Source organism: Papio anubis, chromosome 11 (genome assembly GCF_008728515.1).
Source record: "Papio anubis isolate 15944 chromosome 11, Panubis1.0, whole genome shotgun sequence".
NCBI lineage: Eukaryota > Metazoa > Chordata > Mammalia > Primates > Cercopithecidae > Papio > Papio anubis.
This window is the reverse complement of record NC_044986.1, coordinates 114,315,323-114,381,954: the sequence shown is the minus strand read 5'-3', so window position 1 is coordinate 114,381,954 and position 66,632 is coordinate 114,315,323. Positions and strand designations below refer to the sequence as shown.

General features: G+C 48.4%; 1 protein-coding gene and 1 long non-coding RNA gene across 2 annotated transcripts; both read left to right on the top strand.

Moving 5' to 3' along the window:
- The first annotated feature begins 36,352 nt into the window (after window positions 1-36,352).
- Window positions 36,353-58,998, top strand: ECHDC3 (enoyl-CoA hydratase domain containing 3). The gene is made up of 5 exons (XM_003903381.2): window positions 36,353-36,752; window positions 42,328-42,449; window positions 44,473-44,570; window positions 50,386-50,586; window positions 58,142-58,998. Exons 1-5 carry the CDS (start codon window positions 36,583-36,585, stop codon window positions 58,460-58,462), a joined length of 912 nt encoding a protein of 303 aa, XP_003903430.2. The 5' UTR covers window positions 36,353-36,582; the 3' UTR covers window positions 58,463-58,998.
- Window positions 44,945-46,139, top strand: LOC103887308. Its single transcript, XR_651365.2, has 2 exons — window positions 44,945-45,461; window positions 46,030-46,139. It is a non-coding gene; the product is annotated as an uncharacterized LOC103887308 (long non-coding RNA).
- Window positions 58,999-66,632: the final 7,634 nt, after the last annotated feature.

The window sequence follows — 66,632 nt, the reverse complement described above, 5'->3', positions numbered from 1 at the left end:
CAGGGGCACACACACAGGAAAGATCATGTGAGGACGAAGTGAGAAAGTGACTATCTTCTTCCACTTATTAAACTCACAGGCCACAGGATGAAATAACATGTGATGAAGAAAACAGGGAGTATTGGCTTCAGATCTTACTCCCACATGTATTTTCTGGGACAACACTGACTGGGTCACTAAATATTTTGGAAGAGATATAGGGAGAGGCAATGGCTGATGACTGTGAGGATGGTGCAAAGGTTATCTGTCCCCAGAGAAGCTTTGCACACAGGCACAGGTGGCCTGTCTAAGGAGATCCTTGCAGTGCCATTCATGGTAGCAAAGAGTTTGGAGTAACCTGTGTGTCCATCAGTAGGGGAATGGGTAAGTAAAATGTAGCATGGGCATGCGACAGAATACTATGTAGGTGACAAAAGAAATGAACTAGAATGGTCTATAGCAACATGTTTGAGGGCAAAAACCTAATAGCAGCCGGGCACGGTGGCTCACGCCTATAATTCCAGCCCTTTGGGAGGCCAATGTGGGCGGATGACATGAGGTCAGGAGTTCAAGACCAGCCTGGCCAGTATGGGGAAGCCCCGTCTCTACTAAAAACACAAAAATCAGCTGGGCGTGGTGGCACATGCCTATAATCCCAGCTACTCGGGAGGCTGAGGCAGGAGAATCACTTTAATCCGGGAGGTGGAGGTTGCAGTGAATTGAGATAGTGTGACTGCACTCCAGCCTGGGCGACAAAGCGAGACTCCATCTCAAACAAACACCTAATAGCAATGAATGTAAAACTAAAATAAGATTTGTTATAGCGTAATGCTGTTTTTTTTTTTTTTTTTTGAGACAAGGTCTTGCTCTCTTGCCCAAGTTGGAGTACAGTGGCACAATCACGGCTCACTGCAGCCTCAACCTCCTGGGCTCAAGTGATCCTCCCACCTCAGTCTCTCGAGTAGGTGGGACCACAGGTGCATGCTATCACGCCCAGCTAGCACAATATCTTTTAAAAAATATTTTGAAAGCATTCACGAAATAACAAATGCTATATATTTACATACGTTAGAGGACAAGTATGGACATGGATTCAAAGCACAATGGGAGATTTTGAGAAGAAAGGGAATGGAATTGGGGATGAGGCATAAAGGGGAAACGAAATATAATAAAACTATAGCTAATGATAAAGGCTAACACAGTTAACTCTGTGCTGGGCACTTCTCTGGGTTGCATTCATCAAAAGTCATGTCATTTTCACTGTGAGGTAGGTACTATTATTTCCCTGTTTTACAAAGAAGAGAACTAAGGCACAGAGGAGTTGAGTGACTTACAAAAGGCAGCACGGCTAGGAGTTGAGGGTGCTGAACTCTCAGAGCCAGTCAGTCTGGCTCCAGATCCTGCCCTGGGAACCATTACACCATCCTGGGGGAAAACAAACAAACAAACAAAAAAACAAAACAAAACCAAAATAAAACAAACCTTGATACAGCAACACACCCATTTTCTACATCTGGGGAAGGAGTGGGCAGGTTTCTTTACAGCAAGAAGGCAGACATCGGGGTAACGCATCTCGAATCTAGGTTTACACAGCACGCCTGACAGATCTCACTTGCCCACACAGTGACTGTAGAATTCAAAGGCAAGGCTGTCTCTTCATCCTCAGAACAGTCAGACAGCCTCTGATCCCTTTAGGATCGAGTCTCTCCTTGTTTCTCCTTGGTGCATTTATGTTGCAGAAGCGCATTAAGCCTAGGTTTGCCATCTGATGGAAGTGAAGGATAATCATAGTAACTAATATCTATCCCCCACCCTTTCCTTGTTTTTGAGATAGAGTCTCGCTCGTCACCCAGGCTGGAGTGCAGTGGCACGATCTTGGCTCACTGCAACCTCCACCTCCTGGGTTCTAGTGATTCTCCTGCCTCAGCCTCCCGAGTAGTTGGGATTACATGGGCTCACCACCACACCTGGCTAATTTTTGTATTTTTAGTAAAGATTGTATTTTCACCATGTTGGCCAGGCTAGTCTGCAACTCCTGACCTCAAGTGATCTGCCCACCTTGGCCTCCCAAAGTACTGGGATTACAGGCGTGAGCCACCACTCACCCTATCCACTCACCCTATCCACTCACCCTATGCCCTCTTAGTACCTGGCACTATGTCACACACCTTTGACAAACATCATTTCATTCAGTCCTTATGGAAGCCCTCTGAGACAGACAAGGAAGTCCCCTATTGCAAAGGCAAAAAAAGCTCAGCCCTGGAGAGGCCAAGTGATCCGTCCAAAGTTAATCAGCCATGAAATGCCAGAGCCAGGCCTCGGACTCCAAAACCTGACCTGTCCTGCTGCCTGCCTGCCACCTACCGAGCCGGTGACTGACAAGCTGCCTGGCCAGGAAGGTCCTCTGGAGGCCTGCAGATGCCACCAGGATCCCTGCAGGGAAACCTGCACAGGGACTAAGGCAAAGCTAGACACAAGAGGACGTCTTTTCTTTGCAGCAGGAGAGTGTAAGCACAACATTCATGTTATAGGCCCTTCCACAGGCCACGCGCTGGTTCGCAGCATCAAATGGGCAGTTAGGGTGGGCTATTCCATCACACTTATCCCAGGGTGCTTTTAAAAATCAGAGTCCTGGCCTCCGCCCCAGACCTATTAAATCAGAATCTGTGGGATGGCCACTGATACCTCTAGTTTTTGCTTTGTTTTGTTTTTCTGAGACAGAGATCTGCTCTGTTGCCCAGGCTGGAGTGTAGTGGCACCATCTCAGCTCACTGCAGCCTCAGCCTCCACCTCCCAGCTTCAGGTGATTCTCATGCCTCAGTCTCCCGAGTAGCTGGGACTACAGGCACATGCCACCACACCAGGCTAATTTCTGTATTTTCTGTAGAGACAGGATTTCACCATATTGCCCAGGCTGGTTTCGAACTCCTGGCCTCAAGTGATCCGCCCGTCTCGGCCTCCCAAAGTGCTGGGATTTCACACGTGAGCCACCACACTGGGCCTTGTTTTGTTTTTGAGACAGGATTGCTCTCTGTTGCCCAGGCTGGAGTGCAGTGGTGCCATCTCGGCTCACTGCAACCTCAACCTCCTGGGCTCAAGTGATCCTCCCATCCCTCAGCCTCTCGAGTAACTGGGACTACGGCTGCACACCATGACACCTGGCTGATTTTTGTATTTTTTGTAGAGATGGGGTCTCGCTGTATTGCCCAGGCTGAACTCAAACTCCTGGGCTCAGGTGATTTCCCCACCTTGGTCTCTAAAGTGCCAGGATTAAAGGCATGAGCCATTGCGCCCAGCCTTGTACCTCTATTTTTGACAAGCCTCCATGTAAGCCATTGGCACACTGAAGTTTTAGGTTTTTTGCTGTTGTTGTTAAGACGTAGTCTCACCCTGGCGCCCAGGCTGGAGTGCAGTGCTGCGATCTCGGCTCACTGCAACCTCCACCTCCTGGGTTCAAGCAATTCTCTGCCTCAGTCTCCGAGTAGCTGGGATTACATGCACACGCCACCACACCTGGCTGATTTTTGTGTTTTTGGTAGAGACGGGGTTTCACCATCTTGGCCAAGCTGGGTTCAAACTCCTGACCTCATCATCCACCTGCCTCAGCCTCCCGAAGTGCTGTGATTACAGGCGTGAGCCACCGCACCCGGCCAAAGTTGTAGTCTTACTGGCTGTTACGGATCGAATCGTGTCTTCTCCCCCTAGATTCATATGATGAAGTCCTAACCTCCAGTCCCTCAGAACCTGCGGTTATTTGGGGATAGGGTCTCTAAAGACATAATCAAGTTAAAGTGAGGTCGTTGGAGTGGCCTGAATCCAACATGACTGGTGTCCTTATAAAAAGGAACATTTAGATACAAAGACATGCACAGAAGGAAGACCATGAGAAGAGACAAAGGGAGAAGATGGCCATTTACAAGCCAAGCAGAGAGGCCTGGAACACGTCCTCCCCTCCCTGCGCTGCTGACCCCTCGACCTTGGACTTCTGGCCTCCAGAACTGAGAGACAATCAGTTTCCATTGTTGAAGCCGCTTGGCTTGTGATATTTTGCTACAGCAGCCTGAGCTAAGATACTGGCTCTGCCGAGGGAAGGATCTTGGCGGTCTGTCTCACTACCACAGGGCTGCAGGGCCCGGACACCCAGAATCTTCTGAGCTGCAAAGCCTAGATAGGAATTAGGATCCACTTTCCAGCGAGCACGGGAGGAAGCAGCTCACACGAAGTTCTTCGAGTGAAGTAATCTGAGAACAGCAGAAAAACCAGCCGGGGTGACACAGGTCTGTTTTCTGGGGCAGAGAGGAACAAATGGAACAAAAGGGTCTGGCCTGAGGAGCCGAAAAAAAGTGGGAGAGAGAGAGAAAGATTAAAAGTCAGAAAAAAAGGAGAAAAGATTAAAAGGCAAAAAAAAAAAAAAAGCAGGGGGAGAACCTGGGATCTCAGGAGATAATAGTTTTCACTCATTATTTGTTCCTAACTTACTGGCTGGCTATGCGGGGCAGGGGTCTTCTTTTCTCTACGTGCAGGAGTTTCAAAAACAGGACCCTTTGCTGGTATTCTGAGCGAGCGTGTTCCTTTATAAAATCAATGCGCCTCTGAAGGGGTCCTGTATTCCAGCGAGTGTCCTCTGGGTTCTCCAAGGCTCCAGGCTGCTGTCCCTGCTCTGTGTCCCTAGAACGGGGCAGGGGTTGCAGGAAGTGATGCCAGCCACTTAAAGAGCCGCCTTCTGGCCTCTCCAGTGACCTCAAGAGCCCTTTGTCCCCTCCGCAGAGGCCTTGAGGCTCCAGGCCCTGGAAGTCCTGCCTTTGAAAGGAGAGAGCAACTTCGGTGTGGGGTGCTGTCTCCAGGTTTCTTGCCGGGCTCGGGGCAAGAGCCCCGAGTCCCCTGCCCTTAGCACATAGCTCTTAGTCAATAGCAGCTGGTGAGTAAGTGTGTATTGATGTGCGGACGCCGTGAATACATGGCTTCTAACTGGGTCACCTAAGGCTTTAGGATGGCAGCCACACTGCATTTTTCTACCCCACCCTCCGCGAGCTGAATTATTTCCCTTCCAGACTAAAAATTCCCCTGTTTACAATTAGATCTACTTCCCTCTCTCCCTACCCTAAGAAACGGAAGAGGATTCGCATGAAATCCTAGCCTGCCGCAGCTGGAGGGAACCTTAGCCATCTTACTGTTGTCTACCCCTAGTTTTACTGATAAGAAAAACGAGGCTCAAAAAATGCAGCTCCATTGTCACCCAGACAATCAGTGACAGTCTCAAGTCCCTGCACAGGTTTTTCTATGATACCAAAGCCAAATTATAGTTCCCGAACAGGCTGGAGACTTGGAAGGGGTATGTGGAAAGGGTTTCCTGGTTAGAAACAGAGCAGAGACTCCAAGAACTTTCCTTTTCAGGGCCTTTGCAGGCACTGTCCCCCTGCCTGAAATCCTTCAAATCCATGCCCCTTTCACTTAGGAAACAGCGTTCTCTTCTTCAGATCTGAACTTGAACATCATTTCCCCAGAAAAGTCATTTGTGATTCCCCAGACTTGAGCAGGACCTAATGATGAATGTTCCCTCAACACCCGCTTTTTCTTTTGGAGCACATATAATTGCATCATTAATGAGTACTTAGTCGTTAATGTCCATCTGCTGCTAACTTATAAACTCCAGGCAGAGCCACATCTTTCCCATGCCTCTGTTCCCAGCACCCCAAGAGTACTATGCATACAGCAGGCAGTTCATCAATGCGTGCTGATTTGATGGCTGAACCTGCATATTAAGGACTGAAAGAAGTTCTGCAAGAGGGCAGTGCTGGTGGCTTATGCCCATGATCCTGGTGCTTTGGGAAGCTGAGACAGGAGGATGGCTTGAGGCCAGGAATTCAACACTGCAGTAAACTATGATTGTACCACTGCAAGACCCTGTCTCAAAAAAAAAAGAAAAAAAAAAGTAAAGCCTACGTAACTTTGCTTTAATTTCACATTTCCCAGACTTACTAATATACTTTTTTGTATTAGTCTGTTCTCACGCTGCTAATAAAGACATACCTGAGACTGGGTAATTCAAAAAGGAAAGAGGTTTCATGTGCTCACAGTTCCACGTGGCTGGGGAGGCCTCACAATCATGGTGGAAGGCAAAGAAGCAAAGGCACATCTTACATGGTGGCAGGCAAGAGAGCCTGTGCAGGGGTACTCCCCTGTATAAAACCGGGTGCCAGGCATGGTGGCTCACACCTGTAATCCCAGCACTTTGGGAGCTCAAGGAAGGCAGACCATGAGGTCAAGAGATCGAGACCATCCTCGCCAACATGGGGAAACCCCGCCTTTACTAAAAATAGAAAAATTAGCTGGATGTGGTGGTGCACGCCTGCCTGTAGTCCCAGCTACTCAGGAGGCTGAGGCAGGAGAATCACTTGAACCCGGGAGCTGGAGGTTGCAGTGCACTGAGATTGTAAGACTGCACTCCAGCCTGGCAACAGAGCAAGACTCCGTCTCAAAAACAGAAAAGAAAAGAAAAAACCTTCAGATCTCATGAGACTTACTATCAGAGAACAGCATGGGAAAGACCCCCATGATTCAGTTACCTCCCACCAGGTCCCTCCCACAGCACATGGGAATTATGGGAGCTACGATTTGAGATTTGGGTGGGGACACAGCCAAACCATATCACTTTTCCTGAGAAACAGTGACAGTCTGAGGAGCTAGATCTATTCATAGAACAAGGACACGCTTTGGAAAATGCTGTGCTGGACTAGTTGCAGACTGCCAAAAAATAAACAAAAGCAAAACACAAAACACTGCTGGCGCTCCATGTCCCTCATCCCAGAGAACACTGCAGGTGGCTTCTGCATCAGGGATGGAAACAAATTCGAACCACAGTTCCCACGGCCGCCCGAGAAAAGAAAGTGCAGGGCCTTCCTTCCCTGATCTGCACTCTCAGATCTCATAGATCTGCAGAATTTAGGACTCAACAATAAGGTGGTCGCAGAAACAAGTGTGCAGAATCTCCGGTTTCAGAGGCAGCTACCAGGCACAGACATACCCGGGCAGGTCCGACACTGTGTGGCCAGCAGGAGGTGCTCCTCCTGGTGTGTGTATATGGTCACATCACATTTTATTTATTCATTTATTTTTATTTTTTATTTTTTTACAGACCTCACTCTGTCACCCAGGCTGAAGTGCAGTGGTGTGATCATAGCTCACTGCAGCCTCAAATTCCTGGGCTCAAGCAATCCTCCTGCCTCAGCCTCCCTGGGTTCCTGCAGCTCTTTCAAAGAGGGCAGACAGTGGAATGAGCATTGATCATGAATTCCTTAAGGCCAGGGCAGGGTCAGGCTCTCAATCAGCACGGAGGAGGAAGGCAGATATTGGAAGTGATCATGAGAGTTTGAGGAAGCCAAGGGCCCATAAAGGGACAGTATCGGGGTGCCAGACAATGCCTGGATGATTCGCTTATGCATGGGAGATGAAACAAAGCCAAGGAGTAGGGTTCGGGGCGGGACCAGCCTGCAGCAACGTGAAACCGGGAGGAACAAGGCAGAGCGGGGAGGAGAGCCAGAAGGAATCCCCATCTCTGGCATTGCCTAGGAAATCAGACCCCGCTGGAGGGGCGGGGGTGCCCAGGAAGCGCCAGCTGCTTCTTGGCCAGCAGGTGGTTTGTGTCTGTCTGATATCTTTGCTGGCTGCAGCTGCAGCACCTGGACCAGGAGCAGAGCCTGAAGGCAGCTCATCGAAGAAAGCTGTCCAGGAAGTGGAAAGTGGATCAAGGGTGAACACCCGGCTCAGGGGGAGGGGGCGGAGGAAGACGGCTGGCTGGCTCTGTCAATAAAGGCGCCATCTGTGACCTTTGGAAGCAGAAGACTTGCTGCTGCCGAGCGTGGAAACAGGAAGGACATTGAGGAAAGGGCAGAGAGGTGACAAGCATAGCCGATGCCATCCGCTCCGGCTGCGAAGGAAGAAGAGAAAAGGGCAGAAGGCAGAGGGGCAGTGGGTTCAAGTTCAGATTGTTTCCATATTAGGGAGATGCCTGCCCAATGTTCTCCAGACAAATGATATGGACCCACCAGGTTTCCTGCGGGTCCTGCTGTGTGACCCAAATGTGGGGTGAGGTGGAGGAGCCTCACAAAATGACCTTAGAGTTGATGAGTAATCATTCATAATAATAGAAAAACAATCCTTAAGTAATATTTTTAATTGGTGGTTACCTAAAAGTGTTATCTCGGTGAAGAGAAAAATTAATGCTAGGAATTGATAACACAGACAGACCTAGAGCTTGGGTATTTCATTCCATTCATTCAACAAATATTTCTCTGTTTCTTTTTTCTTTGTAGACAGAGTCTCGCTGTGTCGCCCAGGCTGGAGTGCAGTGGTGCAATCTCTGCTCACTGCAACCTCTGCCTCCCAGGTTCAAGCAATTCTCGTGCTTCAGCCTCCCAAGGAGCTGGGATTACAGGTACCTGCCACCATGCCTGGCTAATTTTTGTATTTTATTTTATTTTATTTTATTTTATTTTATTTTATTTTTTTAGTAGAGATGGGGTTGCACTATGTCGGCCAGGCTGGTTTTGAACTTCTGATCTCAAGTGATCCACCTGCCTTGGCCTCTCAAAGTGCTGGGATTATAGGTGTGAGCCACCACACCCAGCCCCATTCATTCAACAAATACTTCCTGATGAAATATTTTCTAGGAACTATTCTAAGCACCAAGGATATAGCAGTAAACAAAAATAGACCAACATCGGTGTTCCCGTGGAGTTTACATTCCAGTGGATTCTAGCAAGAAATAGCTGTACGTGCCCAGTAGGAATGATGAAAGGATTCTCTGCCAAGGTGCAAGGGAGAAAGCAGGGACTGCTTAGGGACCCCGGGAAGAGGCTCAGAGGAGTGGTGGCCTCCAGCTAAGGGACCCAGCCTACCCAAAGACATCCCCTGCTAGGAGGGGAGCCAGCTGGAGTAATAAGCCCCCTGACCTCACACTCCTTGGCCTCACCTGGAAGCCAGCAGGCCAGAGAGCCTGTTGCTTATTTCAGAGATCCTGGTGGACAAGGGAGAGAGGGATCTGCAGGCGCAGACAAAAGCTGTCTGGCACGTGGATGGCACTTTCAATCCATCCTCCACACAGCTTAAATTCTGGAGCCCCTGCAAGTTTAGGAAGCATGGGGAAGAGAGAGGAGGATGGCTGGGTATGGAAGGGAGATGGGAGCTGGGAGGAACAGTCTCACAAACTAGTTGTTTTCTCTCCTACAAACATGATCTTGCAGGAACCCTCGTACCCCAGCCAGAGTTCTCTCCTGACCCACGTTCATAGAAAGAACTCTAAACTAGAAGTCGCAGCATCTGGATTTTAGTCATCTTTTGTTTTCAGCTCACTAGCTGCGCTCTTTACTTTTATTTATTGATTGATTGAATCAGGGTTTTCCTATATTGCCCAGGCTGGTCTCAAACTCCTGGGCTCAAGCGATCCTCCCACCTTGGCCTCCCTAAATGCTGAGATTACAGGTGCGAGCTTCCGTGCCCGACCTGCTCGCTGTGTTCTATTGCTTGGGCTGCTGTCACAAATTCTCACACACTGGGAGGCTTAAAACAACCGAAATGTATGGTCTCATGGTTCTAGAGGGCAGAAGTCTGAAATCAAGCCATGAGCAGGGCCAGGCTCCCTCCCAGGGCTCCAGGGGAGGACGTTTTCTGGCCCTTCCAGCTTCTGGTGGACGGTGCTAGTCCTTGGCTTATGGTAGCATAACTTACCTCTATAAGCACATGCTCTCCTTCCCTGAAAAACTTTGTCAAGGTATCTCAAATCTCCCCCTCCCTTCTTCTTTTTTTTTTTTTTTTGAGATGGAGTTTCACTCTGGTTGCCCAGGCTGGAGTTCAATGGTACGATCTTGGCTCACCAAAACCTCCGCCTCCAGGGTTCAAGCAATTCTCCTGCCTCAGTGTCCTGAGTAGCTGGGACTACGGGCATGCACCACCACACCCGGCTAATTTTGAATTTTTAGTAGAGACAGGGTTTCTCCATGTTGGTCAGGCTGGTCTCAAACTCCCGACCTCAGGTGATCTGCCCGCCTCAGCCTCCCAAAGTGCTGGGATTACAGGTGTGAGCCACTGCGCCTGACCTCCTCTCCCCCTCCCTTCTCTTATGAGGACATCAGTCATAAAATTTAGAGTCCACCCCAAACTCAGGAAGATCTCATATTGAGATCCATAACTTAATTACATCTGCAAAGACCTATTTCCACATAGCACCACATTCACGGTACTGGGACTTGGGACTTGGGCATGTCTTTGGAGGTGGGGACCAACCGTCAAAGTTAGTGTCAACCCACGACACTACCTATGGACAATTGCTTTTTCTTTTTGAGTCTCCATTTTCTCACCTGTAAAATGTGAAATCTAACTTGAAAGTGTTGCTGTGGAGGTTTAAAAACATTAGGATCACATGGTACTATGGGGATGAACCTTAGACATCATGCTGTGAAAGAAGCTAGCCACAAAAAAACAAGAACTGTATGATTTCCCTTATCTAAGGTTCCCAGAGTAGTCAAATTCATAGAAACAGAAAGGAGAATGGTGGTTACCAGGGGCTAGGGTAACCACTAGAATGGGGAGTTACCACTTAGTGAGTATAAAGTTTCAGTTTTGCAAGTTTTTCAGTTTTTTTGAAAAACTTGTAGAGATTGTTTGCAATGTGAATGTGCTTAACACTACTGAACTGTACACTTAAAAATGGTTAAGCCCGGCAGGGCATGGTGGCTCATGCCTGTAATCCCAGCACTTTGGGAGGCTGAGGCGGGTGGATTACCTGAGATCAGGAGTTCAAGACCAGCCTGGACAACATGGTGAAACCCTGTTTCTACTAAAAATACAAAAATTAGCTGGGCATGATGGCATGTGCCTGTAATCCCAGCTACCCAGGAGGCTGAGGCAGGAGAATCACTGGAACCTGGGAGGTGGAGGCTACAGTGAGTTGAGATCATGCCACTGCACTCCAGCCTGGGCAACAGAGTAAGACTCTGTCTCAAAAAAAAAAAAGGTTAAGCTGGCTTTTTTTTTTTTTTTTAAGACACAATCTTTCTCTGTCTACCCAGGCTCAAGTATGGTGGTGCAGTCTGCACCTCCTGGGTTCCAGCAATCCTCATAACTCAGCCTCCCAAGTAACTGGGACTATAGGCGCCCACCACCACGCCCAGCTAATTTTTTGTATTTTTAGTAGAGATGGGGTTTCGCCATGTTGCCGAGGCTGGTCTAGAACTCCCGAGCTCGAGTGATCCTCCTGCCTCCACCTCCGAAAGTGCTGAGATTACAGGTGTGAGCCATCATGCCTGGCCTAAGCTGGCAAATTTCATGTGGTTTTTTTTTTTTTAAACCACAACAAAAAAAGATGAGGTGATTGAACAGCAAGTGCTTTGTAAACTGGAAGGCACACTACACATACAAGGTGACTGACACGTCCCAGACGTAGGCCGTCCCTGGTGCCTAGCAAGTCATCACTCAGTATTCACCCAGTGAGAGAAAAATCTCTGCTATCGTTATTATTTATGGTGGGAAAAAAGAGCACACGAGAGAGGGGAACTCCACAGCAGAAGCCTGCCCTGGTGATGTCGTTTGGATGTCTGTCTTCTCCAAGTCTCATGTTGAGGTGTAAATCCCCAGTGTTGAAGGTGGGGTCTGATGGGGCCCGATTCCTCATGAATGGCTTGGTGTCCCCACCCTTTTATCCCCCACTGGTAATGAGTTAGCATGAGATCAAATGAGTCTGGGACCTCCCCCCCACCTCGCTCTCTCTCTCTCTCTCTCTCTCTCGCTCCCTGTGTCACCACGAAGTTACGGCTTCCCCTTCTCCTTCCACCCTGAGTAAAAGCCTCCTGAGGCCTCCCCAGAAGCACATGCTGGCGCCATGCTTCTCGTACAGCCTGCAGAACTGTGAGCCAAAAATACACCTCTCTTCCTTCTAAAGTGCCCAGTCTCGGGCATGCCTTTACAGCAACACGAAGTGGACTAAGACACCCGAGGATCAGAGGAAAAGTCTCAGGACTGCTGGGACCCCCAGGGAGAACTCCTGATCCCCCAAACCTGTGCCAGCTTGAAGAAAAGTTGTCCACTGTGTCATCACATCTTGGAAGCATGATGGAGTCCCGTGATTCCTATACAGAGGCCCCTTCGTGTTCCACAGTCACCATCTCCCTGCCCCCACATTTTCTGCAGGGGTGAGGTGTGGGAGGTAAGAGTGGATTCTGACACCCCGAGAAAGAAAGGCAGGTGTAGAGCGGTGGCAGGGCAGCTCATGGATCCACCTATGTCTGGGGAGACCCTTAGGAACGTCTTAGGAGATCTCTGAACATGAACAGCTTCTCTGCATCCCACACCCAGAGCTGCTCCAGCAGAGAGGCCAGCACCATGGGTTTGTCCCGTACGAGGGAGGGTCTGCTCCAATCAGGACCTCGGGGCTCTCCCAGGAGGCTGGTCACTTTCTCACCCACTTCAGTGTAACTCCAAGAACACGTGGGACAAGGCTGTGTCCGTGCATTTTTTTTCCATTTGCATGGAGGCATCTCTGCCACTGAATCACTATAAACATCAACATATGTTTCCTCTCATCCCAAAAAGACACCTTAAACTCACAGAATCCTTGCTGCTTTTGTTGCCGTTGAGAAACATCTCTTATTTGGGGCATCCCCAGGCACCCTGCAGCTCCGGTTCTTTCTCTCTGCTGAACTCCCATGAGAAGTCTACTATGGTGAAGGTGTGGGTGTTTCCAGAACTCCAGGCACAAAGAGCCAGTATGCGCCCTGCTTGTATGAAATCACAAGAAACAGAAGTGGAATTGGCGTGAAGCCTCAGCTGGGAGGGGATGTGTTTGAACTCTCTCCCGCTGAGTGTACATGCACGAGTGAAAGGAAACCTGGGTAGCCATGGCAATCTAGATAAAAGGACGCCCACGCATTCCCACGCACTCCCGTGCACCAGGACCACACGCATGCTTCGAAGAATCTGCCAGACTCCAGCCACGCCTGGGGAGAAGGGAGCCCAGAGAGCCAAGGGTGTTTGCCTGGGATAAGGCGTGGGCACCCCAAGCCTGTTCTTAGCCCTCTGGAATTCCCTTATCCTCATGAGGAACTGTTGCAAAAGTCACAGGAGACAGCAGGCATCTACTATTGGGTGTGGTGGAGAAAGAAAGTATGGACGTTTTGAAAGACTTGAAGGTCTTGATTGGGAAAAATCCCTGCTGGGTTTTGCAGGGGCCAGTTCAGGAGCGGGGAGTTTTAGAGAATAAAGATGTTGATTCATCAGGAGCCTTATGTCCCAGCCTCTGAATGACACGGGGCAGATCTTCTCCTCTGACATGATGGCCTGAAAAGTCTGGAAAGCCTTCTCTGGAATCCCAAACAGAGGGGCTGGTAAGGCCAGCCTCAGCCCAGCACTGAGCGCCCGTCCCCAGGAGGAAACCTCAGTCCAAGGACAGAAGCCATGCGGAACCCCGGGCTCTGGTCCCAGTCCCCCCTGCAAATGTGCTTGAAAATTCACCCACAACTACGGGGGTGATGCCTTTGCACCACAGACATGCTCGAGACTAAGAAGCGCCTCTGAGGATGGGTGAAGTGGAAGCTACATTTAGACCTGAATAAAGAACTGTCCTTTCATAAACGGAGCTGGCATGGCAGGGAGCAATGGGGGCGAGGGAGGCAAAGGCCTCGCTGGTGCTGGGGACAGGGAGGGACCTCTATGCTCCATTCCCTGCTGCCAGCAGGCCCAGAATGTCTGGCTGGACAGAAGGGCCATCTTTGTATCAGCCACCTCCCCCGGGGACCCTGCTTCCCTCCCTTGTGGGACAGGCTGACCAAGGGTCAGAGCCTACGAGGAGCGAAAGGGGAAGCTGCTTGGGAACTTGGCCATCCAAACTCACAGCAGCAATGCACGCTCTCTGTTTCAATGCAAAAGATGCATTGTGCCTGCTGGGAGCTACTTGTCCCATCTCAGAGAGAGACAGAGAGAGAAAGGGACTGGGAAAGATGGACAGGAAAGAGAAAATATATGGCGAATAACTTGTTTTCTCTCTCCAGCTGGTTCAGGAGAGTGGTTGGAACCACACAGGATGCCTGCAGAGAAAACTCCAGACAGTGGATGGAGCCCGGAATAAGAAAGGGGCGGTTCACTTTGGGAGACCAAGGAGTCAGGAGTTCTAGACCAGCTGGGCCAGCATGGTGAAATCCTGTCTCTACTAAAAATACAAAAATTAGCTGGGCGTGGTGGTGCATGCCTGTAATCCCAGCTACCAGGAGGCTGAGGCAAGAGAATCACTTGAATCCAGGAGGTGGAGGTTGCAGTGAGCCGAGATCATACCACTGCACTCCAGCCTGGGCGACAGAGTAAGACTCTGTTTCAAAAAAAAGCAGGGGGATGTTGTTGACACCCGTGCCCAGAAAGAACAGGCTGGATGCAAGAGAGCGTGTCAGGTGCAGAGGACATGGAGGTCCCATCAGAATGGAGGGAAGGCAGGCAGGAGTTGCGGGGAGCCAGTGAGAGGGGCAGGTCATAGCTAAATCTGGACCCTGAGCTGAACTGATCTGGGGAACTGGGGTAGGAGGAGCCAGTCAAGATCAAAGACACAGCAGGCCCCACTTCACAGGACCAGACAGGGAGCTGCAGCTTCTCTGCAGTGTGCCTGCACCCCACCTCACAAAGACAGCAGCAAAGTGCCCACAGGAGGGAAAGAAGGAGAAAGAAGGGGCCCAGTGAGGCCTAAACTGTCACTGAACATCCTGGAGAGACACTGGAATCCTCCCTTCCAGGCAGAACTGCCTCTGCTTTGGGAAAATCACCTTTTGGTGCCTGGTGTGCAAAGTGGGAAGCTCAGTCAACATGGTGGCTCATGCCTGCAATCAGCACTTTGGGAGGCTGTGGCGGGAGGATCAGATCACTTGAGGTCAGGAGTTTGAGACCAGCCTGGGCAACAAGGCAAGAACCCCCACCCCTCCTGCCCCCTAATCTCTGTACAAAAGAAAACTGTGTAAAGCTAAAACATGCCCCCTTGTTTGGGAGATGCTGTTCGCTGAGTAGCTGACTTTGGTGGTTTAAAACTTCAGAGGGTTCTCTGAGGCTCTGAGTCTCAAGACTGCCTCTTTTCTTTGCCTGGGTTTGGAGGACACTTGGCAGGAACCAAAGCACAATGTTTTGGTGACGAATGGGGGAGGAGGTCATTTCTGTTTGTTGTTGTTGTTGTGTTGAGTTTTGTTATGTGAGTTGTTGATTCTCCCTGGGAGAAGAAGCCTCACCTCCTGCTACCCCGGAGGCTGTGGAAGCTCTTGGGCTGGCCGTGCCTGTCTGGCAGGTGCCACGGTGTGCACACAACTGAATTACTTGGAATGGGCCAAGTTTGGGCCACTGAATCCTCTTAGTGTCTACTTGGCAGCCCACTGGGCATGAGTAAGGGGTGGCCCTTCCCCATCTATCATTCTAGAAGAGACCCAAGCTGGGGCTAGGAAGCAAAGGCAGAGAGGGAGGTGGGAGAAAGAGAAACAGCAAAACGACTTCCTTCTTCTGGTCCCCGCCAGGTGAGAAAGTGGAGCTGGACTGCTAGGTCAAAGTTAGGATGGTTCAAGGGTGAGTTGGTTCTTGCCTCACAGAAGCCTGATAGACAAAGAGTCATTCACTCTAGGCCTGTGGGCTGACAGCGTAGTTCATTTATTCAGCAAATATTTACCCAGCACTGCTCCGGGCCAGTCTCTGTGCTGTCATTCTCTGTGGAACAGTCTCTTAAAAATAAAGTCTCACTGAAAGTTACCACTGACTTGAACTGTGCCCACACTTGGGCGAGAGCCCTGGAATTCCTTGTTCCAGAAACTGTGGGAGGCATTCCCATGGGAAGGGGAGGGAGCCGTGGCTGGTGGTGGCCAAGGCACACCTCAGAGTGCTGGAGCAAACAGCAGGGTGAGCAACAGCCAGGATAGGGGTGTGAGACACACTGGCATCCTTGAATAGTCCCAGAAACACTCAGGAAGTGACCCCAGGAAAGGGGCTTGCTTACTTTTATAGTAAAGCAAGATAAAAACATAGCCAGGCAGCAGTGTCAGTATAAACATATGTGCGGCCCTGCTCAGTGATAAGTGGGATACAGTTGCAGTAACAAACAGGATAATTCATTTCAGAAGGAATAGGAGAGGGGACGAGGGGACGAGCAATACAGTCAAATACAATATATTTTTTAAAACTTACATTCTGACCAAATCTCAAAAAATCTCAAACTTTATGTCAGGATCCATCATAGATAAATCTACAACACTTGAACCCTGTAAAATGCGGAAGGGTCTGTACTGGCAGGTGACTCAGGACGTTGTTTCCCAGTTAGCTTTCCTGAGGAAGTCAGCCTGGGTGAGACCAGCTGAAGAAAGGAAGTGACTCTCAAAGTAGTGGCCAGATGGCTGAGCTGCCGCCATCTTGTGAGGAAGCCTGAGTGCTGGGGGCAAATCCAGCCGTGGCTCTGTCTTCTGGTGTGTGTCCTGTTTCTCCTGAAGTGTGGGTTTTACGATCGTCCATGGTGTAGCATGTGGCAGAATTTCCTTCTTTTTTAAGGTTGAATAATAGTGCATTGTATGGATAGACCACATTTTGTTTATCCGTTCATCTGTCAGTGAACATCTGGGTTGCTTCCGCCTTTTGGCTACTGTGAATAATGCTGCTGTGAACATCAGGGTACAAATATCTCCTTGACCCTCTACTTTCAATTCTTTTCCGTCTGTACCCAGAAGTGGAGTTGCTGGATCATACAGTAATTCTGTTTAATTGTTTGAGGAAAAGCCATATTGTTTCCACAGTTCTGTGCTCATCTGTTTTCTCCTGGAGTGTGAGTTTTATGGTCACAAACCTCAAGCATGCAGATGTAGGCTTTCTGTATTTTTCTATGATAATGTCATTTCTGTCTTGACAGCGGAAATTAATCTTGTCACTTCCAGGAAAACCCAAGTCATATTACTGACTTCCCAGTCATTTTGAATGAGTCAGATCAGGGTTTTCCTGTCCCCACTTCTCTCCCAGAAGGGCAAGCCATTGCTGCAGGGGTGGGGTGAGGAGGGGCCATCTTCTGTCCTCCAGGCATCTGCACAGATGCCACTGGCTCTGGCAGAGGTGACTTCTCCAAGACTTGAGCTTTTCCCAGATCCTCCCAAATCTATTTTGAACTTTTTAAAAATCGTATGTGTTGAATTGTTTTTAAATTGTGGTAAAATGCACATAGTGCATAAAATTTACCATCTCAGTCATTTTGAGGTCTACAGTTCAGTGGCATGAAGCACATTCATACCGTGGTGCCACCTTCGCCATCATCCATCTCCAGAAACTTTTCATCTTGCAAAACCGAAACTCTGTACCCATTAAACTACAACTCTTGACTGGACGCAGTGGCTCACACCTGTAATCCCAGCACTTTGGGAGGATGAGGCAGGCAGATCACCTGAGGTCAGGAGTTTGAGACCAGCTTGGCCAATATGGTGAAACCCCATCTCTACTACAAATACAAAAATTAGCTGGGCATGGTGGCAGGCGTCTGTAATTCCAGCTACTCAGGAGGCTGAGGCAGGAGGATCGCTTGAACCTGGGAGGTGGAGTTGCAGCGGGCCAAGTTTGCAGTGGGCCACCTGGTTGCAGTGGGCCAAGGTTGCGCCATCACACTCCAGCTTGGGCAACAAGAGGGAAACTCCTCCATCAAAAACAAACTACAACTCTCCATTTCCCCCGCCCACAGCCCCTGGCCAACACCATTCTACTTTCTGTTTCTATGAATTTGACCACTTTAGGTACAGCCACAAGAATGGGAACCAGTAAGTGGAATGGTATAGCATTTATCTTTTTGTGTTGGCTTATTTCACTTAGCATAATGTCCTCAGGGTTCATCCATGCTGTAACACGAGGCAGAATTTCTTCCTGTTCTAAAGTTGAATCATATTCCATTGTATGGCTAGACCACAGCTTGTTTATCCATTCATCTGTCAATGAACATTTGGGTTGCCTTTACCTTTTCGCTATTGCAGATAATGCTGCTATGAACATCAGGGCACAAATATCTCTCTTTGAGTCTCTGCTTTCAGTTCTTTTGGGTCCATACCCAGAAGCGGAATTGCTGGATCACGTGGTAATTCCATGTGCAGTTTTCTGAGGAAGAGCTGTGCTGTTTTCCACAGGGGCTGCACTATTTTACCTTCCCAACACTGCTGCGTGAGAGTTCCAGTTTCTCTGTTCCTCACCAACACTTGTTATTTTCTGTCTTTTTGGTAGTAACTATCCTCATGAGTGTGCAGCGGCTTCTCATCACGATCTTGAATTTTTAAAAAATTTATTTCTAGTCCCTTCCAGACTCTACCAGAGGAAAAGCCCTTTGTAGGGTATCCACATCAGAGTCTCCCTCTGTTCTCTGCAGTCTAAAAGTTTTTCAATGTTTATTTTTTTGAGATGGAGTCTCACTCTGTCACCCAGGCTTAAGTGCAGTGGCACAGTCTTAGCTCACTGAAACCTCCACCTTCCAGGTTCAAGCTATTCTTCTGCCTCAGCCTCCCGAGTAACTGGGATTATAGGCATGTGCCACCACACCTAGCTAATTTTTGTATTTTTAGTAGAGATAGAGTTTCACCATGTTGGCCAGACTGCTCTCAAACTCCTGACCTCAAGCAATCCAGGCCCTCGGCCTCCCAAAGTGCTGGGATTACAAGTATGAGCCACCGGGCCCAGCCTAGATGTTATTTTTATCTCTTATTTATGGGAAACACAGCTCTCACATCATGGATTCTTTGCATTTTGTGGTTTACTTGGCAGAACTACACCATGTTGAGTAGCAACAAGGATGTTGACCCCTTCAGCCTCAGATGGCCAGGTAGGGCACAGTGGACACTCACCCTGGGTGGAGGCAGAGCATGACTCGGTGTGCTTGACAAACACGGTGTTGTCATCGCCCCTCCGCTGGGAAGCTTGGCCTTATGGTATAAGCTTTGGGTGGCGAGTTCCTTGGCCTTTCCCTATTAGCATTCAGAGTTAAGACTCTGGAACTTGCCGGGCGCGGTGGCTCACGCCTGTAATCCCAGCACTTTGGGAGGCCGAGGCGGGCGGATCACAAGGTCAGGTGATCGAGACCACAGTGAAACTCTGTCTCTACTAAAAATACAAAAAAAAAAAAAATTAGCTGGGTGCGGTGGCGGGTGCCTGTAGTCCCAGGTACTCGGGAGGCTGAGGCAGGAGAATGGCGTGAACCCAGGAGGCAGAGCTTGCAGTGAGCCGAGATCGCGCCACCGCACTCCAGCCTGGGCCACAGAGCGAGACTCCGTCTCAAAAATAAAAAAAAAAAAAAAAGACTCTGGAACTTGAAAATCCTTTTCCTAAAAGCTCAAGTCTTGCGAATGAAATAGACCTGGGCTATCACGTCATGAACTGTCCTATACGTTTAAATAGTATCTTGAAACTCAACTGCCTGCTTTGTTCTTTCTGGATTATTCTGTCACATTGTTTATGCCGTTTACTTCAACATATGGATGCCCCAGGGCAACAAAGGGCTCTAGGCTCGATGAGATGGGGGTCAGGCAACAAGGGTGAACCTTAACAACCACCTCCTCATTTTCTCCAGCCGCACAGGAGTGGTGTCCTCACCCTCTCACCTGCACCCACGAGGTGGGCTTTGGACTCGGAGGCCCCGCCTTTCCCAGCCCACAGCCTGACAAACGATAACGCACTGGTTTCCCAGAAAAAGAAAACAGAAAGAGAAAGAAGCAGTCCGGGGGCCACCAAGAGATCAGAAAAGAGAACTAAGTCTCTCTGTGGCAGGGGAGCACTTGGCAGAAGGGAACTGTTTTTAGGAAGCTCAGATCCTGATGCACTGGCTCGGAGAGACAATGTGGGCCATTTGAGGTCAGTGGCTCATCCTTTCTCCGCCCCAGTTTCTGCTTCTGCGGAACAGGCACTAATCATACTACACCATGTGTCGTGGAAATGGATGAATAATCAGGGCCTCCCACAGAGGACAAATGCCCCAAAATGCGAAGTCAGGAGTGGCAGTGAATACTGATCACTGGGAAGTGGGGGAGACGCGTTCAGACACCAAGCCGCAGCCTTGGCTGTGCACAAGCGCTGAAAGCTCTCCTTGAAGGATGCATCTCCGACAAAAGAAAGAAGTGACTCAGCGTAGTAAGTTTCTGTCATTCATAAAATCTCTCCTTCCTCCTCATGCGAAGCTCCCTGGGAGAAAAATTAAGCTCTTCCCTTTCTTTAGGCTGACGCGAAATCTTAAAGTGTCGTATCTAAAAGCCCTTCCTCCACCTCTGCCACACTTCTTGTTTAATGACCTTCAAAATTGGTTTGTATTTAATCGGTAGAACTCAGGCTTCAAACAAATTTTGGACAGTGTGGTGGTGTGTGCCTGTGATTCCAGCTACTTGGGAGGCTGAGTCAGGAGGATTGCCTGAGGCCAGGAGTTTGAAACCAGGTTGAGCAATATAGCGAGACCCCCATCTCAAAAAAAAAAAAAAAAAAAAAGGACAGAACTCAATATATCAGAAAGGTAAGGGGGGGACTGTTGAGGCCAGCTCTGAGGTTGGCACCTGTCCCCTCGGGCCTCTCAGCACCACCTCCTTCCAATTCATTGTTCTAAGCTTTCTCCTTAAAAGCCCTAGGACTTCCCATCAAACTGTGTGAAAACATCTCAAGGAGCTTAACTCTCGCATTTGACAGGTGAGTAGACAAATCTAGAGACAATTCTAGACAAATCTAGACAGATCTAGATGTCTGGATTCCAGGCTCAGTTCACTCTGCCAAGAATGGCAGAGTCATTGGTAGAGACGAGATCTCACTATATGGTCCAGTGATGGTGGTGGTGATGAGGGAATCAAGGTGGGCAGCCAGGAAGACAGATGCCGTGCAAAAGAGGGATATGAGCAACACTTCTGAAAGAAAAAAGGGCACGTGTTTCTAACTGATGGAGGTCAGAGGTAGTTTCCTCATAGACAAAGGATAGTGCAGACCAAGCAAGGAGACCTCTGTCGCCCAGGCTGGAGTGCAGTGGCGCGATCTCGGCTCACTGCAAGCTCCACCTCCCGGGTTCACGCCATTCTCCCACCTCAGCCTCCGAGTAGCTGGGACTACAGGCGCCCGCCACCACGCCCGGCTAGTTTTTTGTATTTTTAGTAGAGACGGGGTTTCACCATGTTAGCCAGGATGGTCTCGATCTCCTGACCTCGTGATCCACCCGCCTCGGCCTCCCAAAGTGCTGGGATTACAGGCTTGAGCCACCGCGCCCGGCCAAGGAGACCTCTTTCTTGCGAGCTAGGAGAGGGGAGATGACACCACGTTCTGCTTCAGTCCCTTGGACAAGAGGAACATATTTCTGAGTGTGTGTGTGTGTGTCTGTGTGTGTGTGTGTGAGAGAGAGAGAGATACAGGGTCTCACTCTGTCCCCCAGGCTGGAGTACGGTGGCATGATCATAGCTCACTGCAGCCTCTACCTCCTTGGCTCAAGTGATCCTCCCACCTCAGCCTCCCAGGTAGCTGGGGTCACAGGTATGCACCACTACACCAAGCTATCTTTTTTATTTTTTATAGAGATGAGGTCTTACTATATTGTCCAGGCTGGTCTTTAACTCCTGGGCTAAAAGATCCTCCTGCCTTGACCTCCCAAAATGTTGGGATTATAGACCGCATTTCTTATGTTATGAAAGGACTTAAATGAACTGAGATTGGATAATACTGAAAGAGGCATTTTGTAAGGTGCCGTTTCTCAACTGATTGGTGATCTGACCTTAGTGTTGCAATGCATGGGTCTTTCGCTGGAGTTGTTGCTAACCAATCTGTGGAATGCCTGGAAAGGTTAACCAGCCCAGCACGGCTGCAGTGATTCTGACATTTTCCTGTTCTGTTCCCTCTGCCCATCCTCATCTCTGCCACATGATGGTTCATTTTACGTGTAAGTTTGACTGGGCCTGGGTGCCCAGATTTGACACTATTTCTGGGTGTGTCTGCGAGGATATTTCTGGAAGAAACCAGCATTGGATTCAGTGGGCTCAGGAAACTAGATTAGTCTCCCCGACGTGGGCGGGCCTCGACCAATCTGTTGAGGACCTAAATAGAACAGAGGAAGAAAAAACGCACCCCTTCTTTCCTGCCTCACTCCTTGAACTGGGTTGTCTTCTTTCCTCTCCTCCTGCCCTCGGCCTGGAATTTCCCCCATTGGGACTTAGGCCACCAGCTCCCTCAGGCCTTTGGACCTGGGCTGAACGCCGGTGCCAGTCTGCCCGGGTCTCCAGCTCCCAGATGGCCAGTCGGGGGATTTCTCAGCTTCCATGATCACATGAACACATTCCCCATAATAAATCTCCTTCTCTACATTTGTAACATATTTTAATATTTTTATACAAACATTTCCTATTGGTTGTTTCTCTGGAGAACCCTGACTAATGCAGCCACATTTCCCTTAGTTATAATTGCAAATGCAGAGGAGGTCTTGAAATTGCCTGAAAAGCTGTTCATTGTAAAGGCTGTGCGTGCGTGTACAGTGTAAGGCATCCGGTGGGTACTGACATCTTTGTGGAGCAAATTCAACCACATCAATAGCTTATTTTACTTTTTGAGACAAGATCTCACTCTGTCACCCAAACTGGAGTGCAGTGGCGCGATCACAGCTCACCGCAGCCTCGACCTCCCCGGTTTCAGGTGATTCTCCCGCCTCAGCCTCCTGGGTAGCTGGGACCACAGGTGCGTGCACCATACCCAGCTAATTTTTGTATTTTTTTATGGAGTCAAGGTTTCGCCATGTTGCCAAGGCTGGTCTCGAACTTCTGAGTTCAAGTGATCCTCCTACCTCAGCCTCCCAAAGTGCTAGGATTACAAGTGTGAGCCACCACACCCGGCCAATAGGTAATTTCTAAGCCAGTCACACCCTGTCTCTTAAAAACACTTAGAAGCTATCAACTGTGTTCCTATCCTTTTACCCAGCAACAGCACTTCCAGGAATTCATCCAAGAGAAAGATGAGAGACGTGCAGAGAGATTTATGTAAAAGTTTGTCCACTGAGGTAGGAAATATTTCCTACAAATGACCTGAAAGGCATCACACTATTTTATCACACAGTTGTACCATTTAGTGTCATGGAAGGATTAATAACGCACTGGGGGAAAAGCAGGTTACAAAGCACTACGCTATCTTATTCCACATTTATACTATATGTTATAAAATATGTACTTTTAGAACATATGTGGAATTTATTCCACGTTTATATTATATGTTATAAAATATATATGTTTAGAACATATGTGGAATTTACATCGAAAATGGAGCGCCTCTGTTTTCCAAATCTAGTTATACTTGGTCCATCCCTCCTGACCAATTCCCTGGATTGTGCAAGTTCAAAGACTTTCTGGGGATGCCCATGATTTGCACGTGTGGGGATTGGAGAGAAGACACGTTATTATGGCTGTGCTGTGTTGACCGAGACATAAAACTCAGCCCCGTCTTTAACTTATACAAATATACGATTACGTGCAGACACACACACTCAAGCACGAAGCATCTGGGTGGGTGGACAGGTGGAGAAAAGAAAGAAGGAGTTTATATTTCAACCTTGTCAGCCACTTGAAATTTCACCTTACACTTGTTCACTACATGCCTTTGAATTTCGCCAACTTCTTCAGTTTATTCAACATGAAGTTCAGTTGGTTCAAATAAATAAACATGGAAATTCTAACATGGAAATGTCTTACAGGGAGCGCAGAAAGCAAACAGGTGTCAGGAAAGTCGTGGCTTGCCACATGTAAATTCAGCCCGTCACAGTGCCCCAGCTAGCAGCATATGTGGCTACTGTTGTACAGACAGCCTTGTGTTAATTATATTTACTGCTTTGCACATTTAGACCGAGAATTTTTAAAACTCCATTTAGCCCAGCTGATGAAGCTGTCACAGCCCATTTCCCACATAATGTCCCATCATTACAAAGAGAAAGATGACCGGGCTCAGTGGCTCATGCTTATAATCCCAGCACTTTGGGAGGCTGAGATGACAGGATTGCTTAAGCCCAGGAGTTCGAGACTTGCCTGGGCAACATAGTGAGAATCTCCTTTCTGCAAAAATAATTTTAAAATTAGCGAGGCATGGTGGTCAATGCCTATAGTCCCAGTTATTCAGGAGGCTGAGGTGGGAGGATCACCTGGGTCCAGGAGGTCAAGGCTGCAGTGAGCCATGATCATGCCACTGCTCTCCAACCTGGGCGACGGAATGCGACCCTGTCTCCGAAAACAAACGAACAAAAAAAGAAAGAAAGAAAGATTACATTAAAAAATAGAAATAAAACTCTAATTCAAGCAGACTAATGAAAGAGATTTGCCGCCAACCCACCTGCAATTAAAAGAGAATGGTAAGAGATTTTTGTTTGTTTGTTTATGTTTATGTTTTTGAGATGGAGTCTCGCTCTGTTGCCCAGGCTGGAGTGCAGTGGTGTGATCTCGGTTCACTAAAGCCCCGCCTCCCGGGTTCACGCCATTTTCCTGCCTCAGCCTCCCGAGTAGCTGGGACTACAGGCGCCCGCCACCACGCCTGGCTAATGTTTGTGTTTTTAGTAGAGACAGGGTTTCACCATGTTAGCCAGGATGGTCTCCATCTCCTGACCTGGTGATCCATCTGCCTGGGCCTCCCAAAGTGCTGGGATTACAGGCGTGAGCCACTGCACCCGGCCGATAAGAGTTTTTATTATATGTAAGACACATCTTCAAAATACCACATGTACTTTAAGAAAAAAAAAAAATCAGAGTATCTGATGGGGGAATTGAAATCCTATTGCCTGTTCCAAACATACATTTCAGCATTTTCTCATCTAAATGGCAATTTCTCTGCAAATAGGGTCGGTGGGGAGAGCTGGAAAGGCACCCCCTGCGGCCCCCAGCCCTTCCGCCTCCAGCCCTTCCTCCCTGGAAGGTCCAGGATTGCAGTATTACATCCACATCTGTGGTCGCAGGGCCCTGGCTCAGAGAAAGCACGTGTCGCCTTTTCTCTCTGAAGGGAGGCTGTCTCTGCATTTGATGTACTTACTCTCTTATGTGGCCCATTCAATCATCCTTTACATTTCTTTCCTGTGTCATCCACAGCTGGTCAATATGACCAGTGAGACAGAATTCAAAGAAGCCCCATCATCTTCAAAACAGCTTAGACAAGAATCCACACGGGTGGAGTCCAATGCTGCTTTGCGTGTTTAGGCCACCCCCGTGTGTCTCTAGAGGGAACTACTATTTCAGGTCTTTGAAACATCACTTTGAATCCACACTGCATAAGCAATTTTTGTCTGCTTACAAACAGCACCTGCTGCGTCTGAAGCACTGCAGTGGCAGACACAAAAGTGACTAGAGCATTGATCCTGCCCTCAAGAAACTTGTGGTTTAACAGGGAAGAAGAGACGTGCAGAAAGAAACTTAAAGATGGCAGAAAGCAACAAATGCCTTTCCTTGCCACAGCAAATATGTTAGGAACGGGGAAGAAGGTAGAATTAATTCCAGCAGGGAGAGCATCTGAAGAGGCTCCCTGGATGTGGCCTTTGATGTGGGCTGAAGACTGGGCTTGATTTAGGGTCATTCATCCGTTCATGAAATAGTTTAAGCAGCAGCAAAATCATGTTATCAAAGCAGAAAAGTGCAGGACCTACAGATAAACTATAAGGAGGTTTGTGTTTCCAAAGTATGGAGTTGTGAAGGGTGATAAGGTGATAATGTGAATTGGATTTGAAAGAAAGGTGGGGGCCTTGTGTATCAAACTAAACAATCTGTGCTTCTCCAGGTGACATAGCAGGAACCAGAGAGGGTGTTTGAGCAGAGAAGTGAGCTCACATATTCTTTTATGTATTCAACAGTGTCATTCAACACATAGGAGTGTGGCTATCTGTGCCAGGTGCAAGGCGTTGGGTACACAGTGGTGAGAAAAACACACGTGGGTCCTGCTGCCACAGAACTTACAGCAGAGTCAAGAGACAGACGATAAGAAATATGCACACATACAAAGCAATACCTGGCAGCGCACAGTGGCTCACGCCTGTAATCCCAGCGCTTTGGGAGGCCAAGATGGGTGGATCACCTGAGGTCAGGAGTTCGAGACCAGCCTGGCCAACATGGTGAAACCTATCTCTACTAAAAATACAAAAAATTAGTCAAGCATGGTGGTGGGTGCCTGTAGTCCCAGCTACTCGGGAGGCTGAGGCAGCAGAATGGCTTGAACCTGGGAGGCAGAGGTTGCAGTGGGCCGAGATTGAGCCACTGCACTCCAGCCTGGGCGACAAAAGTGAAACTCTATCTCAAAAAAAAAAAAAAAATTAATACCTGATTTAAAATAATAATTAGACAGAGGAAGGGAAAAAAAAACCCAGAATCCTATTAGAGAATAATGAGGGGCTGGGAACTTAATTGAGATCGGAAGTTAGAGAAGTCCTCGCCAAGAAAATGACATGGGAACTGAGACCCGAAAGGTACATGAGTGATGTGGAGTAAAGTCTTGGGAGATGAACCTTCCATGCTTGTGTGAAGGCCCTGAAGGAGGAAGGAGTATGCAGAGCTCAGGAGACTGGAAAGTGTTGCCAGGAGCTAGGAACGAGGGGTTGGGAGACGTTGGTCAAAGGGTACAAAGTCCCAGTTATGCAGGATGAGTAAGTTCTGAAGATCTAACATGCAGCCCCGTGACCATAGTGAATAATACTGAATGGTATACTTGAAATTTGCTAAGAGAAGAGATCTTAAGTGTTCTCATAACACACAAAACACAGCAACTACACAAGGTGATGGGTATGTTAATTAGCCTGATTGTGACATTTTGATAAATTGTATACCCAATTGTATACCCAATTTATCAAAATGTCACACTGTGGCTGGGTGCGGTGGCTCATACCTATAATCCCAGCATTTTGGGAGGCCGAAGCAGGTGGATTGGTTGAGGCCAGGAGTCTGAGACCAGCCTGGGCAACATAGCAAGACTCCATCTCTACAAAAAGTACAAAAATTAGCCAGGCGTGGTGGCACATGCCTGTGGTCCCAGCTACCCTGGAGGCTGAGGTGGGAGGATTGTTTGAACCCGGGAGGTAGAAGTTGCAGTGAGCTGAAATTGCAACCCCTGCACTCCAGCCTGGGTGACAGAGTGAGACCCTGAAAAAAAAAAAAAAAATCACACTGTACTCCTTGAATCTGTGCCATTTTTGTTTGTCAATTATATCTCAATAAAGTCAAAAAAAAAAAAAGGACTAGAAGAAGGCTGGTGTGAGGGGAGGGTAGGAGCAAGGAAGAGGGTGGCAGGGAATGCTCAGAGACAAAAGGGCCCCTGTCACATGCATGGCAAGGAGCCTGGGCGTTCAGTGCCATAGGGGGCTAGGGAACAACTTGATCCCATCTGCAATTTAGAAACAACACTCTGGGCACAGCGTGGAGGATGCCCTGGGGGGACATGGGTAGCTCTGGGATATCCATTAGGAGGCTTCTGCAGCTGCCAGGTGAGACTGTGGTGGCTGCAGCAAGGCAGGCATCAATGGGGTGGAGAGAAATGCTCCCAGAAGGTGAATGTGGTCACAGCAGAGCTTAGAGGAGAGAGGCTGGACGCAGAGAGGCCAAATTAGGAGGCTGTGGCAATTGTCTTAATGGGATACAGAAGCGAGACATAGAGGGAAGGAGGGCCGCATGCTGTTTGGAAAACACCCCAGCCAACTCCTAGGGTGGTGAGGCCCCCCCCCTCATTGAGGGGGAAGGCATGAGTCAGAAAGGCACTCAAGGGGAGACAAAAGCTTTGAGCCTGCGTGGCTTTAGCTGGCCACAGGATCAAAGTGTGAACAGGTGAGCGCAGAGGGTGGGTTTGCCCTGGGACCTCTCAACCTTGGGGAGTAAAGACATGACTCAGACAGAGAGATCCAGGAGCAAGAACTCAGTCCAGACGCAGGGGTTCATTAGACTGTGATTCTCCAACTCCCGACCAAGCTGCATTTCACTTGGGGAATGGAAGAGAAGACGCCCCTGCTGGGGTGGGGCTGCAGAGGAAGGACTGAGGATATCACTGGGGGTGGGGAGGGGATTGAGGAGGGGAAAGGCAACATAAAGTCACCCAGAGCCCGCGGAAGTTCCAACTAAGACACACAGAAATGCACAGGGAGGTTACCTAAAACAACTTCTACGTATTTGGACACTGTATTAAATTATGTTTTATAATCATCATCATAACAGATAAACATTTGCTCCGTTTCTTTGATGTGCCAGCTCATATTATGTATCCCTGTATGTACTAGGCTGTTCTTGCACTGCAATAAAGACATACCCGAGGTAGGGTATTTTATGAAGAAAAGAGGCTTAATTGGCTCACAGTTCTGCAGGCTGTACAGGAAGCACAGTGCTGGCTCTGCTCAGCTTCTAGGGAGGCCTCAGGAAGCTTCCAATCATGGCAGGAGGTGAGGGAGAGTAGGCATGTCACCTGGTGAAAGCAGAAGCAAGAGAGAGAGACTTGGGGAGGAGGTGCCACGTGCTTTTAAACAACCAGTTCTTGTGTGAACTCAGAGTGAGAGCGTACGCATCACCAAGGGATGGCCCAAGCCATTCATGAGGGACCCACACCCATGGTCCCACCTCCCACATGGGGTATTACATTTCCTTTTTTTTTTTTTTTTTTTTGAGACAGTGTCTTGCTCTGTTGCCCAGGCTGGAGTGCAGTGGCCGGATCTCAGCTCACTGCAAGCTCCGCCTCCCAGGTTCACGCCATTCTCCTGCCTCAGCCTCCCGACTAGCTGGGACTACAGGCGCCCGCCACCTCACCCGGCTAATTTTTTGTATTTTTTAGTAGAGATGGGGTTTCACTGGGTTAGCCAGGATGGTCTCGATCTCCTGACCTCGTGATCCCCCTGTCTCGGCCTCCCAAAGTGCTGGGATTACAGGCTTGAGCCACCGCGCCCGGCCGGGTATTACATTTCAACATGAGATTTGGGTGGGGACAAATATCCAAACTATATCAATGTACATGCATACATTATGTAACATTTAATATACCAATAGCATAACAGTGAAACAGCGAAAGAGCTAACATAACTAACTCTACTTTGTTTAACAGGCCTTCATCCATTCCTGCACATAGTCTAGGATGATTTTGAAGCACTGAGATAATATGCAAAAACAGCAGTCATGTTGTTTTCAAAACCAGCTCTGAAATTAAAGGGAAAGGTCATAAACAACTAAGTTTTATTAAAAATTTATAGGAGCATTGTGACCTGACTAAGGACAAAGAAGTTCCCAACCTCCTGGGACCCTTGCTTGTACCCACATGTCTGTGGTTGTCAGTCACACCTTGGTACCAACCCCTTCCTCTTCTCTCTGCCCTTAACATAAAAAGAGCCCCAAAGTTGCACTGACTTAAGATGGTACTTTAGGATGCTAGTCCACCATCTTCTTGATTTTGCTGGCTCTCTGAATAAACCTGCCTTTCCCCCCACCAACCCTTGTCTCTTGAGTCTGGCTTTTGAGCAGTAGCAGACCAACACGGGTTAGGTTACAATAGCAAACATTTCTATCGAACTTGCCCTGGCACAGTTCTAAGCTCCTTACATTTATTAACTCACTCATGAGGTAGGTGGTGTTACTATCACCATCTTACAGGCAAAAAAACTGAGACAGAGAGGTTAAGTAAAATGCTCAAGATCACAAAGCAAGTAAGTGGTGAGGCCAGGATCTGAGCCTGGCTCATCAACACGATTCTATCTCACTTTACACATCATATAATAATCGTAACTCTTGGTGTAAAAATGATGGCAGCAGCGGCCCACCTGGAGCAGCTGCTGCTAAGACGCTGGCTGCAGCAGGGGACGTGCAGCTGGGGCTGCATGCTCCACAGAGGCATAGGGAGCTGGGAACAGGAGGGAGCCATGCCCCCTTCCAAGCTGAAGGGGCGAGGGCCCTGCCCTCCTGGGCACAGCTGCATCTGCCCAGCCACAGCTGCAGACCCAGGCATCCCTGTGCTCTCAGGAACCTGGGAAGTCCCCTGTCCCTGCAGGCTCAAAAGTGCCTGCTGCTGCTGCCTGGCTTTTCCCTGCTCCTGGTGCCCACTTCAATTTTGGAGCAAAGTTGAGACCAAGCCCAGGCACTGTCATGACCTGGCCAGGTGTGTGAGTGCTCAGGGCAGTGCTGACATGCCAGCCTCCTGCCACCTCAGCCTCCTGCCACCTCAGCCTCCTCCAGACTTTGAGTACTGACAGGGTATGGGAGGGAGGCTAAGGAGGGCTGAGGGCAGCTCAGTGCAGGCTGGCAGGGGCCCCTTAGCACAAACAGTCTGGGTGTTGTGGATGCCATGGATGGCAGGTTGATGGCAGCAGGAGACAGGCAGGTTCCTGGGTGGAAATAAGTGGGTCCCTGGTGAAATCCCACTTTCAAGCCAGGGATGGCCTGAAGCCTGGGGCCCAGGCTATCCATTCTGTGGATGGAGTGAGAACTTATGGTGCTTTTTCTGGGCCTACCCATGGCCGCCCATGGACCACTCAGCACACACTTCCTCCCCTCTGAAGTCCATAAAAACCCCAGACTCAGCCAGGCCCCAGCAGATCACAGGACAATCTTCCTGCAGATAGGAGCTACCCACTCCAGGTCTCTTCTCTGCTGAGGGCTTCACAAACAACAGGTCAACCTGTCTGCGGAAAGGAGCTACCCACTTCAAGTCTCCTGAGAGGTATACTGATGCTCAATAAAGCACCTCTTTTCTTTCTTCACCCTCTAGTTGTCCACATACCTCACTCTTCCTGGACGCGGGACAAGAACTCAGGACCCACTGAATGGCAGGACTGAAAGAGCTATAACACAAACAAGGCTGAAACACACACCCCTGCTGCCCCCCTACCCCCGTTCACCATATTGCAGGCAACAAGAAGGAGAGAAGAAAGAAGGCGAGACCATCTGTGGCCCTTCAGGAAGCTCAGACCTAGGAGCTCCCCAGGCTGGGGCTGTGATATCCTCCTTGGGGCTCTGCAGTTCCTGGTGCCTCCAAGCTTCCAGATGCCACCATGTTTCCTGACACTTACAGTGGAAGCCACCTGTTAACGCCTAGTCTAGCCACAGCCTCACAGGGAGCTGGCACCTGTGCTGGTGCCTGGAGCTGCCCACCTCACTGCAGTAGCCAGCGTGCTTGGCTGTGCACAATGGCCGGACCCTGTGCATGTTCGTTCATGTACCCCTTGCTGCTTCACACCTGGACTGCCCTTGGCAGATGTGGGATCCAGGCCAGTAGCATGAGCTGAGTGCAGCCTGCCAGGCTGAGTGAGCAGAAAGAGCCCAGCAGGCCTGAGAAAAACTCAGGCAAAGGTGCCACTGGCCACAGAGGTTTCTGGATGGCAAAGCAACACCCCAAGGATCCTGTGGCAAAAATAAGTAGCTCAGGTCAAAATACTTAGAGTCCATCCTTGACTCCTCTCCTTCCACTCTAGACCCAATCCATCTACAAATCCTGTAGATTCTAGATGTGCTCCACCTTCAAAGTATATGTAGAATCGACTGCTCACATGCACCCCACCAATGCCACTCTATCCAAGACCATCGACTGTCATGTGGATGAGTGCCATTTCCGTGCAGATCGTCTCTTGGTTTCAGCTCTTTGCCACCTACAGTTTGTTTTTAACAAGGCATCATTCAGGAGAATAATTTGAACACGTAAGTCCGGTCATGTCCCACCCTTGCTAAAACTTTCTGTAGTTCCCTCTCTCACTCACAGTGAACAGGCCAAACACCCATCCTCCTTCCCTCTGCTCACCCACCCTGACCTCTTGCTGTTCCCTGACCTTACTGGGTCCTCCTACTTCTCAGCATCTGTGCTTGTTCCTGCTGCTTGGGTGGCTCTGGCCCCAGATACTTGTGTGACTCACTCCCTCGCTTTCTCCTGGTCTCTGCTCAGCCATCAATTTATCAACACTTCCCCAACTCCCACACCTTGCAATAGGGTTGCATCCCCTCCCTCTGCCCCTGATCTGCTCCATGGTTCTTCAGAGCATCCCTCACCATCTGACACATCATCCACTCTGCTTATTTTCTGCTTCCCTGCACTAGAACTCAAGCCTTCTGAGAGCAAGGACTTGTTTTTGTCCCTGCAATAACCCCAGTGTGTAGATCTGTACCTGGCACATAATAGGCTCAAGAAATATTCTTTGAAATGAATGATAGTATTTTTATTCTCATTTGACAGACAAGGCAACAGGCTCAGAGGTAACGTGCTAAGGTCATCAACCTAGTAATATAGTAACTACCAAGAGCTGAACCTGTCCCATCCCCTTCTCTCACTGACCAAGTATGAAGTCATTCCCCTCCTTCCAGTCAAGCAAAATACCCTCCCATCTCCTCACCCCACCACCACTACAGGAACTCTTGTGCAGAGGCTCTCTGGAATGTTCAAGCAAGTATCACTCTTAATGGTAGAATGTTCCATTTGATTGAAGCTTAACCTGATCAATGTCAGAATGGCAACTACTTTTCCTTTCTTCTTGAATTATTATTTTTTAGAGACAGGGCCTTGCTCTGTCACCCAGGCTGGAGTGCAGTGGCACAATCACAGCTCACAGTAACCTCAAACTCCTGGGCTCAAGCCATCCTCCTCACACAGCCTCCCAAGTAAGTGGTATTACAGGCACAGGCCACCATGCCCAGCAAATTTTTTTTGTATTTTGTAGAGTTGGGGTCTTGCTGTATTGCCCAGGCTGGTCTCAAACTCCTGGCCTCAAGTCAGTCTCCCTCCAGACACTCCGGAAGCACTGGGATTACAGGTGTGAGCCATCATGCATGGCCTCTTCCTCAATTATTGAAATGTAACTGAACCTTCTCTTTGTGTTGCAGGATTAAAATTATTATGAGATGTGGGGCATGTAGCTAAGATGCTGTATTAGTCCGTTTTCATGCTGCTAATGAAGATATGCCCAAGAATGGGTAATTTATAAATAAAAAGAGGTTTAATGGACTCACAATTTCACGTGGCTGGAGAGGCCTCACAATCATGGCAGAAAGCAAAAGGCACATCTTACATGGGGGCAGACAAGAGAGAATGAGAACCAAGCAAAAGGGGTTTCCCCTTATAAAACCATCAGATCTTGTGAGACTTATTCACTACCATGAGAACAGTATGAGGGAACTGCCCCCATGATTCAATTGTCTCCCACTGGGTCCCTCCCACAACACATGGGAATTATGGGAGCTACAATTCAAGATGAGATTAGGTGGAGACATAGAGCCAAATCATATCAGATGCAGATGCAAGAGGTGTAGAAGATAGGGGTGAGTGGGTACCAGCCCCTGCTGTGGCTTTGGGACTTGGCTTGATCCTTGGTCTCCTGCTCCGTCCTCACTGAGGGACCATGAATGGTGATTAGCGGTCTGGTTTCTGCAGCTGCCCCACAGCTGTCCTTCTTTAACAGCAGTTAATGAATCCAACATTAAACATTCCTCTGCCAAGCGACTTGTTGCCCCCAGGACAGTCTCTATCACTATCACTATCACCATCCTTTAACTTTCCAAGCTCATTTAAAGTGTTATCTGTAACCAGGATCCCATGAAATGTGTACCTCTTCATCAGTTTACACAACTCTTCCAGATCTTACCTGAAGTTACTGTTTTGATTTTTTTTTTTTTTTCTTGAGACAGAGTCTTGCACTGTCACTTAGGCTAGAGTGCAGTGGTGCAATCTCAGCTCACCGCAACTTCTGCCTCCCAGGTTCAAGCAATTCTCCTGCCTCAGCCTCCCAAGTAGCTGGGATTACAAGCACGGGCCCCTACACATGGCTAATTTTTGTGTTTTTAGTAGAGGCGGGGTTTCACCATGTTGGCCAGGCTGTTCTCGAACTCCTGACCTCAGGTGATCCGCCCACCTCAGCCTCCCAAAGTGCTGGGATTACAGGTGTGAGCCACCACACCCGGCCGAGTCTGTTTTGTTTAAGGCATATGAGCAAACTCAAAACTCCATGCCAAGTGGGGAGCAAAGGACGTTCATTTCACCCCCACACCTCCATTTAGCTTCTAAACTAATTTTCACCCAACTCGAGGTCTGCGTCCTTGTGAAAACATTTAAGTCTGCAAGTGGCACTTGGGTAATGACTGGTGGATTATTAATAAAATACAGAAAAATAAAACCAGAACATAGCCAAGCATCTGCAGCTGTGTGGACCAATGAAAATGTGAAACCTTTCTGGTTTATGGGTACTTGATCCTCCTTTGGCTTTGCGGGGCTTGCGGGGACAGATGTGGAGTGGAGGATGAGGGTGGGAAGCTGGAATTTGATCATGTTACATGCCCCAGGGCTCTCACTGAAAGTAAGCCCCTCCATCTTCCCCATTGCACCGCTGAACCATGTCATTACATGTCTACTTTAGAAGGGCCTGAAATTAAAAAATAGTAGTAAAAGATAAATAAATAAATAAATAAATAAATAAATAAATAAATAAAAGTTCAAAAACCACTCCATAAGAAGCTGAAAATCTGTACTTCACGTTTCTTTCCCTGAGCCCTGAGGAGGTCTAAGTCTTCCTTCATTCATTCCCACATCAAGCCTGAGACATCAGCTTCCCCAGAACCGTGTTTTCATCCTGCATTATTTCTGCAATGTTCCATCAGGCATCTGCGGGTCTTTAAAGGAAATGTGAAAAGGTAGCAAAGACATATCTGTGCAGCAAAGACATGTGGCACAGGAAAGAAGTGGAGAAATCAAAGCCAGAGAGAAGCCTGCTAGCCACCTGGAAATCAAATTGTGTCAGGGAGAAGGCCTGAGTGGAAAATAGATTAGAAGGGCAGTGAACAAGAGACAGGAAAGAAAGGCAGCCCCTACAAAAGTTAATTAGAAGCAGAGGAGGCCAGAATTTGAAAAGCAGCCTGAATCTGAAAAGAGTCCTGCACTGCTTGAGGAAGGACTCAAGATTCAGTAAGTTCTATCGACTTCTATCTGGGTAACGAACGCAGTGGCCGTCCACCTGCACGTCCCTCTTTGCTAACCACGCTCAAACTGGGGCTGCAGGCTCTGAAAGAAATCCAGGGAGGAGGCAGACATGAAAGGAATGGGAACGCAGGCCTAGGACTTCAGATGAGAGGGTACCCTCCATCCACAGTGCCATCCTTCATCTGACTTCCACCCCGTCCTGACTCTGGGCCTGGTGCAAACAGGGCTGGTGAAATTGGTGGGAACTGGGAAAATGATACCTGCCTGGACTACCCCGAACGTCGAAAGAGACGGCATAAGTACAGGCACTGGCAGAGTGGGGCTCCACAAAGAGTGACCTGTTATTATTAAATCATATGTAGCAGCAGGTGGAAGTGGCTTCCGAGCCTTTCCATTTTTTTTTGGAGACGGCGTCTCGCTCTGTCGCCCAGGCTGGAGGGCAGTGGCACAATCTCGGCTCACTGCAACCTCTGCCTCCCGGGTTCAAGCGATTCTCGTGTCTGAGCCTCTCGAGTAGCTTGGACTACAGGCGCCCGCAGCTACGCCCAGTTAATTTTTTATATTTTTAGTAGAGACGGGTTTCACCATGTTGGTCAGGCTGTTCTCGAACTCCTGACCTCAGGTGATCCACCTGCCTCGACCTCCCAAGGTGTTGGGATTACAGGCGTGAGCCACCGCGCCCAGCCACCTTTCCATTTTCATCTGCGCAGTCCAGGTTCGGAGTGCTCTCGGAGCTCCTTCGTCTTCCCCAAACCCCGTGTATCAGTTCCCTCTTGTGCCAGCTCCCCTGTGGAATGGGGCCTCCTCATCTCCTCTCAGCTAGCGAAAGTCATCTTAGTAAGAGACCAGCGGTAACCCTAGGCCCTGAGGGCGGTCACTTTGATCAGGCTCTGCCACCCCACGCTCGGCCTCTTCGGAGGCACTTGGCATGACTGCGAGGTCAGGCTCAGGTGTTCTAGAAATTTAACTTTATTTTGTTTATGAACTTATTTTCCATTTCCAGCCACCTGGTGGCAGAAACGTAAAGTGTGGACCCCAGCGTCTGGATGAGAGGACACAAGCATTAAAAAGTCAACGTCGGGGCAGCCAGGCCCCCCACGTGCTAGCCCTCCAGGCCCCGGGCGTTTCCTAGGCAGGTAGGGGAGCGGTTGGTAACAGTGCAGCGCCACTCACCCCGATGCTCGTTTTCCCAATGCAGGCAAACGCCACATTCCTGGTGTTGGTGCAAAAAGAAATCATCCTACTTGTCCCCTCGCTTAAACTTTCCCACAGGCGTTGTCAAACAACCCCAAGAGCTGGCCTGCGGGTTTTCAATGCGCGCCTTTCACCCTGGGGGGCGGGGCGAGCCGGGGGAGGGCCTCGTGGGGGCGGGGCGTGCCGGGGCGTGGCATAGTGGGGAGGGGCGTGCCGGGGCGTGGCGTAGTGGGGAGGGGCGTGCCGGGGCGGGGCGTAGTGGAGACGGGGCGTGCCAGGGCGGGGCGTAGTGGGGACGGGGCGTGCCGGGGCGGGGCGTAGTGGGGACAGGGCCCGGCCTGGGGCGTCCTCGCGAAGCCTAGGCCTGTCAGGTGGTTCCGTACGGGTCTCGGCCACAGCTGAGTTCCGTCGAGTTCCGTCCCGTTCCGTCCCGGCTCTGCTCACAGCAGCGCCCTTGGAGCGCCCAGCACCTGCGGCCGGTCAGACAGCGCGATCCTGCGGCGCCTGGCCGTCCCGGATGCCATGGCAGCCGTCGCCGTCTTGCGGGCCTTCGGGGCGAGGGGGCCCATGTGTCTCCCGGGCGGCCCCTGGGCCCAGCTGTCCGCCCGCTTCTGCAGCCGGGACCCGGCCGGAGCGGGGCGGCAGGAGTCGGAGCCGCGGCCCACGAGCGCGCGGCAGCTGGACGGCATAAGGTCAGCCCCGGGCCGCACGGGCTCCTCGCGTTGGGGCCGGGTCGGGGTCGGGGCGCGGGCGCCGCCACTGACGCCGCGAGGACCCGGGGAGCCGCAGCCCCGTTTGCGCCCCTGGGGAGGGAACCCCCCGTGTTCCGGACCCGGGCCTGGCAGCGAGTCGGTGGGACTGGCCGGGGCTCCGAAGCCTTCAGGGCCGCCTGCGGGGTCACTGGGCCTCCAGCCGCTGGGCCTGCGGAGAGGTCTGGAGAGGAGGGCTCTGGGCCCCAGACCCGGCTCCAGGGGGAGTGTGGGCACGGCCGAGCTGCTCCTTGGCCCTCACCCAGAGGCGCGGGGCTGGGGGCGGGACAGTAAATAGTACTAAGGACACAGCGTCCTGAGTGCTGCCCTTGTGGCTACAGGCCCAAAACTCTTAAAAATGTGCTTGTGTGCCAACTGGAAACTGGCGATAGAGTCATGAAGGTGGAGGGCCCTGCCCACTTCAGGCCTGAGCCGGGTGCTTGCCTGGCCCGGGCAAGGGTGCAAAGGGAGGCCTGAGTACCATGTTTCAGCATGTTTCAGTTCTAAATCAAGCTGTTAAATAAGCGTCGTTTTCTCCTACCCTGAGATGTTTACCTTCCGAAGAAGACCTAGAAGGCCGCGGGTGAACTGATAATGAGATGACCGGGTGGATCCCCGCAGGGGTGGAGAGCCAGCCCCTGGCTTCAGCGTTTTCCTTTTCTGCTCACCCTCCTCTCATCCTTTCCCACCTTTGCACCCGTCCTTTCTGCTGCTCTGCAGGGGACTGGGTGCACAGATCTGCAGACACCCTTCCAGCACGCCCAGATTGTCTGTCCCCTCATGCCCTACAGACAACTGCTCTTGGCCGCCTTTGGGCTTGTGGTGCCCACAGCAGGGGCAGGGAATTCCAGGGTCTCAGTAATGGCCCCAGGGTTTAGAAAGGGGATGGTTCCTTTCCCTGTGGACCCCTTGCTCATCATCTACAGGAGCACAGGCCAGAGCAGGGCCCAGGCCAGGGCCTTTCTTGCCCATTGCTAAGTTTCCACTTCTGTAAATCTGGTCACATCTGGTTGGAAGCCTGACTTCTGGGCAGGCCAGATGACAAAAAGGAGGCTGGTCGAGTTCTCCAGAATTAAACATGAATCAGCAAAGGTGGTGACTGAAACACTCTCGCGTGAATGCTAGGGGTTGTTTAGTAGGAAAGGAAACTTCTTAACCAGGCATTAAAGCAGCACTATGTTAGGCACTAAGCAGGTCAGCTTGTGCGAGAACTTGAGCAACCCGTCACTCTTCAAGTGTCCGTTTTCCATGCTCCTCCCAGCGGCACTGCTGTCATGGACCCAGGGCCAGCTCTGTGCTGGTCTCCTGGCATCCATGATCCCTAATTCTTAACAATGGCCTGCAAGGTGGATAATTTTATGCCCGCTTTACAGTGAGGAAGCAAGTTCAGAGAGGTGACAGCCTGTTCAGGGCCACACGGCCAGTAGGTCTCACCAGGGTTCAGAGAGGTCCCTCTGCCCCAAAGTGGTTTCTACTCTATTTCTACTCACCGCTTGGTTTGAAAAGAGATGGCAAAAAAACTGGATGCAATGTCATTCCACTGCATTCGGTGGAATTGGCTGTGAAAAAATAGAAATGCTATTTTTTGTCATTAGAACAGATATTGAGCGTCTTCTCTGTGTGAGAACATGACAGTCCCTCACTTCAAGGACCTTCTCGTGGTTTACATTAATGATCTTCAGACAGCTCATGGGGGCATTTATAAGGACCATCTCTTACCTTGATACTTATCGCATGCTCTGGTGGTAACCTCATTCTTAAAGTTTTCCTCTTCGGATAGGTGTTATTGGTGAAGCTCTCAGTGCAAGGCATCGCATGTTTTCAACCAAGATGGCCATTGGGAGGGTTCAGTGATGAGATTTTTTAGGAGGTATTATTAACAGGCTTTGGTGCCAGTTGAATCAGGAAGAGATAAAAAACTAGAATGACTTTTTCTCTGATTCAGGCAGCTGAGTGGCACCACTCAAATAAGGAAGAGACGAGAGGGGCAGGTTTGAGAACGGGGGGATGCCCAAGGACACCTCGATGGAGAAGGCCAGTGGACATCGGGATGAACGTGTGCACCTGGAGCTCAGCTCAGAGGCGGCCGTTGACGTCAAGGTCATTGACGAAGTTGCCTGGGAAGAGTGCGGAGGACAGAATTCAGGATGGCTGGCATTCAGGGATTAACAGAGGGCTAGTAGCCCACGAAAGAAGTCAAGAAGTGTGGGCGTCAAGCTACCCAGGTGCGGAGGCAAGAGATTGAGGGCACGAGCTGTTCCAGTGTAATAAAATACATAAAATAGGAATAGTTATACTAGATATAGATAATAGATATGATTATATATTAATATCATTAATCATTAGCTTATAGCAATTACTCTTTATTCCAATATTATAATTATCCTTGCTCTACAGTTATAACCTAGGAAAAACCAAGCCATACAGAGATAAGAGCTGAGGGGACATAGTGAGAAGTGACCAGAAGACTAGAGTATGAGCCTTCTGTTATTCCCCGGGCAGGGCCACCAGAGGGTTCCTTGGTCTAGCGGTAACGCCAGCGTCCGGGATGATGTCCGTTGCCAAGCAGACCGTGGTCTAGCGGTAGCGTCAGTGTCAAGGAAAAACACCCGCTACTTAGCAGACCAGGAAAGGGAGTCTCCCTTTCCCCGGAGGAGTTTAGAGAAGACTGTACTCCTCTGCCTCTTGTGGAGGGCGTGACATCAGTCCGGCCCGCCCACATTTATCCGGAGGCCTGTGATGCTGTGCTTCAGTGGTCATGCTCCTAGTCTGCCTTCATGTTCCATCCTTACACCTGGCTCTGCCTTCTAGATAACAGTAGCAAATTAGTGAAAGTACTAAAAGTCTCTGATATGAAGAAATAATGGCATAGGCTGTGTCCTCTCTCTCTCTCTCTCTGTCTCTCCACCTCAGCTGCCAAACAGGGAAGGGCCCCCTGTCCAGTGGACACGTGATTCATGTGACCTTGTCAATCATTGGAGATGGCTCACACTCCTTACCTTGCCCCTTTTGCCTTGTACCCAATAAATAACAGCACAGCCTGGCATTCAGGGCACTACCGGTCTCCGCCTCTTGGTGGTAGTGGTCCCCCGGGCCCAGCTGTCTTTTCTTTTATCTCTTTGTCTTGTGTCTTTATTCCTACAATCTCTCATCTCCCCACACGGGGAGAAAAACCCACCGACTCTGTGGGGCTGGACCCTGCAAAGAAGGACCGGCCAGAGAAGTACAAAACAACCAGGAGAGAAGAAATCTGTCTCCAGAAGGAGGGAATGATCGAGATGGCCAGTGGATTTGAATCTGGCAATTAGGAGATGGTCTGCGAGAAGAGCTTGGGTGGAGCGGGAGGAGTTGAGCCTGGTTCCTCTGGGTTGGAGAGTGGACTCTGCGGTTTAGAACACTCACAATGTCGGAGCCAAACAGCTAATGGGACACATGAACAGATTCCGCAGTGCACAATGGCCTTGGGGGCTGGAATCTTTTTATACGATTTTGTCTGAGACCTTAGCATTTAGTTTAAGCATAAGTCACCGATGGGATGGCAGCTTTTTATATTTGCTACAAGAAGCACCCTCATTATTTGATGGAGAGGTTTATAAGCCGTTCTCCCACCACCCGCACCAAATGTAAGTTGTGAAGTCTATCAGCAAATCAGCACAAGTAATTTTTGTACTCAGGAAAGAACAATGTTTATAAGAAACAACAAGATGAATAGCGCAGCCTCCTGAAGACTGCAGCAACCTTGAAACGGTGTTCCAAAGAAAGTGGTTATTCTTATCGAAATAAATTCAGTCATCAAAGTTGTTTTCCAGAAAAACACGACACAGAATACTATTTACGGAAGATCCAAGCTGGCTGTACCGCGGAAGGAATATCAGATTCAAAAAAGATTGAGGAAGGCAGGAAACATGTAGGTGAAAACTGATAGGAAACACATAAAATACATAATAACAATCTGGTGTTTGGCTCTTTGCCCATTTCTTATAGCAGCCAAAAATAAGACATTTCTGTGTACAGGCAGCAAGATGACAATACAGATTATTTTATTCAGCACATGGGATGCCTCAAAAGAGCGAGCAGGCCCTTTGGACCCCAGCTTTTTGTGACGGGATATGTCCAGAAGAGCCCTCTTGCTGTGCGACTTGTACTTTTATTCTTCACGTATTATCCCATTCGCAGACAGCACGAATTGTTTTGTAGACTTACAGGATGCCACTATAAGAAAAGATGGGCCTAGGCACAGTAGCTCACGTCTGTAATCCCAGCACTTTGGGAGGCCAAGGCGGGTGGATCACCTGAGGTCAAGAGTTCGAGACCAGCCTGGCCAACATGGTGAAACCTCAGCTCTACTAAAAATATAAAAATTAGCTGGGTGTGGTGGCACACACCTGCAATCCCAGCTGCTTGAGAGCCTGAGGCAAAAGAATCACTTGAACCCGGGAGGCAGAGGTTGCAGTGAGCTGAGATCATGCCATTGTATTCCAGCCTGGGCAACAAGAGTAAAACTCCATCTCAAAAAAAAAAAAAAAGATGGACTGGGTACAGAAAAATAGAATGAATGAATAAGGCTGAGAATTCTATAGCACAACAGGGTGACTATAGTCAATAATAATTTAATTGTCGATTTGAAACTAACTAAAAGAATATCATTGGATTGTTGATTTATCCTTTGTTATCCACAAAGGATAAATACTTGAGGGGATGGATACCCCATTTTCCATGATGTGATCATTGCGCATTGCTTGCCTGTGCCAAAACATCCCAGGTACCCCATAAATATATATACACCTACTATATGTACTCACAAAAATTAAATATAAAAAATTGGGTCAGACACGGTGGCTCCTGCCTATAATCCCAACACTTTGGGAGGCTGAGGCAAGCGGATCACCTGAGATCAGGAGTTCAAGACCAGCCTAGCCAACATGGTGAAACCTCATCTCTACTAAAGATACAAAAGCAGCCGGGCATGGTGGTGGGCGCCTGTAGTCCCAGCTATTCGGGACGCCGAAGCAGTAGACTCGCTTCAACCCGGGAGGTGGAGGTTGCAGTGAGCCGAGATCTGGGGCGTTATTTTCATTCTGGGTTTCTTTTCTAACTTTTTTCTAAGAAACAATGGAAAGAAAGCAGTGGAAGGTAGCCACTGTTTGTCAGATTTCTCCGGCGCCTGCTGCTGTCATGCTAAGCTTGCAGCCTCTCTGGGTAGTGTCGATTTTGGAACTGCTGTGCATTGCCCTCTCTGTGGAGGTGGCAGTCATGTTTCTGACAGCAAACATGGAGAAAAAGAGAAACAAATCAAGGGAAGAGGGAGGAAACCCAGCCTGCATTTCAGGTCGCCTTTTTCTTGTTTTGACTTGGCTATAACTCCAGAGAGTCGACAGACCCTCTAAATTGGCACTAAGCCCCAGCAGTTCTCTTTTCTTGTCTTTTAAAAATAGCTCCTAAATTAGACAGGAATCGCAGGGGTCCTCACTTGTTTTGACTGGTGCGTGACCCTGTGATTGTAAAATGTGCTTCACAGGAACATCGTCTTGAGCAATCCCAAGAAGAGGAACGCGTTGTCACTTGCAATGCTGAAATCTCTGCAGAGTGACATTCTTCATGACGCTGACAGCAACGATCTGAAAGTCATTATCATCTCGGGTATGTATCTGATATCTGTCCTTAGGATTCTGCAGTGCCCAGAAGAGCTTTCTTGAGAGTCTTTAGTTAACTGGGGCATCCCTTCATTTAACTGGAGAATTGTTTTGAAGCTCCTTTACAAGAACATTAATTATAGAAAACACCTGTGTAGTTGGTGATTTGGTCCTAACACTATTAACTGCAGAATGTATAGCAGAGGTGACTGTTCAGTGAAAATCTGTCTTTTCCTTTTTGTTAGATACTAAAACATTTCTGTTCTTGGCTATACTGGTATTCCCCTCAAAGTCAGAGAATTGATTTCTTCATGGACCTTATAAAATGGGTTTAACCACTAATCCTTTGGGGCATTTGATTGGTTTGACTTTTCTTTTCTTACCAAGCTTGCGAACTGATATCTGCAGTGCCTTTAATGGTGCTGGAAAGGATGCCATATTCTGCTCATTTGTTTGCTTGCCCCAAAAAGAATTTTTACAGAATTATTTTTTCTTGTGATGATGGGACTGGTATAAATATTAGTAATATTAGCATTTTAAAGTGTACACAAAAAAATATGACGATGATACTTTGTGATGCTATGTTTGTTTGGCAAGTCAAGCATCAGGATTTCCGGAGGCAGAAACTCAGAATGTTACCATCTTATCCATGGTTAATCAGAAGTGTTCAACTGTTTTATATGGTGAAGAGAAAAGAAATTAGAACTAGTACAATCCAGCAGCCATGTGGGATGTCACCTGGATACAGCAAAGGCAGTTAACTTCTTTTTTTTTTTTTTTTTTTTGACACAGTCTTGCTCTGTTGCCCAGCTGGAGTGCAGTGGCATGATTATAGCTCACTGCAGCCTCAAACTTCTGGGCTTAAGTGATCTCCAGCCTCAGTCCCCTGAGTAGCTGGGACTATAGGTATGTGCCACTACACTCAGCTAATTTTTTATTTTTTTGTGGAGCTAGCGACTTGCTATGTTGCCCAGGCTGGTCTCGAACTCCTAGCCTCAAACAACACTGCCACCACTGTGCCTTGCTAATTTTTAAGGTTTTATTTTGCAGAGACAGGGTCTCACTATAGCTTCTTAACTACGCAATTACCTCACTTACAAAAAGACAATAATATTGCCTATCAATCAAGGTAACTACAACAGCCAGGCATGGTGGCTCATGCCTGTAATCCCAGCACTTTGGGAGGCCAAGGCGTGCAGATCACTTGAGACCAAGAGTTCGAGACCAGCCTGGCCAACGTGGCCAAAACTCCATCTCTACTAAAACTACAAAAATTAGCCAGGCGTGGTGGCAGGCGCGTGTAATCCCAGCTACTCAGGAGGCTAAGGCACAAGAATTGCTTGAACCCCGGAGGCAGAGGTCGCAGTGAGCCAAGATCGTGCCTCTGCACTCCAGCCTGGGCAACAGAGCAAGACTCTGTCTCCAGCAACAACAACAGCAACAAAAGGAAGTATGAGAAAATGTTATCAGCTCATCAGTAGGATGACATTTGCTTGTTGATGACAGCAGTGATAGCAGCCACATCCTATGATCCCTCATCTGTAAAATGAAGACCAGAAGGCTTCCGAGGTCTCTCCCTACCCTCACCTCCCAGTTCAGCCATGACGGTTGGCCACCACTTGTAGACGAAATGACATGGACACTGCCTTCGGCATGGGGGATTTTGATGAGCTTGTGTGACTCAGTATACTCAGGCCAGAGCGAGTCCCCAGATAAAGGCTCTGTATAAAATACCTTTGCCTTGGTAATTGAACCTTCTCCTTATGTAATTGTGTATTTCTATCATTTTCCATCAAGGACTTTTAGGACACAGAGGCACCTAAAAAATGCCTCACCTTGCATTTTTCATCACAAAATTCTGGCTGGAACTTTTCAATCAAACTGGAATTATTATTCTCAAAATTAGGCCATTAACTTGCTCTAAGTGAATGTTTGCTAAAGTTATTCAGTAGACAAGGAAGGGAACTAAGTGTCCAACTCTGGATGTTTACATCTTTTTGTTTTCTTTTCTCAACTGGAAACATTTGCAGCTGAGGGGCCTGTGTTTTCTTCTGGGCATGATTTAAAGGAGCTGACAGAGGAGCAAGGCCGTGATTACCATGCCGAAGTATTTCAGACCTGTTCCAAGGTAAGCCGGGACGACAGTCGACAGTGCAAACCTGCAAATGATCATTATATTAAATGTTGAGTTCGCCTTCTAGCTTACAGATGAGATTTTATCCGTAAGACCCAACCACCCAGAGCAACTGGAAACTGTTTGGTCATCAGATCCTTTATCCAAGCAATTATTTGGTTTAGACTTTTTTTTTTTTTTTGCCCCAGACAGAGTTTCTCTCTGTCACCCAAGCTGGAGTGCAGTGGTGCAATCTTGGCTCACTGCAACCTCTGCCTCCCGGGTTCAAGCGATTCTTCTGCCTCAGCTTCTTGAGTAGCTGGGACTAGCAGGCACGCACCACCACACCTGGCTAATTTTTGTATTTTTAGTAGAGATGAGGTTTCACCATGTTGGCCAGGCTGGTCTCAAACTCCTGACCTCAGGTGATCCTCCCACCTCGACCTTCCAAAGTGCTGGGATTACAGACATGAGCCACCGTGCACGGCCTAGTTTAGACTTTTAAGAAGCGACCATAATTTGCTATTGATTTTGTTGTGTACCAAAGAAAGTGGAATATAGGATGGTACTCATGGTTGCCATGTCTAGCATTGTGGGAGTATGTCTTCATGTAGAAGTTTGGAGTAAGAGGAAAAAGGTGAAAATGTGTGTCTTTAGAGAGGAAGAATCTAAGATTATAATAATTTTAAAAAAATTTAAACTAAAACAACTCTGTTAAATGGGAAAGAACATTAATAAGTGGAATAACAATAATGGTTTTTTAAATTGTTTTCAAATGCTTCTTTCAACCAGCCTTTATAATCACCACCTCCAAGTAGGAAAATTAACCTCTTCGTTGTTGCTTCTTTTCTGCCTCTTTCACCATATTAAGGAGGAAAAATACCAACAGCCACAGAGGAAGAAGAGGTACAAAAAGTTTTGGATGATTTATAAATGCATGAAATCAACCCCTTGGGTAATGAAAAATTGAATAGAGAATCCAGCTTTAAGTAATACATTGTTCATCTAATGACCGTTTATTGAGCACCTATTATAATACCTGCAAGGCATTGAGGGAAACATAAGAAAAAATTGCTTTCTGCCGAACGGAAACTGAAAATCTATTTGGGAAACAACACATATAAAACAGCTTCATAACCTGCCTCTAAGATAGTTTAACCTAATTTTTTATTCATTCATCAACTTATTCATTCATGTGTTTGGTCATTAATGATTTCACAGATGTTTAATGATATAAGACACAAGTGAGCAACAGCGATGTGAATGGGAAGATGATTAAGACATCCCCATTTGTTTTCCTTGCCCTTCCAGAAACCCATAACGAGATCAGGTTCTATTTTTCTCACTCCATGGAAGGACAAACAGGAAAAGCAATTTACTTGAAGCTTCATGGGGAAGTGGGAGCAAGTTAGAGCCGAGACCTGGATCTTTTGTTTCCTACGTTAATGATGTTTATGTAACATTCCACTCTTAGGTTTGCCAAGGCTTGGTGCTGTAAAAGTTTTTTTCTACCAGTACCCAGTATGTTTGGCTGAAGTTGAAAAGCATCAAAGAGAACCAGTAAAGCCCTGTTATCCTCCCTAAGGGTCTGCTTTTATCACTCTGCTCTGGCAACTTCATGAACTGGGATCTAAACAGCGTAGCCATGGGCCACAGGGGAGCAGGCCTTCTTCAGAGGATAAAGCCCAGATTTCTTGGAAGCCCCTAACCCTTGGAGGCCTCTGACTTCCTGAAAAAGACTCAGTGCATAAACAGGGCCTACCCCAAAGTAGTAAAATAGGACTGAAAGTGTACTGATTTCTTTAAACCATTTCTAAGAAAATCACATTGTGTTGGCTAAATATGAGTGCCATGGACTTGTGCAAGATTTCAATTTCCAAGTGAAATCAACAGGTAGATTGGAACAGAATGAGCTACATATTTCATTGTTCAGTTCATGCATGAGAAAATTTGATTTTAGAAAGGAGGATAGAGGTATCTGAATTAGCTAAGCATCTAAAAACTATACCAATTTGTTACAGACCACAAGTACTGCATGATAGTTAATTATATATAGACCAGGAGTAAGGCAAATTAAGAATGAGTAGAATGAGAATGAGAAGAACTTGACTCTGGAAGAGTGAAAATGACCTTCCATGGCGCTCATATTAGAGACTTCTTCTTTGTCTCTCTGCTTATATCCTATTGAAGTTTGGAGACGGAACTCTAGTTCAGGAGAAGAGTCTGCTCTTTGCTCTCATACCCTGTCAATCACATGACAATGGGACAAGGTTTCTTGCTTTGGGAAATAACGCGAAACCCTTAGCGATGCCGTTAAAGGAGATTAGGGCAGAGTTCTATTTATGTCACATTTTGGGGTCAGCAGACCCAAAACAGTACCTAATTCAGGAAGGTCAAATAGGTATAATCAGTTCTTGACTATCAAGTGTTTGATTATTCTAGCCTGTTGATTATTTAAATTCCCTTTGTCTTTTCTGAACTTCTCTCTAACTTTATATTTTAAATAGTCTTTTTTTTTTTCTTGAGACAGAGTCTCGCTCTGTCGCCCAGGCTGTAGTGCAGTGGCCCGATCTCGGCTCACTGCAACCTCTCCCTCCCGGGTTCAAGCAATTCTCCTGCCTCAGCCTCCCATGTAGCTGGGACTACAGGCATGCGCCACCATGCCTGGCTAACTTTTTTTGGTTTTATTTTTTTTTAGTAGAAACGGGGTTGTACCATGTTGACCAGGCTGGTCTCAAACTCCAGACCTCAAAATGATCCACCCACCTTGGCCTCCCAAAGTGCTAGGATTATAGGCACGAGCCACAGTGCCTGGCCTAACACAGTCTTAATCATGAAAGTAATAAGTACTTATAAACAGTTTTGAAAGTCTGGAAAAATAAAAGATTACCTATGTTATACCATATTCATACCTCCCAGAGAGAACTGTGATTAATATTTTGCTATATTTCCTTTTAGATCATTTTTTCATGTGAACCTGTTTTCCTAATCATATATAGGTGAGATTATAGTATAAAATTATATAATATGATTATAGCATTGAATGCTTACTATATGCCAGGTAATATTTTAAGTACTTTAGATATGTTAATTTATGTAACTGTCATGTTCTATAAGGATGGTGCTATTACCATGCCCATTTTACAGATGTGAAAACTGAGGGGTTAAATGACTTGTCCAGGATTACACAGTGAGTAAGTGACAGACTGAGCGTCAAACCCTGGCAGCCTGGTTTCAGACCACGGCATAAGCTCCAGACCGCTACGCTGGTGTTTCTCTTGGAAATTTTCATTTCAGTGAGAATACAGCATCCTAGTCAATGGATGTAGTTTAGTTTCCATTGCCATTTATTTATTTTGTATATTTATATTATTTATAGTTTTTTTTTACTATTATAATATAATGATTTAGTGAGCATCTTTGGCATAGAGCTTTTTACCTATTTCATGTTATTTCTTAGAAGTAGAATTCCTAGATCAAAGGTGAATATGCATTTTTAGGCCGGACGCGGTGACTCACATCTGTAATCCCAGCACTTTGGGAGGCCGAGGCGGGTGGATCACTTGAGGTCAGGAGTTTGAGACCAACCTGGCCAACATGGTGAAATTCTGTCTCTACTAAAAATACAAAAAAGTTAGCTGGTTATGGTGGTGCACACTTATAACCCCAGGTACTTGGGAGGCTGAGGCAGGAGAGTCACTTGAACCCAGAAGGCGGAGGTTGCAGTGAGCCAGGATCGCGCCACCATACTCCAGCTTGGGTGACAGAGCAAGTCTCTGTTTCAAAAAAATAATATTAATAATTATATGTGTTTTTTATGCTGAATATATACTGTATTACCTATTTTTCTGCCAAGTTTTATGAAATCCTAGCCATTCACAGATGGTGGACAGGACAGGTAGACTGTTCAACTCTAATCCCAGTCAATTGGCTTTTCATCAGTAACTTCAGTTCCTTGGGTGGTGCAGCAACGCTCAGAACAAAAACAAAATCTTTTCTTTCTTTGCAGCAAGACTTTAGAAGTTCTTGGGAGTTCTTCCCCTTGTTATTCATTCCAGTTCACTGGTAATGAGCACTCGCTGGCCCATCCCCAGCCTCGCCCTACAGTGCATGAACCCCCTAAATCCACGAACAGTGTTGTGTACAGGTGTTTACTTATCTGTACATTCTTCTTCTTCTTCTTCTTCTTCTTTTTTTTTTTTTTTTTTTTGAGACAGAGTCTCGCTGTGTCACCCAGGCTAGAGTGCAATGGCACGATCTCAGCTCACTGCAACCTCCACTTCCCAAGTTCAAGCAATTCTCCTGCCTCAGCCTCCCAAGTAGACTGGGATTACCGGCACACACCACCACGCCCAGCTAATTTTTGTATTTTTTTTTTAGTAGAGACAGGGTTTCAGGATGTTGGCCAGGCTGGTCTCAAACTCCTGACCTCAGGTGATCCACCCACCTGTGTTCTTCTGAGGAGGGTGCATTTCCTCATTTATCCTAGGGAATGTTATTAGTGTTTATCAGGTTCTGTAAAGGAGACTTCCCCTCAAAAAAGTCAAAAAGCACTACTATAGGATAGGATACCATAGCCTTAAATATATAATTGGTTATTTTATAAGAAAGCTAATGAATATCAAATGTTTATGGATATAAAAGATAAGCTTCTTAGACAGAATCTTCAAATCAATGAAGGTCGTTTGTCTTTGAATACCTGCCTTGGGGAAAGTAACCCAAATTTCATTCCCATCCTCTCTCCCTGCCAAGGTTCAAAGAGCAGCACTTTAGAAATTGTAGTTACCATAGCAACACACTCTGTGGCATGAAAACATAAGCTGCAAAAATAAGTTAAAGTTCTGGAAATGTATTGGTTGGAGGGGTTGTATTAGCACATTTCTGTCTCTCCTCTCTGTGCCAATGGCTCTATTTTAGGAATTTTGTTTACTTTGATGACAGCAGAGTCCCCCCGCCCCCATTTTAATAGAATTGAGAGAGTCTTCATGGTGGTAATTTGAGAAGTAATTATTAAGAAAACTGCCTTCAAGGGTCCTTTCCACCTTAATTTTTCAAGGAAGCACCAAATACCAGCTTCAGACTTTTAACACAAGAGCCTCACACAGGCACGGTGAAAACAGAACTGTCTCTGAAGGGTTTGATTTGTTCCCCAGAGATAAAAATCCACACTATTCTTCAGCGCGTTTGCCAGGAAGGCAGGTGGGAGTCTGTCACTTCTCAAGAGCTAAGCTTGGGGCCACCCCCTGCAGCAGCCCCCACCAAGCTTAGTGTCCTTGTTGTACAACAGGGCTCTGTCTCCATGAGGCTCTCAGAAAGACCAAATGACACTGCCTGGTTCAGAGTAGATATTTAATAGGAGTTAGTGCTCTCTGTGCCTTTTTTGACCCTTTTTCCATAGAATCTGATAAACTCACACATATGAAAAGTGCTCTGGAAACAGGAAAGTCATATAAAAGGATAGGCATTGGCTAGGCGTGGTGGCTCACGCCTGTAATCTGAGCACTTTGGGAGGCCAAGGTGGGTGGATCACTTGAGGTCAGGAATTCCAGACCAGCCTGGCCAACATAGTAAAACCCCATCTTTACTAAAAGTACCAAAAAAATTTAGCTGGGTGTGGTGGCCCATGCCTGTAGTCCCAGATACTCAGGAGACTGAGGCAGGAGGATCGCTTGAACCCAGGAGGAGGAGGTTGCAGTGAGCCAAGATCTCACCAGTGCACTCCTTCCTGGGCAACAGAGCGAGACTCTGTCTAAAAAAAAAAAAAAAAAGATAGACATTAATGTCGTGCCTCCCTCTGGGTGGAAGTGAAGTGGGTGTGTTTGTCCTGCAGGTCATGATGCTCATCCGGAACCATCCTGTCCCCGTCATTGCCATGGTCAATGGCCTGGCCACAGCCGCCGGCTGTCAACTGGTTGCCAGCTGTGACATTGCCGTGGCCAGCGACAAGTCCTCTTTTGCCACTCCTGGGGTGAACATCGGGCTCTTCTGTTCTACCCCTGGGGTTGCCTTGGCAAGAGCAGTGCCTAGAAAGGTAATTTAACTTCCCCCACCCACCTCTGCCTCCCAGCCTTCTCTGGAGTTCCTCCTCCAATGCATGCGTTGATTCAAGAACCGCTTGTTAAAAGTGCCTTTCATATCAGGACGTTCTGCCCAGAGCGCCTCTGGCTAGATGGGCCATGACTTTCCCTCTAATGGCAGGGAGGGAAGAGCCGACCGCCTGCCTGGTCCTCTGTAGCTTCTGACGCAGGGTGTCAATTTGTGAAATCACTGCATTTCCATCATGTGTACCCTCAGTACCACTGGGGAGGTTTGCCGATTGGTTTTGTTTATCTTCCTAATGGCACATATTTTATAATCTTATTTGAAATGCAATTGACTCAGTTTTGTTGCACTGAATGGTTGCCCGTGAGATAGAATAGCGTGCTGACATAATGCCAGTATCAAGAGCCTAGGATAGTAGTGTTGTTGGCTCACTCTTCATCAACAGTCGTCTTGTTCCAGAACGGATTTACAGTAGGTGATTTTTGGAGTGTCTTGGGTTTACAACGGTTGCATTTCAAGAACATGAATCTCCTGTGCGTGGTATGTTGAATCTGCCCAAGAAGGAGCCGTGTTGCAAAGTGGTTTTGTTAACTACAGTGAAGTCTGTTTCCATCACAAAACTTTCTTCCTTCCTATAACATCATAAAATAATATTTCCTAAACCTTCCTTAAGTGTAAACCAACAGTGTTCTTGTTGCAGAAAAAGTGCCTCCTTGTTCTTAATTGGAAATCTGTAAAAAGGGGGGCAGAGTCTTAGACCACACCAAGTAAAGAAGCTATTGCTTTCTAATGTATATGATCTACTTTAGCATCAACTATGAAAATTAGCAGTTGCTCACATGCCTTCGACGCAAGAGAAATAAGATCCAAGGGAAATCCAGTAGTAGGACCAAGAAGTTTAGGGAAGTATTCCTTTCTTTTGCAGTGCCCCTTTGTTAGTTTTTGCAGAAATGTGTGTTTGTGGGGAAATTGTGAAGAAGACAGATACCTGTGAACACACACGCTTAGGACAGTGGGCTGGAAGTGGGCTCCACACTACAGTAGGTGACGGCTGGCTAAAGTGTCTTCAGACTAAGAGGATGTTTTCGACTCTATCAAGATCGACACTTACCTTAAACTCATTCAGTAATTTTTTTTTTTTTTTTTGAGACGGAGTCTTGCTCTGTCACCCAGGCTGGAGTACAGTGGCACAATCTCAGCTCACTGCAATGTTCAAGGGATTCTCCTGCCTCAGCCTCTATAGTAACTGGGATTACAGGCACGTGTCACCATGCCCGGCTAATTTTGTATTTTTAGTAGAGATGGTGTTTCACCATGTTGGCCAGGCTGGCCTCAAACTCCTGACCTCAAGTGATCCGTCCCCCTTGGCCTCCCAAAATGCTGGAATTACAGGTGTGAGCCACCGCACCTGGCCCATTCAGTAAATATTTCTTAAGACTCTACTTTGTGTATTACAAATTGACTATCAGAGCTTGTTCACAAACTACCTTATAACTGTGCAAATCAAATCACAAGGCCTTTGTTTAATAAAAGACAGCTGTGCTGACAGCTGCTTGTCCTCTTCAACACCTGACATGCTGGAAGGTTCCACAGTAAAGCACTTGAAACCTTGAAGTCAGCCCTACTGTCTGGATAAGAACCGATTCTCTCTTAAACTTTTGAAATCAAGGCTTATTAGATTTGATCCCTAGAAACTTAATGCTAGACTATATTTATCAAGTTTTAAATTGATAAAATTTAAAGTTTTTGAGAAGAGAAAGGGGAAAATATGACAAAAAAGAGGCCTTAAGTTCCAAGGAAGTCCAGTCTTCAGAAACCCCATTTCATAATCGCCCAGTTAGATGAACCAAAGTAGCTTTTACCTCCCAAGGACAGACCTCAGAAAATGGGGCAAAAAATCTCCAGACGGCCCTACTCGGGTTCCTGGTCTCTGTTCTCATGTTCTGACCCCCAGAAGGCCTCTAAATCACTCGAGTGGAGACTCGCCAGTTTTTTCTAATCAGGTGCCTGAAAGCGGTTCAGAGTTCTGTCAACAAGTCCTTGCACGCTGGGCTTATTAATGCTGGGCCACTCGGAGCCATGACTGAGGAACGTGGTTTGGGGTCAACACTGAAAAGCAGAAATCACAGTACTGATGAAGGGAATTTTGTAGGAAGAAAAAGTCTTTTGGAACTTAAGGCCTTTGTTAGGTTTCTGGATTTGCAGATCTAATTGTGTGGGCCTGCTTTAGGAGGAGAAACTGGGATTCATAACAATCTAATACACCTGACCCAAACCACCTGCCCGTTGTCTTTGCCGATCGCGTGCATGTGCACCCATCCATGGACATCCGTGCACAGGCCCACCAAGTATTTTGGGGGTGGGTGCGTGTCCCTCGTACACCTACAGGGAAGCTAGCAGGTACTTTTGCAAACTGGCCTGGACAAGTTGGGCTTGTCTCACGCTGGCTAAGACAACATGTGTGGGTCACTAGTGCCCTCTCCCGGCCGCCAAGGGACGTGCTTGACTGTGCTGGAGACGGACAGAAACAATGGAATCAAGCCTGTCTCTTCATTCCAGACCAAGCCTGGACATGAATAATAGTCCCCATTTGTAAAGAGCTTCTCTCCTTGGGCATGATCTAAATAATGCATGTTCCCAGCACCCTATAAAACACCCTGCCTGGCGCAGCTGCTCCGTTCCCAGGCAGAGCTGGCCTTGCTCAGACCCGGAGCCAGTGGCTCAAGCAGCCGGCCTCACTGGAGAGCACGTGGGAAATGAGAAGCCCTTCCTCCCAGAACAGTCATTTTCCTGAGGCAGGCAGACTCTGATTTCCAATCAGCTAATGAGAACAGAGTGGGTTTTCTAAGCTGGAAAGATGGTTAAAGCCCGCTACTCAAACTGGTGCAGATGTTAGAGAGCCTGGGAGAAAGGCTGGGTCTCCAGCCTGCCCCAGACGGGCTGTGTTTTAGCAGTGATTTGTGTGGCCAGAGGTTGGGAGTGCAGTTTTAGAGGAAGCACAGTTCCACACCCAGTTTGCAAGAGGGCCTGGGAGTTTCAGGGCCTCGTGTCCTTACTCCAGTGTGCTTCCCTCAGAGCCCGGCCATGTGGCAGCCCCAGGGACAGACCCTGCCGGTGCCTTGGCGCCAGTGGGAATGCATGTGCGTGTGTGTGTGCACAAGAACCCCATGGGCTCTGCTCAGGCCTGACTCTTTCCATAGTGCTCCTCCTGCAGCTCTTCACCCTGCTGCTGGTAGTCCCTGGGAGACAGATGCCGTGTGCTGTGGTCTCAATGCTGTGTCCTCCCCAAATTCCTGTGTTGAATCCTCACCCCCAAGGTGATGGTGTTGGAAGGTGGGGCCTTTGGGGGTGATGAGATCATGAGCATGGAGCCCTTGTGAATGGGATCAGTGACTTTGTAAAAACAGCCCCAGTCAGGGCGTGGTGTCTCATGCCTGTAATCCCAGCACTGTGGGAGGCCGAGGCGGGTGGATCACCTGAGGTCAGGAGTTCAAGACCAACCTGGCCAACATGGCGAAGCTCCGTCTCTACTAAAAATACAAAAATTAGCTGGGTATGGTGGCGCATGCCTGTAATCCCAGCTACTTGGGAGGTTGAAGCACAAGAATCCCTTGAACCTGGGAGGCGGAGGTAGCAATGAGCCGAGATCGTGCCATTGCACTCCAGCCTAGGCAACAAGAGCGAACCTCCATCTCAAAAAAAAAAGCAACAAAAAACAGAAAAACAGCCCCAGAGAGCTGCCTTAACCCTTTTTCTGCATGTGAGGACACAGCTAGAAGGCCCCGTTTATGAACCAGGAAGCAGGTCCTCAGCAGTTGCAGAGCTGGCACCCTCACCTTGGACTTCGCAGCCTCCAGAACTGTGAGATATAAATGTCTGTTGTTCATAAGCCACTGGGCTATGGTGCTGTGTTCCAGCAGGCTGAATGGACTAAGACACCACACCCATGCAAAGGGGCATGACGTGGGGAGAGTCCCCTGTGGGCTGTAGCACACGATTCTTGCCACTTGGGTGGCCTATGAGATCCAGCAGACCCCTCTGATTTAATCGCCCCCATTCCAAGGCTGGGGTGACCATTTAAAAGCCAGCATTAGAGATCATGAACCATCTGTAGTTGGCCTAAGTGTGTTAAAAATAGGCATTGCATTCACTAGGTGCCTACTGAGTGCCCAGGACTGTTATTATACGAGCCTCGCACCTGCTATCTCTAATCCTTGCAATACTGCAGGAGGCGCTCATTTTTGTTTTCCAGATGAAACAAACTCCAAGGCATTAAATAGTTGAAGGTCTTGTGATTAGTAAGTGCCAGAGCTGGGGTTGGAACTCAGGTACATCCGGCTCAGCCAGGTCGCTTGAGCTCAAACCAGGTCCCTGAGCTTTTCTTCTACAAGCAAAATCTTCATAGTGACTTCCCTGATTTATGTCTGGCTCAGATGGACCATTTTTTCCCCAGCCTTTCCGTTGTACTCAATGTGACAGTGTGCCCTGCTGTCATTAGTGGCTTCTTCGCTGTGTCCCTTGGTGACAGTCATTTGTACCTGAGCATGCTGGCTGCAGAAGTGAGAGGTGAGAAATGGCTTGCTCAGGGGTCCCAGGAGGACCAGTGCCCAGCAGGCCTGGGACCAGGCCCCGCCTGTGAAGCTTGAACTCCAAAGGACTTGGCCCCAAAACATCTGGGGCATTTGGAATTCCATGCAAGTCTGCACCCACACACCGCCGGCCCAGGCCGCAAGTCCCCCACCTGGGATGAATACATGTCCATCTGCTGAGCCGGCCGGGAAGGAACATTTACTACTTTGGATTTACTCTTTCCTCCTTCCAGCTCTGACTCCATTCTTAACAACTCTGAAAGTCATCTAGGACTTGATCATTGCAAGTGACAAAGGGATCGATAAGGTTGACTTGGGTGGCTTTTGTTGTTTTTTCATGTTGCATCAGTTTTTCAGGCTTGGCCACTTCCTGACATTTGGTCCCTGTGAGTGCCCCAAGGGCCGCCTGTATCAGTAGAGGGAAAGTGGCTGGGAGGAGCCGTGACACCGTCTCCACCTTGGCTTCTGATCCCAGCTGACACGCGGTTCAGGGGCAGAGATGGAGCACAGCACCTTCCTGGCCCCATGCTGTGACCCGCTAGGTGTCTTCAGCAGGGTCCTATTTCACAGCTGTTCACAACAGGATCTGCTTTTTAGCTCCTGATTCAACTAGGGCTTCAGACACACTTTGGCGTGAAGTGCTCTTCCTGGTCAACTAAAAATGGTCTGCCCTGAAACCCCCATAGCTGTCACATTCCTGCTCCCTCCAACATAAAATCAGTACAGTTCCAAAACAGGTGGCGATTTAGTCCATGCCTTTAACTTTACAGAGGAGACAAGGAGGCTCTGCATCACCCGTCCCTGGCTGCCAGCCCAGTGCCTGTGGGCTCCATCTCCACCCATGGTGGCAGGAGGGGCCTCAGGCCAGGCTTCTAGTCTCTCCTTTATCCAAGCTCAATCCAGGGGGATCCAATCTAGTCCTATGACTTAAAAACCTTCTAGATCCATGGTTCTAAACTGAGAGCAGTATTGGCCCAGGGATATGTGGCGATACCTGGAGACATTCTTGATTGTCACAGCTTGGTGTGGGGGCATGGGTACTACTGATAACTAGAGGGTGGAGGTCAAGGATGCTGCAGAACGTCCTGCAATACACAGGACAGCCCCCAGCCCCCCACCCAAAAAAAGTTATCCGAACATCAGTACCACCAGGGTTGAGAAACCCCACTCTACATGCTGATGCCTCTCCTGTGTCTGTCTCCAGCTAGTGCAACTATCTATTACCAGGCAACAGGTCACCCACAGTATCATAGCAAAAGACAACAGAATTTGCAGTTTGGACAGGGCTCAGTGAGGAAGGCTTCTCTCTGCTCCACAGGGTCAGCAGCCTCAGCTGGGGACTTATCTGAAGGCTGCTTGCTCACATGTCTGGCTGTGGAGGCTGCCTCTGAGCTGGGCCCCCCAAAGGGTGGTTGGCAGCACACTGCACCCGGCCTCTCAGTGTGGCTTGGGCTTCCTCACAGCATGGAGGCCAGGTCCTAAGAGCCAGCCAGAGCCAGCTGGAAGCTGTATCACCTGCTTGCCCTCTTCTCAAAGGAACCAGCCTGCCACTTGTGCTATACTCTGTTTTCCTGCCTACCTGCCTTCCTCCCTCTCTTCTTCCCTCCCTTCCCTCCTTCATAAATATTGAATAGGTTGCTTGCTATGTGCAAGATAGTCTTCCAGTGCTGGAGATACAGAAATCAACAGAAGACTAAAAAAATGGCCAGGCATGGTGGCTCATGCGTGTAATCCTAGCACTTTGAGAGGCCAAGGCTGGAGGGTCACTTGTGCCCAGGAGTTCACGACCGGCCTGCGTAATATAGTGAGACGCCATCTTGGGAAAAAAAAGAAATCCTGTCCTCCTGGAGTTTACGTGTTACAAAGACACGTACTATAAACAAACATGAAATATATAGGGTGTTAAATGGAGAGAAGCGCAAATGATTTAAAATGTAACCAGGCGGGGTCGCTTCAGAGTTTGTTTTACACTTGGAGCAGGGCGGCCATGGAAGACCTCAGTGACAGGGGACGCAGGACTAGAGGCCTGCGATGAAGGCGTGTGCCAGGAGAACAGCCAGGGAAAAGTCACTCCAGGCAGAGGGACCAGCGAGTCCGAGGACCCTGAGGTGACTGCGCACGGGCGTGTTTGAGGCACATCAGGGATGCCACCAGGATTGTGAGAGCCTGAGTGAGGGGTGGGGGAGGGAAGGCCCCCTGCCTGTGTGTCCTTGTGCCCCTGGGGATCCCTCTTTTCCATTGTAAATTTGACTTTAGAGGAGCCGGCTTGGTAGCGTGACTGAATTGGTTGGTGCAGTGGCTGTGAAGCAGAGGACACAGAGGGGAGGGAGGGAACTGGGCTCCCCGCTCTTCACCAGCCCTGGAACCTCAGGGGAGAGTTGTAGGAGGGGAGAGGGCATCCTCTCCTTGCCACTTCTTACCCATTGGTGAGTTGAAACCACGCTGGGCTCTGCATCTGGTCCCTGAAGACATTGTCTGTAAATCCTCGTTTCTCCAGGAGGCCGGGGCTGCTCTTTCCAATCAAGCCGAGGTGGCAGCCCCGTGAGTGCTTGTGGGAAGTGGCCCCAGTGGGTTCTGAGAGGTACTGGACCCCCCACTCCGCCCCCCCAACCCCCACGCTGCAGTGTCTGTGGGTCATCCCAGCTGATGTGGATTCCATCCTGTGCTTGGCCCTCAAAAGAGGTAGACGACATCCCCAGCCGTGGCAGGGCTCAGTGACCAGATCTGTGCAGGAGCAAGACAACACGGGACAGTCACTGCCCCTGGGGCTGGTGTGGTTTCTTCGCTCTTGGAAAGATCCGCTCTCCTCCCGGGCAGGAGTTAGGGCACTGAAGACATCAGGGCTGGCAGGTGACGTGGTGTTTGAGGAAGCAGGTCATTGAGCCGAGGCGGGACTCAGGTGGGGGCGGCGGGTCACAGGAGAGCACCTCAGTGACCTCCCGTGTCTCCCCGTAGGTGGCCTTGGAGATGCTCTTTACTGGGGAGCCCATTTCTGCCCAGCAGGCCCTGCTCCACGGGCTGCTCAGCAAAGTGGTGCCAGAGGCAGAGCTGCAGGAGGAGACCATGCGGATCGCGCGGAAGATCGCGTCACTGAGCCGCCCGGTGGTGTCCCTGGGCAAAGCCACCTTCTACAAGCAGCTGCCCCAGGACCTGGGGACGGCTTACTACCTCACCTCCCAGGCCATGGTGGACAACCTGGCCCTGCGGGATGGGCAGGAGGGCATCACGGCCTTCCTCCAGAAGAGAAAACCCATCTGGTCACACGAGCCCGCGTGAGTGGAGGCAGAGGAGTGAGGCCCGTGGGCAGCGCCCAGGAGCCCGCCCTCCCCTCTGACCCCAACCCCACACTGCCTCTCAGCTTCAGCAGGCAGCAGACGAGCTGCTTCTGTGACTTGATACTGGTGTCACAGCATTTGGCCTACATTAAAAGCCATGCTTTCATGGTGAAAGACAAAATGGGGAGTGACTGAGGTGCTGACCTCGGTGCAAGGCTGGTGAGCCCTGCAGCAGGCCAGCTATGGCAGGAAGCCTGGCATTTGGGGTGCTCCTTACAACATCTTAAGCAAGCTACCCCGCTGACATAGCAGAAGGTGACAACCCATGGAGGCAGGAAAGAAGGACACCAGCCTGACCCTTATCCAAAACCTCCTCCTAGGCGGAGTTAATCCTGGCTGCTCAGGAGAGGCAACACATTTCAAATCTCCATGAGATATTCTCCACGCAGAAAATCTTCTTGATTCTATAGAGACGTAATCATGCCTATGGCTTTGAATAATCTTATGTGATTTAAATAAATTTAATCTTTACAGAGACTGGTATGTTTTATCTCCCCAGCTATACTGCAAATTGTCTAAGAAAAGAAAAAAAATCAACTGTTTTTATATGCTCACGCTGATGGACATAGAGTAGGTGCCTCCTATTTCTATAACCGATGTCATTGTTAACCACGTTTCTGTGAAACCCAGACTCCAGGCTCAACCTGAGGATGAAAACACTGGGGAGAGGAGGCGGGAGGCAGTGGACACGTCCTACGCATTAAGAGCACCTCCTCCTGGCTGGGTGGTGGCTCCTGCCTATAATCCCAGAACTCTGGGAGGCTGAGGCAGGTGAATCACCTGAGGTCAGGAGTTCAAGACCAGCCTGGCCAATATGGTGAAACCCCATCTCTACTAAAAATACAAAAATTAGCCAGGTGCAGTGGCACGTGCCTGTAATCCCAGATACTTGGGAGGCTGAGGCAGGAGAATTGCTTGAACCCGGGAGGTGGAGGTTGCAGTGAGCCAAGATGGTGCCACTGCACTCCAGCTCTGGGGCAATAGAGCAAGACTCTGCCTCAACAACAACCACAAAAAAGCACCACCTCCTACGGACACACTTGCAAATGACGCTCGGCTTCCAGGAGAGATCACAGACCAAAACCAGGTGCATAGGTTTCCCACCTGAGCAAGGGTTTGACTTGGGACCTAAATCTATGACCTGCTGGCTTCAGGTCTAATGCGGCCCAAGAAATGTCCCAAATCTCTTGTCCTCAAGATTGTCGTAAGGCTGATTGTTTAAAACCAGTTTATTTCACCTGCGAGTAGAACGTGGCCATTCATGGGATGAGTACCACGCTGGGGATGAAGAGCTGTAAGGCTCTAACCTGTGCTTATTCAAATAGCCGGGGCAAGGGTCTCATGCTATGGGTGTCCCTGAGTTGTTTTCACAGGTTTCTGCTGAGAAAGACAATTTGTGTCTTTCCTAGATTTTAGAAACCATAGAGTGTGCTCTTGAAAAAGAGGAGTTTGGGCCGGGCACGGTGGCGCAAGCCTGTAATCCCAGCACTTTGGGAGGCCGAGACGGGCGGATCACGAGGTCAGGAGATCGAGACCATTCTGGCTAACACGGTGAAACCCCGTCTCTACTAAAAAAATACAAAAAACTAGCCGGGCGAGGTGGCGGGCGCCTGTAGTCCCAGCTACTCAGGAGGCTGAGGCAGGAGAATGGCGTAAACCCGGGTGGCGGAGCTTGCAGTGAGCTGAGATTCGGCCACTGCACTCCAGCCCGGACGACAGAGCAAGACTCCGTCTCAAAAAAAAAAAAAAAGAAAAGAAAAAGAGGAGTTTGTTACCGCTACTCACGCACAGAAAATTATGAGCGCTGCCGCTTCCTGGACGAACACTGTGTGCTGGGTACCCTCTGTACATTCTCATGTCATCCTCCTGACAGCCCAGTGCCGTAGGTACCGCAGCGACCTCCAGCTCATGGGCGAGTAGTTGAGGCCAGCTTTGTCCGAGGTCAAACAGCTGAGAGGGTAGATTGAGGATTCCAGACACCATCTGCCTGATAAAGCCACAGATAATCTTCCCCCTGGCCACACCACGCCGAAGGGGGCCACTGGGCTGGTGTGAGGCTAGCCTGGGGTCAGCAAGCCTGAAGAAATGGCTGCCCTACCCGTGACAGTTTCCCAAGACAAAGGAATGGCCTCAGCACTGAAGCCCTTGCAACAGAACACTGCCAGTGTGCAAGGGAAGGGACGCCGGCTTTGCTTATCCACAGACCACCAGGGGAGCTTTTACTGCTAAGCTCATAAATACCCGGCTGAAGCTTCTAGACGAGGACTGTCGTGGGCAGCTCAAGAATCCTGCGGGTCCGTGGGGCCACTCGCTGTCTGTTCCCCTTCAGGGGACCTGCTGTGGAAGTCACCACCTTGTGGTTGCCAGCTCACACCATGTAGGGGAGAGGGTGATATCACCTCTCAGGGCCTTGGAGAAAGTAACAAACTCTTCTCAAACATGTGACAAAAGAAAATCAAAAGTTGACTTTCCCGTTTCCTTATGAGCGCTGTGCCCTCAAACCGTGAACTCCCCTGGCCTCCAGTCTGGCTTCCCGGCCCCAAGCTGATGCGCGCTCAGGGACTAGCTATACATTTTAATGGCTGCCTGTGCAGAAAGTAATCCAGAAAGAAAATCTGCTCCCCACTCTGCAATGTCATATAATTTATCCCCAGGCAAATATCAATTCTGGGTTTATTTGTATCTCTGCTTCCTTCCCCCAGGATAGTGAATACAAATGTTCTAATAACCACACATGATAATTGCTTTTGGGAAGCCTAGAGTGTTTATCTTTCCCTCTGTGCTGTTTACTTATCGGGGTAGCTGAGCTGAGCTCCGCCCAGCAGGTCATACCCCATCAGGTTCAGGGGCTACGCAGTGACAAGGGTATTCGTTTCTGTCCGCCCTGGCTGAGAGATCCTTGGAGAGCTGGCTTGACCCTGGAAAACATAGATGAAGCGAATGAGAGAACACCAGCTCCCTGACCGATTGTACGCCAATGACTTGAGGTCGGCTACCAGGCAAAAGCACATGGTGATTGAGTGAGCCTGAAACTGTCCAGGCAGCCCTAGGAAGTACGTCTAGTAGGTCTTCTTCCTCTTTTTTTTTTTTTTTGAAACGGAGTCTCGCTCTGTCACCCAGGCTGGAGTACAGTGGCGCGATCTCAGCTCACTGCAAGTTCCGCCTCCCGGGTTCACGCCATTCTCCTGCCTCAGCCTCCCGAGTAGCTGGGACTACAGGCACCCGCTGCCACTCCCGGCTACTTTTTTGTATTTTCAGTAGAGACGGGTTTTCACTGTGTTAGCCAGGATGGTCTTGATCTCCTGACCTCCTGATCCGCCCGCCTCAGCCTCCCAAAGTGCTGGGATTACAGGCGTGAGCCACCACGCCTGGCCGCCTTCTTTTTTTAATATTCTTTCTTTCTTTCTTTCTTTCTTTCTTGTCTTGCTCTGTCACCCAATTTGGAGTGCAGTGTCATGATCATAGTTCACTGTAACCTCCACCTCCTAGGCTCCAGTGATCCTCCCACTTCAACCTCCCAAGTAGCTGGGACTACAGGTGCATGCCACCACACCTGGCTAATTTTTTATTTTTAGTAAAGACAAGGTCTCACTGTGTTGCCCAGGCTGGTCTCAAACTCCTGAGCTCAAGCAATCCTCCTGCCTCAGCCTCCCACGGTGCTGGGATTACAGGTGTGAGCCACTGTGCCCACCCTAGAATCAGTTTGTTGATATCCACACAATAACTTGCTGGGATGTCGATTGGGATTGCATTGAATCTAGAGACCAAGATACCAGCCCGAGGAGGTGAGTCTGTGTCCACATTTTTGTGATCAAAAATGTTAGAAAGGTTGAAAAAAAAATAGTGCAACTGTCAACCATAGCCACCATCTAGAGTCAATTAACATTTAACATTTTTCCATATTTGCTTTAATCTTTCTGTGTGTGTGTTGAAATAGTTTTTGGCTAAACTATTCAAAAATAAGTTGTTGAAATCATGATGCCTTAGTCCTAAATACTTCAGTATACATCTTCTAAAGTATAAGGATGTTCTCTCACATAGCTGTAATACTTCTGTCTCAACTACAAAAATTTAAAATAGTTCCTTAATATTAATTATCTAGTCCATGTTCAAATTTCTCCAATTGTTCCTGAAATAGACTTTATGCTAGATTTTTGAACTAAGATTCAATCAAGATCCACACATTGCATTTGGTTGTTAGGTACCTTTTAAAAAATGTGTTAGTGTTAAAAAATTCAGAAGAGTCCAATTCACTTTTTCAATGATATTGGCTATTTAAAGTGACCAGGCCAGTTGTCTTGTAAAAGTGCAAGTTTTTGGATTTGCCTATTTGTCATAGTAACACTTAACTATTTTCCCTATGTATTTATTTTTAGAAGTAAACCTTGATTCATTTATGCCAATCTCGGTAATTCTATTCCCTTTCCCAGTGGTTAGATTAAGAATGACCACATAATATAATTCCAAAAAGATGACTGGGAGGCTTCTTGAAAAAAATTACTCCCAGTTTGGGCAACATGGGAGGGATGAGTGCCGTTTTGCAACATGGCAAAACCCCGTCTCTACAAAAACATTAAAAAAAAAAAAATTACCTGGGTGTGGTGGTGCACACCTGTGGTCCCTGCTACCTGGGAGGCTGAGGCAGGAGGATTGCTTGAGTCCAGGAGACAAGGCTGCCGTGAGAAAAGATTGCACTGAGTGTGGCTTCTGCTCAGCAGCCAGTGTGACACTGAGGCCCTCAGTCTGGCAGCCTGCAAGGAACTGAATGCAGCCCACGGCCATGTGAGACTGGGTTTTGGTTTTTGGGTTTTGTTGAGACAGAGTCTCGCTCTGTCACCCAGGCTGAAGTGCAATGGCGCGATTTCGGCTCACTGCAACCTCCGCCTCCCAGGTTCAAGTGATTCTCCTGCCCCAGCCTCCTGAGTAGCTGGGACTACAGGTGCGAGCCACCAAGCCTGGCTAATTTTTTGTATTTTTAGTAGAGACAGGGTTTCACCGTGTTAGCCAGGATGGTCTTGATCATCTGACCTCATTATCTGCCCGCCTCAGCCTCCCAAAGTACTGGGATTACAGGCGTGAGCCACTGCACCCGGCCCCACCGGTTCTTTAATCTTACAATTTCTAGGGATCGGGAGTCCAGGGACAGCTTAGCTGGAGCCTCTGCTTCAGGGTCTCACAGAGATGGAATCCCAGGGTCAGCCAATGCCGCAGTCTCATCCAAGACTTGACTGAGGAAGGGTTCACTTCCAGCCTCACATGGCTGTGGGCTGCATTCAGTTCCTTGCAGGCTGCCAGACTGAGGGCCTCTGTCACACTGGCTGCTGAGCAGAAGCCACACTCAGTTCCCTGACATGTGACTCTCTCCATGTGGCAGCTCACGACATGGAAGCTGCTTCACCAAAGCCAGCAAGGGAGAGAGAGGGTCTCCTAGTGACATGGCTGTTACAATTGTATGTATCATGAGCACATGTGTGTAATCACAGAGAGCCCATCACCTTTGCCATATTCCACTGATGAGAAGCAAGTCACAGGTTCCATATCACAACAAGGGATGATGCCAAGAGCTGGGGCTCATGAAGGCCACCCTAGATGCTGTCCTCTATAGAAGTAACGGCTTCTCTCTGGAGTTGTGGCTGCAGACATCTGTACTCAAAAGAAGACAAGGCCGAGGGCAAGGCAGAGTGGAAAGATGGAAAGAAGCCAGGTCTTTGATAATGTGACTAAACCACTCTATCTTTGGACTCCTAATTACATGAGATAATCCTTATGGCTTAAGCCATTTTGAATGGTGTTTTTTGTATTTTCAACCTAAAGCATTTTCTATCATAGATGCTTTTGGTGGAGTTAATAAAATCATAAATAACTAATGAACCCATTAGAATGTCCTCAGATGCAAAGAGGTACACGGTGCTGTCTGAGTCCAGACAAGGAGGAGTCTCCTTCCAGCTGGAGAGCCAGAAGAAACTTCTTGAAGGACATTTTGAAGAAAAGGTAAGTCTAGACGAGGGGAGATGTGAAAGGTGTTCCAAGGGGAGAAGGCCGTGGAAGACAGAGGTGAGAAGGGGTTGCTGGAGGGTTTGATACATGATGGGTGGTGAGAAAAAATTACACTGGGGCCAGATTTCCAAGGCAAAAGGCAGGGAGTTGAAGCCAACTGCTAAGTAGTAGGGAGCTGCCTGAGATTTTTTATTGAGTTGGGATCAAAAGGCGGGAATCCCAGTGTTTGAGAAGAGGACTACTTTCCCTCAGCCCGACAGATGGGAGGCTTATGGCTTCATCATTTTGAAATAAAACGTGTCTGAGGTCAGGAGTTGGAGACCAGCCTTGCCAACATGCTGAAACCCCATCTCTACTAAAAATACAACAAATCGGCCGGGCATGGTGGTAGCTGGACTATAGTCCCAGCTACTTGGGAGGCTGAGGCAGAAGAATGGCTTAAACCCAGGAGATTGCTGTGAGCCGAGATTGTGCCACTGCACTCCAGCCTAGGCAACAGAGCGAGACTTCATCTCAAATTATGTGTGTGTGTGTGTGTGTATATATATATATATGTAGGTATATATTTGATAATCTGAACGAAACAGATGCTTTCCTGGGGGAATAAATTCTAATTTTGGTTGGTACAAGAAGAATTAGAAAATATAAATAGACCAATATCACAGAAGAAAAGTGTGTCAAAGTGATGCAAAACACATGAGGCCTCGCTTATCTTAACAGTAAGTTCTAGAAAACCTTTATGAAACAAACAGGCAGGAGCACATGATGAACTAGAATCTAATGTGAAGACAGGTGCCACTTTTGCCTTATGAATGAAAGGATTGTTTATAAAATCAGGTCATGTAATTTACTGCAATATGTTGGTATTATCTCTGGGTAAGAGAGTGGGGATATGGGTGGAGAAAAGGGTCTTAACTACTATCATTTGGGTAATGGGATTACTCTGGGTGAAGGAATTACTGGTGCTTTTTTTTCAAAATAATAGCTTTATTGAGATATAATTCAAATACCGTACAATGTACCCACCTGAGGTATACAATTCAGTGGTTTTTAGTTTGTTTGTGGAGCTATGTGATTTACCACAATCAATTTTAGAACATTACTGCCGGGCACAGTGACTCACGCCTATAATCCTAGAACTTTGGGAGGCCAAGGCAGGCAGAACAACTGAGGTCAGGAGTTCAAGACCAGCCTGGCCAGCATGGTGAAACCCCATCTCTACTGAAAATACAAAAATTAGCCAGGTGTAGTGGTGCACGTCTGTAGTCCCAGCTACCTGGGAGGCTGAAGCAGGAGAATTACTTGAACCCGGGAGGCAGAGGTTGCAGTGAGCTGCAATTGTGCCACTGCACTCTAGCCTGGGTGACAGAGGGAGATTCTGTCTCAGAAACAATAACAACAACAAAAAATTAGAACATTGTCATCACCCCCAAATGAAACTCTCTATCCATGAGCAGTCGCTCCCCATTTCCTCCCAAGCCGCCCAGCCCCAGGCAGCCATTCATCTACTCCCCGTCTCTCTGGACATTTCACATAAACAGGATCATGCCGTACATGTCCTTGTGTGTCTGGCTTCTTTCACTTGGCATAGTGTTCAAGATCCATCCATGTTGGAGCATGAATCCACAGTTCATTCCTTTTTATTGCCGAATCCTATTTGATTGTATGGCTATTCCAGATTTTATTATTAATTGGTTGATTGACATCTGGGTTGTTTCCATTTTTTGGCTCCTGTGAGTAATGCTGCTGTGAACACTCATGCATAGGTTTCTGTGTGGATGTAAGTTCTGCTTTCTCTTGGGTAAACGCCTAGGAGAGGATTCATTGTCATAGGGTGACTCCAAGTTTAACATTTTGAGGAGACGCCAGACTGTTTTCCAAAGTGGCTGCACTGGTGCTTTTTATTTTCTTTATATGCTCAAATGTTTACATTTTTCTTAAATTAAATAGATACCATTTCTACACCCAGGCTGTTTGTTGTTGTTGTTGTTGTTGCTGCTGCTGCTGTTGTTTTTGAGACCGAGTCTCGCTCTGTCGCCCAGGCTGGAGTGCAGTGGTGCGATCTCAGCTCACTGCAGGCTCTGCCTCCTGGGTTCACACCATTCTTCTGCCTC

Coding starts and splice junctions, on each gene's coding strand:
- ECHDC3 (XM_003903381.2), top strand. CDS start 36,583: ATGGCAGCCGTCGCCGTCTTGCGGGCCTTCGGGGCGAGGGGGCCCATG. Junction 36,753..42,327: donor CGGCAGCTGGACGGCATAAG/GTCAGCCCCGGG, acceptor TGTGCTTCACAG/GAACATCGTCTTGAGCAATC. Junction 42,450..44,472: donor GAAAGTCATTATCATCTCGG/GTATGTATCTGA, acceptor AAACATTTGCAG/CTGAGGGGCCTGTGTTTTCT.